Source organism: Gouania willdenowi, chromosome 6 (genome assembly GCF_900634775.1).
Source record: "Gouania willdenowi chromosome 6, fGouWil2.1, whole genome shotgun sequence".
Taxonomy (NCBI): Eukaryota; Metazoa; Chordata; class Actinopteri; order Blenniiformes; family Gobiesocidae; genus Gouania; species Gouania willdenowi.
Window position 1 is genome coordinate 66,261,017 of NC_041049.1, and position 72,089 is coordinate 66,333,105.

Sequence of the window (72,089 nt, forward strand, 5' to 3'; positions counted from 1 at the left end):
ATGTTCTACCATTCCAGTTTGAAGCAACGACAACAATTCACAGCCTAGATTTTATATATTTATCATCAATTTTATGATATACCCAGTGGACAACCGAATGGTTTTACTGAAAAATATCAACAAGACTTAAATGAAAAATCAATTAATAGAAAAATCAATATGTACGATCCTCCTAAATACCAAATGGTTTTAAAAAAAATCTTTACCTTTATAATCAGATTTCTACCTTGGGAAACAGAAACAGACTGACATCTGACAAAAGGCATGCACGGACAAACACACTCGGTCAAAACGTTCTATTAAATAGTGAGGGAGGAGATGAAGTACACCTGAGTGGAAACCAGACAAAGCCTAATCACTATCACAGCACACACTTACAATCACAGTAATTGCTCTGTATCTTGTTGGGGATTAAAAGATTGTTTTGAAGTTTAAAATGGTCAGTTATTGGGTGTGTTTGAAAATAGGGCCATTAACCTTCAACCAATCAATCAGCTTTATTTGTCCCCCATAGGGGCAATTCAGAGTGCAAAGATATATAAAGCCACAATAAAACACATATGAGTACAATACGTACATAAAAACATGTAGCAGTGCAATTTGACCCATTAAAAACACAAAGTAATGTAAAAACAACGAGATAAATATAAATATAAATCCAGCAAAGGAACAAATCTATTAACTCTTATCACACTCGTGATAAGAGTGTGTGTGAGGAATATTTTGTTTTTATCTGTTGGTTTTGATTGTTGAAATTGTGAGATGGGAACCTGATGGTAAATGCTGGAATTGGTGATGTAAAGAATATGAGCTATCTGACAAGACAGACTTAGCCTTGTCACACACCCGTTTATTATACAGATCCTGAAGAGGTTCCTGAGTCACACCCTTTATCGTATAGGCGCCTATAGGCTATAGGTGCACAACATGCTACAAGATCATTTTTTATCAAACGCAGCAGATGAAAATTCCACCCCATCTGTGGGTCCTCTCTGTGTGGTGAGCTTAAAACATGAAGCCCTCATCCAGAGTTTTCCCTTTAATATCCGAATATCACACAAAGAGAAGATTTAATTAAAAAAAAAAAACAAAAAAAACCGCTGTTTGTCTGGTTTTTGATTTTTCTGTATTTCTGTTAAGGTTTTAAGTCAGTAAAACAAAATAACCACACTGTTTATTTGTTATTTTGATTTGGTTTTAAAACAGAAAAACCAAAGAAAGAAGGGTACACTGAATATCAGTGGTGACATTCAGGAAATATGTTTGAAAAAGCTCATAGTGACATGAGCAAGAAAATTATTTCATGAATATCTGCCATTGGTTATAATACTGCACACTGTTAATGTTGGTAAATATCAAACTGCAGCAGAGTGTTTGCCTGTACAGAGCTTGTGGAAACCAGGGAATCAACATGGATTTGCACCGTGCAGCAGCACACAGAGTAATTAGTCCGCTCCATAAAAGACTGAGATGAACTTTGGTCACTCGCATACCAGCTCAGAAGGGCAACTCCATGGCATCTCTACATAAACATGCAAACAAGGCAGGGCTAGGGAAACTAAAGCATGCACACATAGACAGTACACATACACATTAGTGGTTTTACTGGGACCTTCTGAAAACAAGTCCTGGAAACAATAAAAAATAACCACAATTAGGGCATTTTACACCTTACACGTCTTTTCATTTGTCTTTGTCTGGTCCATAGGCACTGTATGTCCTTATTATAGATTGTACGGCTTTGATCTGCTTTACCCTTTAATCTACACACAGCTGTAAAAAATAAGACACATCACATGTATTTAGCAACTATACCCATGCTTTGTTCAATAAACTTTCAATCTTAGAGTTTGTGTTTTGTCGTGCTTCCTCAGAGTTTTGTGCTCATCTTCATGCAATCTATCTTTTCAGGCTTGGTAAGTGATGTAATAAGAGTAAAGCTGGCCATTTCAATGCAATTTCAGGGAGGTAACTCATAATTCACTTAACATGACTGATTACTGGTACTTTATTGAAGTTGATGCAATGCTGAATTTGAAATGATGTAATAATGCACATTTATTACCTTTTTTTGTAAAAATCCTGCAGCCCACCACCATTCAAAAATGTATATAAGGCACAGTGTAGTAACTATTGTTAGGAATTGAGGGCAGTTTTCCTTTGGGGTTCTGCATTTTGGTCCCCTAATGTTCAGAGGTGCCCTAATGATGAGTGGTTGAATGCTCCTTCACTGCTTTTAGGAAACTCTTGAGCTCCCACCAAAGTAAAGTATCAAGTACCTGCAATTACAATAACACAGAGCAGTGTCTTAAATGCTCTGTAGGGGTTGAAGCACGTTTGAAATCAAACGAGTCAAAGTCGTGACCTTAAATAGTCAGTCTGTGAAACAAGGGAAAGCATACACATCCAAGTAGATGTTTAAGCAAAGCTTGAATAGGCTTAGTGTTGTTCTTGGTACCAACTAGAAATACGCTCCTTCAAAGCGCCAAGAGGTCTGATTACTTAGAGAGTCGCTGTTGGTCGAGACTTCTCCAAGTTGTGAGATGCATCCTTTTAAGCCTTGGCATTGCACAGGTCTGTTCTCACTATATTGTCAAAAGTGCAGGGACATCTGGTTTTATTCATGCAGGAGCTTTATTCACCTCTCAATCCACAAGGTGTAATGAGTCGAGTCCTTAGTTGCAGCTCTAGAATTTTTAACTTTCCTGGAAAGACTCTCATGAGGTTTAGTGGTAGGCAGTGCTGGGTAGAGTAAACAACAAGTAAAAGTACTGTTACTTCACTATATAGCTACTCAAGTAGAAGTAAAAGTACTCATAAAAATAAGTACTTGAATAAGAGTAAAAAAAAAAAGTACCTCATAAAAAACTACTCAGGTAGTGAGTAACTCCAGATGCAATTTATTACTTCCAAAACAAACCATCACTCTCTGAATGAGAGGCTTGGATACGTTCATTTAAGAAACAAAGAAAGAAAACGGAGCCTGCGTAAAAGCAAAACAAAATCAACTTAGTGTGTATATCAGTGGTGATTTCTCCAGAGACTTTTTTCTCTCTAAAATTCGTTTTTCGATCATATTTGTTTTATTGTGTAACAAATGCAAAGTAGTATTAGTGCACACAGTGACAATATGTGCCAGCTCAGTTAGTTTTTATACTGCATTTTTTCAGTTGCATCTGAGCTCGTCTGCATTGATTTATAGACAAATGAATGTAAAGACATGCATGTGGCCCACAGTAGCAAAGTAAAGTACATATATTTTCTCACATATTTACTCAAGTAAAAGTATTTTGTAAAGTAACTACTCCTAAAAGTACACTTTCTCAACAAACAAAAAAAAAAAACTGAAGTACATGTAACCAGGGCTTTAAATTAACACCCGACAACCCGCCAAATGCGGGTAAAAAATGACTTTGGCGGGTAACATTGTAGCGTTACAAGCCATTTTGGTTGGTGGAGAATAAAACACCACTGCTGCGTCTGTTTGAATCGACAGGCTGTAGAAAGTTATTGTTGCCAAATTGGGCTGTTTTCCGTCAATAAATTTTAAGAGGTTTTGTTTGTGTTTAGACTTTAAAACATAATGTGCATCTGGCAACACTACTTGTTGTACTAATCCTACATTTCCCATGAACAGTATGTCATTCAACAATTGGCTACGTGCTACGTTAGCGTGATTGTGGTTTGGTATCGGAGAAGACAAACAAAACGGCGCAAAACAAACAGTAGGGTCTGAAATTAAGTTGTAAAATTATCTGGGAAAAACAAACAAACATGTGGAGATATTTATCGGGTGTTGAAAAACCTGAACTCCAAAAAAGGAAGGCTGTTGCCGACACGGGGATAAATGAAGATGATAGAGGATCTGAAAAGGGGTCGTGAGTGGCTGGTATTCCACTATTTGTTCACCTTTAAAATGTGCACTATACAGTGTGTGGGGAGTGGGATTTGTTTACATTAAGCATGCATGCTAGTAAAACATTTATTCCCTACAGTACATGTAATTGTTAGTACTGATTAGTACTTACTTTTTTCTAACTTCGATTGGTGTACCAGGGATCCAATTTTCATTTGAGTTGTTTATTAAGTTATGAGAATATACTTTATAAAATGTTCACTTCTCCGACACACCCAAAGTTCCATATTGCACCTTTTAGGCATTGTTACAACATTGTTTTTTAATTAAATGTTCATTTTTTTAATTTAATTTTTTTTTACCATTTTAATGTATTTCTGCAATCAACTAAAAGAAAAACTAATTAAGGAAACATGTGGCTCATAATGTAGTTTATTTTTGCTGGAAAAAGAATTGGCTGGTGGAAAATCTGGTAGGCTGGTAACTTTAAGAATCTACTAGCCATGCTAGCTGATAATCTAGGGATGGGCGATATTGACACACAAAAAAAAAAAAAAAAAAATTCCGATAATTTCTGGTATTTATCACGATAACGATAAAAATCACGATAAATAAAAACTATTTAAAAAAACAAACTAAATATCACAAGTTAATGTAAACAGGTTCTTTACAAACAAATAAATGTGAATACATCAACATTAGACACATTTAAAAAGGCAACAATATCTGCTGACTCAAAGAGTTCATGAGCTGATATTTTATGGAATATATTTGTGAATGTGGGTCCCTCTGTTAGTGTTATTGTATGTAATTCATTTATTTCCTCATTTGAAATAAAATTATTTTCTAAAAAAAAAAAAAGCACATGAAAAGCAAAAATAACTCCATTAGTGTTTTTACTGCTGCTGAATCTTGTTTCAATTTATCTGATAATGAGATACATAAAGTCATGATTGATAAATATTTCTCTGATTTCCTATAATTAAACCAGATCAAGCTGATGATTTAATCATTCAGTATATTTAGGTCTAATAATCTCAATAGTTACATTAGTCTAATGGGACCAGCTTTGTCTGTGAACACGTGAAATATAATTAAAAAATATTGCATTTCACAAATTATGACTGATTAATAGTGACATTGTTATTTATGCTAACATTTATTTCACACAACGTGTGATATGTTAGTTTTTATCCTTCCATAGTAAAGTGTTAATTCTGACCATAAACAAGTTGGTGGCTCTCTGTGGCTTTATGACAGTAAGACGTGTTATTTTTATTTGGTCTATTATTCCTTATATGGAGTGGTTAGCTTTAGCTCTTTGTCCTGTCTGTATGTCGGTGGGTTAGCTTAGCATAGTTAGCTTTAGTTGAGTTTCCAGTTCATAATCATTGCCGCAGGTTCATCTCTGTCCCTGTGTTTGTGGAACTTTGGGTGGATCTGACGGAGGAACTTTAATCGATTCCCTTTGTTGGATGGTTGTCTGGTTTTAACCAAGTAGCGGTCCATGATGTATCGCAGCACGGCAGCTTCTGGTAGCCGTGACGAGCACCGCACACAGACAGATTGCGGTGTATGAGGGGGGCGGTGGTGGTGCACGTTAGAGCTTCCATAAACAGCGTTCCGCTCCAGGGAATTATAAGTTGACAACAAACAGGGGCAGTTCTGGCCCGTGGAACACGTTTTTTTTGGGGCATTCTTAGCTAAATTGAAGGACAAATGGCCAGTGGCCCTCGCTATTTTCCGACATGGGAATTTATCGTTTATGTCGTGGGATGAGAAATTCTTACCGGTGAGAATATTTTTGATGATAAATCATAAACGATAAAATATCGCACATTCCTAGTATAGCCACCTGTTTTTCAGTGGTCTGAATTCAGCTCTCGTTCTCTATTAGTGGATGAACAATCAAATACTTAAGAGCCCACGTCGAAAGCTTAAAAAGCAACGTTACCATGAATGCTTGGCTGCCACAAAATCTCACTGTGGTAACTTTTCTATCTCTTGCTTTAAACCCAAATAGTCAGAAGCATCACGAGGCCCCACTTTTACTGCATGAGGTGCTTGAGGTGTATAGCATGAAGTGCAAGAGTTTTTTCTAAATAAAACATACATATTTACAAACTTTAGTCTTTATTTGTGGCCCAGGACCAAATGATCCATGGACTGGTGATTGGGTATTTTTATTTATTTGTTTAGAAAATCTTTAAAGTTACAACAACAGTTTTCAAATCCACAAACTTGCAAAACTTGATTGTGAAAGAAAAAATGGAATGGCAGACACTTGAAACCTTAAGAACGGGGATAAAATCTGTACATTATAGAAGCACATTTAAAAATCAGAACTGTTGTAGAAAGAAAAGAACTGTGTCAGAAAGTATTTTTTTACTGATCTGTGCTCATAAATAAAGGAATTTGAATTTTGTAAAGATAAATTGGGAAACATAAAACTTTGTTTGTTTCTATTTGAGCAAGTTTTCTTACTATTCTCCCATTTTCTTCCATCTGTTGTCTATAACAGTAATATTTTGCTTTCTGTTTCAATTCTAAGGATCTGGGATTTAAACTCCAGGTTAATATTTCAGCATTTACATGAAACAATAATCCAGTAAAATACAATGGAAACTAGAGTTTTTAAACAAACAAGAAGACAAATGGGAGAAATGGGCACAAGACATTAATTAATAAAGTCAAATTGTTACAGAAGGTTTTATATGATAACCTTGTTTTGAATGTCAAAACCTTTGGAAGGTCTTTGACATTCAGGGTCATTAGATTTGTTTACTTCCCTTATCCAGAAAAGGTCACGTCAGAGTTGGATCAGCCCTTCATCTTAATCAGTTCAACTTTTGTCTGAGGGATGACATAAAGGTAAATCAAAAAATGTCACTGAGGGTGCATTGACTGAGTTTTATCATATCACATTTGTTATTTCAAAGGCTCATTTCATTTACAGCATTCTGAGTAAATGCACAGTTACAGTTAGTATGCTGTCCTGTGACTTCAGCATGAGGCCGTTACTCCACCTTTAATTCAAAACATTAAAACACTAAATTAACTTGCACAGTCTTTAGCAGTGAGATTTAGTCATAAACATGCAAATAAATAATGCTTTGATTTCATGATGTACATCATAATTAATGTAAGAGAGCTGTAGTTGTATTTGTATTAGTGCATATCAACGTATTGTATACAATTTATTATATACAGTATGTTATTCAATTGTGATGTATTTTTAATATATCACTCTGTGATGTCACAATCTGGGGTGTGTGGGTGTGTTTTTGCTTTACTTTTCTGTTTATGTTGACTTAGAACTTTATTAGGGTTTAGTTATTGGAGTATGTTTGGTTTCAGAATTGTTATTTATTGTGGAAGAGTATGTGGACTTCACTCTACTGTCTCCACTAAGGTGTTTCTCAACTCCTGATGCTCTTTCCTCCTCTTCTTAAGGAGTATTGATCGCTTGTGGTAACAGTTGTAGTTTTATATGTAAGGCTGGCATTATCTGTCATTAGCACGAATAAGGTGTCATGAAGGCTGTCTTTAAGTGCTGTTTGCTAAATTATGACACCTTTTGAGCTATGTTGGCATTTTTTGGGTTAGGTGGAGGGATCTAGTGCAGTTAGGGTTAGGGGTTACATAAAGGAATGTTTTTTCTCGATGAGACTCCCAGGGAGTTCTGAGCCTCCCCAGTTTGATAGGGAATAAAAGGCAGGCATGGGCCATTAGGGTTAGAGTTAGAGTTAAGGTTAGGGTAATGGTAATGGTAGGTAGGGATAGGAGTTAGGGGTTAAAGTTAGGTTTAGGGTTAGAGTTAAGGTTAGGGTTAGGTGTTAGTGGTTAAGGATCTTGGTAGGTAGGGTTAGGGTTAAGGTTAGGTGTTTGGGTTAATGGTAGCTAGGGTTAGGGTTATGGGTTAAGATTGATGGTAGGTAGGGTTATGGTTTAGGTTAGGATTAGGTGTTAGTGGTTAAGGGTAATGGTAGGTAGGGTTAGGGTTATGGGTAGAGTTAGAGTAACGAACAACACTTAAAGGCGACATATCATGGTTTTAAATCCTTCCTTTTTACATATAAATCATACAGTTGTGGTCTATATAAAGTGGAACTGCAATGCTTGAGTCTGAATTCCTCATTATTATAGCTCCCCGGGCCCCTTTTCTACCCCTTTTCTGATGTGCTTCTGAGAGCAACTCTTTTGGTGCGGTCTCTTTAAATGCAAATGAGACACTCCATACCCCGCCCCCTCTTCAGGTGACACTCGGTTCAACTCCACCCTGCTCGGCCATTTTTGTAGTTTGATAGAAGAGATACGGCTATGTAGCGGCGCATAAACTTTTTATTCAGAGGTTATTTACAAAATGTCAACAACAGAAGACTTGTCCATCCAGCTTTACATGTTACAGCCAGAGTCTGACCCAGCGGAGCGAGATGAAAATGAAGATGATTAACCTGCAGAACCCTAACAAGTGAGCTAACACAAGCACCGAGCTAACACAAGCACCGAGCTAACGCTAGCGCCAAGCTAACGTCACGAAACGCATTTTAATAGTCTTTTCAAAGACAAAAACGGCAAAATGAAATGACTAATGAAAACTTTAGACTTAAATTAAATCACGTAGGCCATATCATCAAGGATCTAAAACGAGCACACAGCGCTAACATATGAAGTCTGAAGACGGTGCAACTGCTAATGCTAACACAACAATGACAGGGACGTCTTATCATCACACTTTTTAGTGTTATTTACAGCTTACCGAAGTGCTCTGTTCGTCGTCTCCAAAGATAGAAGGAATTGAACCCTCAATCAGACAAAGTCTTTCGGCAAATCCTTCTTTATACTGGCGAAGGTTGCAGAAGCTGTCATCCTTGAAGTGCTTCACGCACACAAAAATGACCTTACCCACAGATGTGGGTACAGTTCCGTGAAAAATAAAACTCAACCAGGCACTTTGAAAAGGTTCTGATGCTGGGAGACGGTGTAATGAAGCGTGTGGGTTACTACATCCATCAACCGAACATTTTGACTTATCCTCTCGTAACTTCGGCATCCTTGAGCTTGGACTACAAAATAAAAGCGAGAAATAAAAATGGCGGATTGCTCGCAGTGTTGGACCTGGAGTTGATGTACTAATTTGGCAGTTCCGCTGCAAATACTGTGATGTAATAGTTCAAAAAACATAATAGAGAATAGAAAAATCGAAACAGATTGAAAAATATGAGCAAAACAGAATATAAAGATATCTACGGAGCACCTGAAGAGACTAATTTGATTTTTTCTGTACTTCTAAACACTCTAAATATACAACAAAATGCATTTAAGGGCTAAAAAAGTGGATTTAGCATGATATGTCCCCTTTAATGAAAGCCTTCATGACAGCTTATTCATGCTAATGACAAATATTGACAGCATAATGTCAGCCTTATGTATAAAAATATAAGTAAAGTGTCACCGTGCCCGTTTTTGTCTTTTGGATGTCTTGATTTTTTTTTCCTGTGCGTATCTTAGCTTTGATATACTTTTTAAACATTTTTTACGTTGTCGTGTTTGATTTTGGATCTTCAGTTTTTCTATTAAATGCACTTTGAGTTTGAAGACTGCTTCTGTTCTCTGCCTCATTTTGTTCCTGTGCAATTTGGGTCATCCTGTCACTCTTTACATCCTCAACCCTAACATATAATATACTGTATTGCTGGGCCCATCTGTCCCTGTGTGTTTTATTATCTATATCATTCATTATTCCGTTGTGGCTCTCAGTCTCCTGTTGTTCCGTATCAACACAAAACACATCAGTTAGTTGTAAATGGAGCTGCCGAGGAGGACCTAGAATATGTTTATTAATCAGATAAATGCTGTGATTCTTCAGAGTACTCTTTTGAATCGGATCTTGTGACTTGAAGCTTGAAAAATATCTGTCAGTGAGCTCCTCCGCTGTTGTGTTCTGCTTCGGCTGGACCTGTCAGACTTTGTTCCCATCATCATCATCATGTCCATAATTTCAACATTTGCAGAACAAATCAGGACACCAGAAGAGGATTGAGGATACGCTGCAGAGAAGAAGAAGAAACCACGATACACAGTGAAGTCATAAGCTGTTCAAACAACAAAGCAATAAAGCAGATTCTGAAGAGTGGTGTTCCTAGATAAGCTCGTGCTAGTTTAAACATGGGAAGTGAACCGAGTGTGTGGACATTGGTTTGGAATGGCCCCTGGTATACGGAGAGTTTTGTTTCAGACTTAATTAAAACTGTATTGGAAAATAGATAAGAAAACAATAACAGCCATTGATTATCCAAACTGTTGAAATTGATGATGCTCAGATTGATTGGAAAATGATCGCGATCAGCAAATATCCATAAAAGCAGATCATGAGAGCTGATCACAAACAAGATGATTAGTTGACACAGTAAACATGATATAAATGTTTCATACACAGTCTGTGATTTTACACTGGATCTGTAATCCGGGTGTGATGTCATTTTTTACTCCTGCTATTCATAAATATCACGATTAATATCAATACAACTTCATCACAGTTACAAAAGATGGATTGTTTACAGCCTTTCAGAGACATGATGTCATGTTGTAAGAATGTCGTGGGGGTGGTTGAGGGATGGGGGACCCATTGGTTGAGATGCTGGAAGAGGTGGATATATAAAAACAAAATCAGAGTACAAATTAAAGTGATGACTAGAAAACAACCAAAATCATTTTTGTTTAATATATTTTTGTTGTATGATATATTGCCAATAATTAAAAAAAAAAAAAAAAATTGTAATAACCTGTGTGATAAGATGGGCTTACAGTATATAAGGCTATACAATGTAATATTCTGTCTATAATCTCAAGTGTATACTTCTATATAAAAAATAAGGCCCTATGACCAAAATAATTAGTTCTTTATACGTCTTGTGCATTTGCCATAAAAACCCAAAAGTGGTTCAGTTCTATCAAGATAATAAATCAGGTTAGAGGTCAGGACAAGGAAATGTCCAGAAATCCAGTGTATCAAAGTGTTGGCAAATTTAGATCCACAGTCTGCTATAATCTTGGTATTTGTGAACATGGAGAGGTGGAGAAAACCTGAACGGATTATCAAAGCAGAGCCATAATCATAACAACTCCATAATTGAATTTATTCAATATATCTTAAGTTTCTATTGTGTTTTAATTGACTATATTTGTAGATTTTTAACTTTAACCTGAAAATAGTATTACTTTTACCATTGATTATTTGTGTTTTCAGCTGCTTGGTTTACCCAGCTTTTAACTTTCAATGTCACTTTTATTCTTATTCCTGTTCTTACTGATGGAGGTTTCATTGTCTGATTGGGTTTTAAGCACCGTCGCCACCTTCTGTCATCTTGAGTTTGACATTTTTCTTCAGTGAAAGAAGACCCCCAAAGTGTTTGGCTTCATAATAAATTGATGGAAACAGCCAGGCTGCGTCTTCTCTCTTTAACAGCCTCTAAAGATGCTGTCAGTCCTGTGAAGCTGCTCTAGATAGATTAGTAGGCTATGTTTTCACTCAAATAGGTCTTTGTTAAGACATATTCACTGCAGATCTTCACGGTCTGCTGAAAGCCTCTTAACAGCCTGATGAAAACACCAGGCTGTTCAGGCCTCTCTCATCGACAGGAAAAACAGTAATAAATATCAAGTCTGGTCAACGGGGAGAAATTAGAGAACTTTTTATGTTTTTGTTGGAGAAGTTGTTTTGTATATAAATATGCACCTTAAGATTAAAAGTGGCAGTCAATGCAGTTTACCATCAACTATCTTTGGTTTGCAAACTGGACATTTCAAAAGTGCAGACAGTCAAAAATAAAGAATTAACAGAACACTTAAGAAGAGTCTCTAAAACAAAAAAAAAAAGTAATATTTATTGGATTAAGTCGATCAAAGTTTGATAATTACAGCTTTTTTAAAAAAAGGCAAAACTAGATGATAATGTACATTAAACTGTTATAACTGTTAACATTTACTATTTAGTCAGAATTACCTAATTTTGGGTGCACGGTAGTGTAGTGTTTAGCACCGTGCCTCACAGCAAGAAGGTCCGGGGTTCAAGGGCTAGACACTTGGGTCCTTTCTGTATGGAGTTTGCATGTTCTCCCCGTGCTTGCATGTGTTTCCTCCAGGTACAGCTTCATCCCACAATACAAAAACATGACTGTTTGATTGGCATCTCCCAATTGCCCATTAGGAGTGACAGAGTGTGAGTGGTTGTTTGTCTGTTGTTGAACTTCACATTCTGCAGCTACAAGTGCTCTCCTCTGATTGGTCGGATGTTTGACGACTGTCAGTCGTTGTAGAGATGCGTGTGGGTTCACATTACAGCTCCTTTTGTTCTCCTTCTGTGCCTCACAAAAGTGCATATTCACGCAGCACATTTGCTCACGTGTAGAGAGGGGCCGCACTGCTTGAGTCACCAACAAATTGTTTGGGGATTGTGCGTGCAGCACATATTTCCAGAGCTCACTCCTGGGAATTTGAATCGGCCTGTGTAAAACGCTCATCTTCAAGGACCAGAAAACCTCAAGAGACTGATTCTGCTCATTAAAAATTAGTCCATTACATTATCATGTTAAATCCAATCCATTTAAGATGTTGATGTTTGAAGCTTGTCTCCAGAAGCTAGCGCAGTTGGGAGAATGTAGCTTAATGTCAAAGCTTTCTTTGTATGTCTTAAAGCTGCAGTATGTAAGTTTTTTCTTTTTTTGGCTTTATTTAGTATATTCTAATTTAAAGTGTTCTGAGAGGAAAGTGTACATCTGAAGCTTTTCTTAGTTCTGTATTAGAGCTTTAGAAATCTAGTAGTGTGATGAGAATTTTATGCTAATCAGAGATCTTTTTACAGAGTGCTACATAAGCTGTTTTGAAGCATTACTTTGCAATCCCTCCAGGATTTTGTGGCCAATTTCTGTGATTGTTGCGGCCTAAAATGCCTGATTTCGCGGCAGCTTTTTCAAAAAACTGGGGCAAAAGTTGCGGCATTTTGAGACTTTATAATTTTCTATAACTTTGCCTGAATTGTTCAATTGACCAAAAAACCTGATTGCCTTTAAATTATTTCATAACAATACAGAAAAGAGCACAGATTTATACTAATTTAACAAGACATGGATTATTTTTATCACATTTTAAAGGTTTCCAGTGCAGAGAATATTACATAGAGAATCAGTTTGTTTAAGTTTTTTGAAACAAAAACAAAACAATCCTAAAATAAATAAATGGTTATTTTCCTGTGAGAATCTCATCAATGCACTCATGACTTTTGCTACAAACCCTTTTGGTGCAGAGGAGTCTCGTGTTCAGCAATTTGTACATTTGTGCATGGAGATTCCACCAGGGGGCGCAAACACCAATGATTTTTATGACATTTTCAGGATATTGGGCATTCGGCTGACCATTGTGCTCTGAGTGCTCTTGTTTCTTGTTTCATTTATTTTCTATTAGCTTGAAGATACAATTTGATCCAATAAATCAGTCTGATAACACAACTCAACTGGAAACTTAGAGCATTTTCATTGATTTTGTAAGACCCACAGAAGATTTTGTACTTTGGCAATCAGAAACCAGTAATCAGCAGTTCAATAGAGGCAAGTTTCACACAAATCGCCAGTTTCTGACAAAAAGCTGAGAAAACAGGCTTTTTCTGATAAAACCTTTCAGTGACTTTGAAAATGTATATATATATATATTTCTTTTGTGACACCTCAACATTGGTTTCCTTCTAAAACAACAAAAACAACACTGAGACCTTGCTTTTGATGGCAAAACTATTATTATTTTGTTATCTGGGTCCAGCCCAAAAACACAATTGACGCATATATGCGTCAATGGCAGTGAATGAGTTGAACAGCTGTATGTCAAATGTGTCAAACTTGATTATTTGGTTCGAACAGATTAACAGAAACATTGTAATCTCAGTAAACAAAGAACAGGTTAATAAAATAATGTTCTGAGGGATGCACTTGTTAATAATTTGTTTTTATTATTATCTTTTATGTGAAATTATATTGGCTTTGGTGTAATATATGTGAACCACTCATAGGCAGAGTAACAGGATAATTACACACAGAATATTTGCTCAAAAGAATTTTTAAGTAAATATTCTGTGTGTAATTAAACTTTAAACAAAGCTGCAAACAGTTAGACTCCGACACCATGTTTCTTCGTGGCTTGGACTCAGGCGAGTTAGCTCGCTGATGTAAATGGAGGATGAGTCCTGCAGCGCAGGAAACCGCGTTAACTCTGTCATCTGAACAGAGACCAGGAGATGAAGCCGGACAATGAACACATTAGAGAGGAGCCGCATTACAGCGTTAGTTTTTCATTCTAAATGTAATCAATCTGCCCGACAATTCCCATGGAAGTATTTACATGAGCTGTAAATCCAATGAGTGCATAATGTGTCCTGTTTACAGGCTACACACCACATAATCACAGAAAATCATGTGTGACCATGTGTCCAGCTCTGAACCTTCTCATCGGAAGAAAGGCTCACACACACAGTTTAAGCATTGCATTTCAAATTTGATATTGAAGAGGAAAAAAGGTAATAGACATAAATAAAATTTAAGAAAAACAAACAATAAAAGCCTTTGAAGTAGTTGACAAGTAAGTATTTTTTTTCTTTACCTCTTTTTGAGAGGCTAGTATAAACTTTGCCCTGATATTGGGTTATATTTGAAAAAACTAGGGTGGGAAGATAGACAGCGTTCATTATACGATACAATAAATGATAATGAGCTCACAATGACCACAACAAACTGCCATGTTGTGGACATGTTGTGGGTTTGAAAAAAAATGCTAAAACATAATTTTTACTAATACAAAGAACAGCATAAATGCCTATTAGTATTTACAATTTGTGTCACTCTGAAGACCAATAATAAGCCTTTATCTATTCTCCTAAAAGGGCAGGTTAAAAAAAAAAAGAAAGTTTAATGCCATGCTATTTAAAACCAAGTGTATTAATTTGATATTGAAAAGTCTTTTGAATACATAAAAACTCTAATTGATGGACTCAAGCGTTGTCTGTGTTGTGTTGTGATGAAGAGGCCTTAAATGTATAAACATATTTAGAGCGCTCTCCATTTATTTAAACATCTGACTGACAGCAAGAGGTAAAAACTAAATCATGACACAATTACACACATACTGTATCCCCTTCACAAATTAAGTTACAGAAATATGTCAGAATCTTATACAATTTCCATACCTTAGCACATTGGTGTTACCATTTAAAAATAAATAAATAAAGTTTATTATTTCAACCAAAATATTTAAATAATAAAATACATTTTATATGCCCCCACCAAAAAATAAATAAAAAAATTAAACTAAAAAAACACACACGCACGCACACACAAAACAAAAACAACGTACTAAATAAAGGAATACTGCAGAGGTTGACTTGTATGGGATGATTTGGGGACTTATTAACTACAGTTGCATTTTATTCCTTTATGCTAATCAATTTAAAGGGGAAAGTTGATTATTTTTGTAGCAAAGCTCAACCACTCCGGATTGCAATAATATGCAAATTTAATAATAATAATAATAATAATAATAATAATAATAATAATAATAATAATACATTTTATTTGTAATGCACTTTACATTTGATTCCAAATCTCAAAGTGCTAAATTTAGATTATTTTCACAATTTTTATACAAATATTACCCAAACTACTGAATATAACTGAAATACTTTGAGTGTTTTCACTTAAAAGATGTTAAATAATGTAGAAAATAACCAAATAGTGCTCGGCTTTTTAAATACTGCTAGGGAGGGCTTGGTTTCCACCAAGCCAATGATATTTCGTTTGACGATTGCGTCACCCACGTTTGTCCAATGAGCGAACAGACGTCCTGCTTTCGGGGCGGACCATAATTCAAACGCTCCAATCGATGAACGTTTTATAACAATCCAGGAAGTTCAGCAGTCAGCTGACGACTGGGATTAAAAATTAAAAAAAACTATGCACGGGTAAATGTTTTTATTTTGCACGTTTAATAATGTTCGTGACTTTTGGCTTGTCATTTTCCTCCCCCTTTAGAAAACAAGTGGAATTCATTAGGTGAAACTGTTTGCTAAAGCGATATATCAGGGTGTTGTCTGTCACCGCCCATCATGTAACTCTCCGCCCTCCAAGTCTTTTTTTTTGTGAAGCTAAAAATGTTATTCACAACCAGTTCCTTCCCACAAAAATATCCCCACCACAAACAAGTAGTAATAAAGAGATTAAAGTGCTTAATTAGTGCCATGATAGGGAAATGTGGTCGGCACAGCAGCAATATACAAATATACGGAAAAGAAAGATATGGAAATGTAGGTGGAGATGGAAAATAAGGAAAGTTAGAAAAGAAAAAAAAGAGTAGCAGAGCAATATACAAGTATATTAAATAAATTGATAAAGAAAAGTCGCACACATTATAAATATACACATACATACAGACATAATGAAATTATACTTAAATAACATGTGTGTGTGTGTGTGTGTGTGTGTGTGTGTGTGTGTGTGTGTGTGTGTGTGTGTGTGTGTGTGTGTGTGTGTGTGTTTTAATTGATCTTATGTACGTTTCTTCATTGTGTTGCTTTGCCCATATGCGTATATTGTGATTGCTTTTAAAGTTCTCTGTAAATACATTTCAGTTCAATTTCCAAACAAATTAGTGCGTTTGATGGTAAATTCTACAATCTGTCCCCTTTTTGTAATTAAAAAAAAAAAAAAAAACATTATTTATTTATTTATTTTTATTAAAAACACGGAAAAAAAAATCTGAATTCACAGAATCCGATAATACAACAACAACAACAACAACAACAAAAAAAAAAAAAACAATCAGTGATATATATATATATACCTCTAAAAAAAATAATTGGGAACCCCTTTTTGTATTCATTACACCGGAAGTGTTGATAGTGCTAAAAAGCGCGAGCTTCCTCTAAGACCAACCTGCACTGCATCTCTACTGAGCTCATTATCGCTGTCGTCTATCGGCTGCCAGAAGCTTATTGTCCTAGGTGACACACAGGCAGGTACGGTACTCGTCTGAAACGCTGCCTCTGTTTTTGTGGAGTTACCGCTGTTGTCCGTTGGAAGTGCATCGGCCTGCTGTGCATTTTCTCAGCCCGCTCTGAGCTGCGTGTGTCGGCCTTGTAGTGTTTGGCGCCGTGTGAGCGTTAGCCTCTTACCTGGTAGCTCCCAAACGGGTTCCAGTCAGTTTAAGACGGTCATTAACAAACTGCCACGATACAATGAGCTGTGCCTGGAAAAACTTTTAATGCAAACATTATCATATAAGTTAAACATGCCTTTTCGTAATGTTAAACCCACTCTGTTGTGCTCTATTGTCCATATTTTTGCTGTAACTTGAGAGGGAGAGGGCTAGCGTGCTAACTTAGCAACAGTCACTGTTGATGGTCGGTTAGCTGGTCAATGGTGGTTTTGTTATAAGCAAAGGTTTGTTAGGACGTCCAAGGCTCCTTAACGTGGATAAACGATGCTTACAGAAGGTGATCATTCCTTTGTGATGAGCTAAAGTCATGGTGTGTCCGCAGTGTCAAATGATCTGACAAAGACTGATGTGTCAATCACATTTGAATTTAAAAATGCGCTATGTGCGTGCTTTGGTTAGGTAAATACATCCATCCTTTATATATATATATATATATATATATATATATATATGTATATGTATATGTATATATGTGTATATGTATATGTATATATGTGTATATATATATGTATGTGTATATATATATATGTGTGTATATATATATATATGTGTATATATATGTATGTGTATATATGTGTATATATATGTATGTGTATATATATGTATATATATGTATGTGTATATATATGTATATATGTATGTGTATATATATGTATATATGTATGTGTATATATATGTATATGTATATATATGTGTGTGTGTATTTATGTTATGCTCATATAATCCGTACCATTGCACTGAAACCCAAACGAATAGTTATATACCTTCGTTCCCTCTTTTCTTAAAGTGTAAATGAGAATGTTATTTTCCATCTTACTCTCTTTGTAAAAGGCTAAGCTCTTTAAACATTCCTTGCGTTTGAATTGTTTCTTGACAATTCATCTGTCTTATTTTATTTTTGCTTCGTTTGCATACATACAGTACATGTACACAAACACCTAGATATGTATATATTCATACGTGCATGTACAGACAGTCTGCCCATACATTTATTAATACAGACTTCCTACCGGCACTGCACTCGTATCTTAAATGTCTGGAAACCGTTTTAACTTTAAATAACTTGTCATTAACATCTTTAGTTACGGTTTATAAATCCCACTGACGTCTACTTAGAACGACCTAATTTTGATATAAATTAGGTTTTAAAAATGTACAGCTCATATTGTTGTCGTTACAGCTTCAGTAAGACGATCCTAGCATCCATCATTGGTGCACTTAACTGTGTGTGATGTTTCTGCTTCCACTTCCTGCTCTGTGTGTTTACTGTGATATCTTTACTCTTTTTTTTCTCCTCCCCCCTCACTGCTGGTCATATTTTTATGGGTGGCATGAAGGGCTAGGCAAAAAAAAAAAAAAAAATCAATTTATTGTATTTGCAGATAAAAACGATTTTTATTCTGCAAATTCGAAATATATATATATAATTTTTTTTTTTCCCCTTTACAGTTTTTTCTGACTTTTTCTTGTTCCGTCCTTGTGCGTTACCGTAGCGTGATTTGAGTCAGCCCCCCTCATTGTTTACATTTGTTGACCCTTTGAGTAGGCTATATGTGTGCCACAGCACAGGCATGTTTAGTTTTTTATTTGCACTATGCTGAGATGCTAAGGGAATTTTTTTTTTTTTTTAATTGTGATGTTATATGTTGTAATAATATCTGATTTCTTAATCAGAAAATGTAAGCTACTGTGAAGTTGCTGTTGCACTTTTGCTTGAAGCTGGGTTAACGCTTGAAATTGTTGAATGATGGAGGCTCATTTACTTTGTATTTTGGGATTGTTCTATGCATTTTAATCCTTGAGGACCATCACAACAATAAATTTGCACTTTTGACAATATATCTGATGTCTGCTGTCATTTTTAAGTGCATTGGGGGAAAAAAATCAAAAATTGAATCGAAACTCAAATTTTTCTTTTAAAAATCTGAGATTTATTTTTTTAGACATCGCCCAGCCCTAGTGACATGATAAATGTGATCCTAAGGCTAATATATTATGCTACTTTTTCATAGTTATTTGCACATTGCACAGTCCCTTTATATCATTAAATTCCTAAGTGTATTCAAAGTAATTTTGCGTTAGTTTGTTTTCAGCTCGGATAAACTTTGTTGGATAGTGAATTGTTCATTTGTGTATTTCCCAGCATGTTCTGTCAGGTGATGTCTTGGAATGTAAACTTGAGTCGAGATTAATGCATCTATCAGCTCTGTCATTGAATTGAGTTGTTTTAACAAAGATCTGTTTTGTTTTTGTATTTCCTCTTCAGCGGACTACATTAGGGGAAGCCCAGCCCCCAAACGACCACGATGGGGGATGACAGTGAGTGGATGAAGCTTCCCGTCGACCAGAAATGTGAACACAAGGTGACTATTCCTTAACTCCAGTCCGTGCTGCTTCGGGAGATAGCAGTTGCATACACTGCTATACAAATATAAATTCATACATTAACATTTTTCTTATCTATAAAAGCAAGGAATCTCTGTGTGTCTGTGCCTCAAATATCTCTGGTGTTCAGGGACAGACAGAGCTCATACTTGCTACATAGCTGCAGCTTGGTTCAAAGCTGTGCGACGTGGGATTTATTTGGACTGAAATAGTCCATTTAATGAATTATTTCATAAAAAAAAATTGTCCATTGTCAGAGCCTTTAGTCACGTGATGCACTGCAGCCAATCATTGCACACCATAGTCACGTGTGTGCACTACAGCCGAGCGCGCACCCAAACCAGCAAACACTGCGCATGTTTGTGTGTGCAATGCATCCATCATTTTGGCTGTTTTTAAACTTTTTTAGCAGCTTGCACATAGTCCCAGTGTGTGCATCCAGCCACCGTCACCGTGCCCTAAAGAGAGAGCGCCCTAAAATAAAAAATATACTATATTAGTAAAATAAAACAAAAAACTGAACAATATTCATGCAAGAAGTGCACAAAACAACAACAGAAATGCACAAAAATGTACAAATTGACTCCAGAAACACACAAAATTACAACTAAAACACAAAATAACTGTAAATGTATACAACCAAAAAATGCTTGGATCTGGCCAAACAAGGTGTCAGTGAAAAGGTCTGGTCCTACCGAGCGGACCAGACCAGACCTTTTCATTACATAATAACCATTGAGTAGCAATGGCGGCCATCTTGAAAAACAGCCCCCATATTTTGAGTGGCCAGTGCCTTTTTTCAAAATAGTGGCCCTTAGAGAGTATCTGTGCCAAATTTCATGCTTTTATACCAAAGTGAAATACGCAATGAATCTGCTGCACAAGGGTTTGACTTCTTCAACTCAAGTGAATATAAGATAAGCAACAACATTAATAAGGCCATTTTTTTGTATTTAAAGTTCAAAAAGTGCCACTCTACAAATAAACACAAAAACAGAGACTAACAATTAATGCCAGTCTAAAATTCAAACTAAATCATGTTATGACATTCTTCAAAACAAGATTCCTATCGGTGCCTTAATTTTGCAAAACAAGTTTTTTAAAACATCAAACTAGAACAGTCTTCACAGCCCAGATTTAAGATAAGGACGTTATTTTTTTCTACAATATTAGCATGTCTACATTTTTTAGCAGCAATTTTAACCTTTGGACATTTCCGTGATAAATGGTCCCATCCTTACTGCTAAACGAACACTGCTCAGACACATTTTTCTCACACATTTTCCTTTCTGCAGGTGTGGAAGGCTCGTCTGAACGGTTATGAAGAAGCTTTGAAGTTGTTCCAAAGGATAAGTGATGAGAGGAGTCCCGAGTGGGGGAAGTACCTCGGACTGATTAAGAAGTTTGTCACTGAGTCCAATGCCGTGGCTCAGCTCAAAGGACTGGAGGCAGCACTGGTCTTCATTGAGAACGCTCATGTGGCTGGAAAGTGAGTTTAATCGCTGTCAAAAAACGTCTTGGTTTTTTCGCAATGATTCTGTTTATTGAATTAACTTAACATAGTAGTTACTTTGTCACTGCAGTCTTTATATCAGCCATTGAAATTAGAGATGCACCGAAATGAAAATTTGACTCCAAAGCTGAATAAAATACGCTTGGCCAAATATCGAATGCGGTTGTTTAGTTTTTCACTATTTCTTTTAAATAGTGCATAAATAGCCTAGATTACATTTTTAGACATGTTTTTTTTAAAGAAAGTAAATGTTAATTGAATATTTTGACATTTTTTAAATATTCCAGTAGCCTTTGCTTTTCATAAAAAGCAAAACAAAGTTTTTCATTTATATTAGCCCTTCAAATAAAACAAAACATGCATTCCAAAAAAGTAAGCTAAAGTGCATTAAAGGGGAGGTATGATGAAGAAAATCACTTGATAATGGTTTTTCTACAGTGATATACATCCTTTTAGCCTCATTCAGAGGTACAAAGCTGAAACAGTTCTGTTTCCTCCCTCCTTTGTTATTCCACATTTTGTAAAAAATAAAGTCAGCTTTAAACGGGACATTTGGATTTTGCCCATGTTGGTAGGTGACGTCACCTAACACGCCTCGTAGAATGTGAGCTCCTCCCTCTCCAACTATCTAACAGCTAAAACAACACTGCTGTTTAATATAGAATATGTATATTGTACTTTATTGCCATATATGTAAATACAAACTGCACTATTGGACGCCCAAACTGCACTACTTTTTCTGCTGCCGATCGTTTTGGGAGTCGCTGCTTGAGCTACGGACCCATTATTTACACACATCAGCTGTTAGCACTCCATGCTAATGCTACACCAGTCTATGCAGCGAGACCCGGTGTAGTGTAAGGAGGAAACGATGGGGATGTTTACGGATTTGTGGCTCACAGCGCTAACAACGGACTCCGTAGTGGAATTGGACAGTTTACGCGGTGACGGACAACGGAGAGCTAAGAAAAGAGTCTGGCTGTGTTTGTGTGTAAAAAGGAGGAACTGTGTTTCTCCTGCTGCTGTGCTCCTGCAGCAATGCGCACACACTTTTCCGACTCAAAATCACTGCACGTTGTTTGATTACATCATTGCGTCACACGCTACTATTCGGCCTTGCTTTTAACTCACAAAACCAAAGGCCAAATGTTGCTTTTTTTTGCAATATTCGGCCGAATATATTCGGTGCATCCCTAATTGAAATATGAGAGCTATGTTTGTACAATTAAATTACTGATGAGTGTTTGAACAACAAAAATGTCTGAGAAACCATGATTTTTTTTCAGAATTGAGTCTGTGATGAACTCTAAACTCTTCCAATAGCCAGCAAAGTGTTTTTTAGATAAATGTCACAGACCAAGAAGGTATTTCATCAGTCTTCTTAAAGAAACCAGGCTTATGGGTTAAAGCAGGGACGGGCAACTATCACAGGGGGCGCCACAAAAATGTGATTGTATCTGATCCAAGGGCCACATTATCAACGTAAAGTGTCATAATTTAGAATAATGATCAATCACAGCATTAATACGGGGGAAAAGGGTTTTGTCTGTGGTTTTAATGTTTTGTCAGTTTTTAGTCATTTTGTTTTTTGTTATTTTTGTGCTCTTGTTGTATTTTTCTGGCATTTTCTGCATTTTTGTTGTCAATTTGTGCGTTTTTGGGGTCACTTTATATATTTTTGTTGTTTTTCTGTATATTCCTATCATATTGTGTAATTTTGTTAACAGTTTATGTCTTTGGAGCTATTATGTAATGTGGTGTTTTTTGTTTTTGTTGTCGTTTTTGTTTAAGTTGTTGTTTTTGTCTGTCTTTACAGGACTATATTTATGACCTATTTAATGTGTTTAGAAGATAATGGCTGAATTTCCTTTACACAGTCTTTAAAGCTGTAGATGATAAGAAAAATGTATGAAATACTATTTGTATAAGTCTGTTTGTATCTTTCAAAAGGATGACGTGGTTTCATGAGTGCGTCTGCAGCCTAAGCAGCAGGTTAACCAAAACTTCCCTTAAACTGTGTCAGGAACAGGTTTTTTGCTGCTGCACAGACTGTTTCTATGACAATTAAGGTGTTTCCTCTTTGATGAAATGGCTGTTCCAATTACGTGCTTGCTTAACTGAGCTAGACTGTTGGGTTTAACTTTGAAAAAACCCTGAGCTACATTTGATGAAATATCCCCCCTACCTAGGTCATTGGGGTTACAAACTCCATAATCCAATTTGTTAAAGCACAAGCCTTTGTTATATTGTTTTTAACAAATGCAAGATGTAAACATAAACTCTTTAATAAAGGCTTAATGTTTGTTCAGGATAAAGGTTGGTGAATAAGACCTTAGTTACAACACAAAAAAATCTAAGTTATCCACATAAATATAAAACGGGGTTCCTGCTGATCCTTAAAAAGTCTTAAAAGGCATTAAATTTATGAATTTAAAAATAAGGCCTTAATTGTCATGAAAAGTCTTAAATCATTGTTTCAATAGTCTTTAATTTTAACACATAAGTATGATTTTATAATTGTAATTAGTCTCACATTTTAAAATAAATGGTAACATTTGTTTGTTTTTTTTAAATTATAGTTTACCGTAACGTTGTGCAATCACGACAGCGGAACCAACTACAAAACAGTGACGTGGTTACAATGGGACTTTCTACATTTATTTTTTGTATTTTTTTTTTTTTTTTTTTTTAGCTATTTTTGTAGTTATTTAGTGTGTTTTTAAGAGTGATTTTGATTATTTTAGTACGTTTACTCTGTGTTGGCCGCCGGTTGCACATCTGCATAAGACACTGGAAAAAATGTACCCTAACTCTTTCATTAATGTGGCGTTTTTTTTTCCATAATTGTGTTATCTATTAAGTTGTTCAGGAATTGAATTTCAAATGACAATAAAAAATCTTGAATTTAAATAAACTGAAGCCGTAGAAACCCTGTTAAAGTTCTTTAACTACAGTTTAATTTAATGCAGCTATGATCATTTCAAAGTGAATAACTAAGTTTGAGAATTAAGCACTCTATTTTGTTTGCCCTAATGTAGGACTACTGGTGAAGTGATGTCGGGTGTCGTGACCAAAGTATTCAACCAGCCAAAAGCCCGAGCCAAAGAGCTGGGAATGGACATATGCTTGATGTACATAGAGATCGAGAAGGCTGAGGTGGTTCAGGATGAGCTTCTCAAAGGACTGGACAATAAGAATCCCAAGATTGTCGTCGCTTGCATTGAGACACTGAGGAAGGCTCTCAGGTCCGTGACATGTGCCTGCAGCTCCTGGACTGTAGTGTACATGGCTGCATGAATACGTCAAAGTGTCATTACTTCTGTGTTCGTTAAAGTTCTCACCTCTACATCTAATTTTTTCTCTGCAGTGAGTTTGGATCCAAAATTGTGACGTTGAAGCCAGTGGTGAAGATTTTATCCAAACAGTTTGAGTCCCGAGAGAAGGCGGTGAGGGAAGAGGCCAAGCTGCTGGCTGTAGAAATCTACAAGTGGATTAGAGATGCCCTGAGGCCGCCTCTGCAGGGCATAAACTCTGTGCAGGTGTGACACACTTTTCTTATGTTAGTTTCATCAAACAATAAATGCAGATCTGGTAAATGTTGTTATAGACAGAGTGCTTCAGTAGATTTGAATCCTGATACTTTCAGCTCTGCTTATTGGTTTGAGTAAAATCATGATTTGACTGTTGTATTCACTGACTTAATGGCAACAGTAAAATGTAATACTAGTTCCAGTTTGCAACATGGGGATTTTTGCATTTGCTGTCCTGTCACTTGTTTTATTTTCCATGTCTTGAAAATGACTGTTAGCTTTTATTAAGCAACTATCTGGTAGGTTTTCTGCTGATCTGATTGGATGATCTTGTGCATTTCACGCGATTTGTTTGATCAGCTGTAACGTCTTATTGGCTGATCCGATCTATGATGTCATTGTCGTGTTGAAACTTTTTGCAGATGCTCCCTTTGTATTATCTTATCAATTACATTTGTCATATTGCATATTAGACCAATTGCTCCCTCATGCGATCAGAAATCGATATATTTAAACTCTCTAATCTGATTGGCCCCAAAAATCCTGACCGTGTAAAGCCTAGTGTCTGGTGTTTAAAACTCTCAGCCTACTGTACGGCTGGTAGTTTGAGCTATATCCACTATCCTGAGGCTACCACTGCATGATAATGGGTACAATTTTAGCAGTGACTCGGGGAATAAGTTGGTTAAAGATGTGAGGAAAAAAGTTATCAGTGCTTTATTATGTAGGCTCCAAAAAGTAGGTTATTTATATCATTTTTCTGCTGTAGTGTAAATAGTTACCAATTATTGGTCTGGGTTCGGGATTTTCTCTCCATCTAGGCTATGGTAATATCCTTATACTTTAAACAGTTTCTCTTTTATTCTCATTGGTGGTTGCTTTCTGCTCTATTTAGCTCAAAGAGCTTGAGGAGGAGTGGGTGAAGCTGCCATCATCACCTCCTAAGCAGACCCGGTTCTTGCGTTCTCAGCAAGACTTGAAGGCAAAGTTTGAGCAGCATCAAGCTCAAGGTGGAGACCAGTCCGATGGTAGGTTTCATCATCCCAGCACAATTGCTTCTTGTACAAACCATGTGGAGGTTAAAATTATTTATCTTCTTGTTACAGAAGATGATGAAGGAGAAACGGTTGCAACTGTGGATCCTTATGAGCTTCTGGAAGCGGTGGAAATTTTGTCCAAGTTGCCCAAAGACTTCTACGACAAAATTGTAAGTTTATGTCGGCATATTGAACTGAAACTAAGTTTATGTGCCAAAAGAACAGCATCTCTGCCAGTATATTTCCCATGGCTTTTTAACCAAGAATATTGGTGCGTTAAGCTCTATTTGTGGTGACAAAGTCTCTGCTGGGTTGACATTGTATGTCAGTGGAAGATCAAAATGAAAAGGTCTATCCTTGATGATGGAGAGCGAGTATAATTTATATTTTCATAATGTTATAACTTAATGTATTTAATTTAAAGGAAAAACAAGTGGCTTTTTTACAGTTGATTTGTTTCCTTATGTTTTATAAACTTAACAGTATTTGGGTGTTTTCACACCAATATAGACCTGGACTCGGGCCTAATATGATAGTTTGCCTGGCTTGGGCGGATTATCTGGGTGTGAACACAGTCTAAATGTAGCTGTGCTAATATTGACACACGCTTTAGCTTTTCTCTTTTATTGCAGAAGTTGTTTAATGATTAAGATACAGGATTGATGAAGCCGTATCCTAATGAGCCTACTGCTTTTCATGACTGCTTTTCATGCTGTGGAAGGTTTGAGGAAGAAAGTCAGGTTTCAGTCCAAATTTGACAGTTTACAATCATCATAAACCTCATCAAAATGTCTGAAGAATTATATAAAAATAGCCGTGCTCAGCTACTCATCTCGGCCATGAATGTTTACAGGAAGCTAAAAAGTGGCAGGAACGAAAAGAAGCCCTGGAAGCTGTCGAGGTTCTGACCAAGAACCTCAAACTGGAGAGCGGAGAATATGGAGACCTCGTCAGAGCCTTAAAGAAGGTGAGCAGCTTGTTGATTAGCATGGTGCCACTTGAGATTAAGGAATCTGAAATCTCTGCTCCACTGACTCATGTTGCAGGTTATAGGTAAAGATGCTAACGTGATGCTGGTGTCGTTGGCAGCTAAATGCTTGGCTGGATTGGCCACTGGTCTCAGGAAAAAGTTTGGAACCTATGCTGGACTGGTAAGTGTGACAGATGGCTGTGGGCTGAACTGAAAGTGTCCAAGTTTAATAAAAATTTATAGTTTTAAATTACACAAAGCTACATAACCTCAGACATGTTAAAAAAAACAATAGAGCTACACACACTTACATATTGAACCTTTTAACAATTGTACAACATAAATAAAAGCAATATGGTATCGACGAGGACCACAATGTAGTATTTGTGGTCACAATTTACAAATTAGTATTTTGTGGCCACAAGTGATTTTTTTTCTTTTACCATCTCATGTCTGGAGGTCAATTTCAGAAGTTACGCTTTTTATTTCTGGTTGGATGTTTTTAGGATCAGCTAACCTGATGGTCCACATTAAGCTTTTTTTATGTCTGATTTTCTGGCATTCTATACCAAACAACTCAGAAAAGAGCAAATTCGATAATGTTCTCCAATACACTGCGGTCTATGTATTCCTTATGTTGCGTCATATATATATAATATATAAAACATTTTTTTGGCTTTTTAAAAGACTTGTTTTGAATTGCTATTAGTTAAAATGGTTAAATGTGCACAAACTAGGGGTTTTAGGTATGCTGAAGTAAAATGGTCAATACCAGAAGGAATCATCACTATTCTATGGAGTGAGATGCGATTGTCATCATTGGAGCTAGATTTCTGCTGGTTTTAACATTCAGCTCGTTGGCCGTAAGCATAACTAATGGCTGTGTTTTTAATAGATCTGAGTTCAATGTCTTTCAGGTGGTCTCAACTATTCTGGAGAAGTTCAAGGAGAAGAAGCCTCAGGTGGTCCAGGCACTGCAGGAGGCCATTGATGCCATCTTCCTCACAGTAAGTACTAGTATTGTGTTCACCCTCTAACCAAATCTTAATCACAAGCATATTTTCTGCCTCCACCAAACGCAAGAACAGATTTTGAAATTTGTTTAAAGAATTATGATTTCAAGACAAAATTAAAATGGGGTTAAAAGCATTATTGTAGGTTTCTTGTGTTAATGTCCTGTTGATCAAAAGCATTGATATAAATAAGTAGGATCTAACTTAATCCACCTCTACAGTACATCTGATCTCATGCTTCATACTCTTCCCACTCAATATCTGCAGTTATAAATGGAGCTCTCTGCTGACTCGACAGCCTCTAATGCATCTCCAACCACTTCCTAATCTCCCCTAAGTGTTTATATGTATGTTTTTTTTTTTTTTTTTTTTTTTTTTTTTTTTTTCCCAGACGACCTTGCAGAACTTGTCAGAGGACATTTTGGCCGTGATGGACAACAAGAACCCATCTATCAAACAGCAGGCCTCTCTTTTTCTGGCCAGATCATTCAGACATTGCATTCAGGCCACACTGCCCAAGAGTGTCCTCAAGCCATTCTGCGCAGCTCTAATCAAGGTAACAGACATGATGTACTGTTTTTTTTTTTTTTTTTTTTTTTTTTTTGTTTTTTTTTTTTTTTTATCTGTAGTTTATTCAAATACTGTTCACAGGTGATTTATCAGCCAAGAAATCTTTGCACTTTCTGAAAAGTGCTTGTTTCTTTAATAATGTTTTAGCTTAGCTTTGATTTAACTGTAAGCAAAGAATAGTCCTGGTATGAATTTTAATACCAACAAAGAATATTTCCCTGGCCATGTCAGTTTACATTTGATGGATTTGTTGACGGATACCTATGGTAAAAGGGTATATATATATATATATAGCAATTTAAAATTGAATTAGCATCTTTTTTTTCAAATAGGTTTTGTGATTTCGGCATCAATATGGTCTCTACAGGGACAAACGGAGGTGCAACTCTTTTGCAGCTCAGTTAATTGCTGTTAAATGCCCTCCACCCAGAAGAATTGTAAAAAACAAACAATATTATAACCAGTGTGCACACCAACCCCGCTGTGGTGCCAGTGACTAGAGAAGCAAACATAATGGCGATCGCTACTCTGATACATCTTAACATGAAGGCGAACCTGTGTCTGTTTATCTTCATTACAGCAAGTGAATGACTCTGCTCCAGAGGTCCGTGACGCTGCATTCGAAGCTCTGGGGACGGCCATGAAGGTTGTGGGAGAGAAAGCTGTAAACCCTTTCCTGGCAGACTTGGACAAACTCAAACTGGACAGGGTAACAATCCGAAATGACTGAGTCGGCACAACAGCATTGATTCCTCTACATCAGTCTTAAACAAAGTTTAAATAAATCTACACGTTTCTGTGCTGAAGTGTCTACTCTGACAAAGCATATATGTTAAAATGTGAACAGATAAAGGAGAGTGCTGATAAAGTGGAGCTTCCTGGTGGTAAGAAGGGGGCAGGAGGAGGAGGAGCAGAGAAGAAACCTGCAGCAAAAGCCCCGCCTGCCGAGGCTCCACCCAAGTCCTCCGGTCCACCAAAGAAGAGCCAACATGCTGCAGCCAGCAAGGTAACAGTCCACTTAAAACATCAAAGGGTTTAAACTGTGGTCAATTGTCTGTCGATGAGTAGTTTCAACTTAACTCCACACTTTTGCTCTGCAGGCATCTGGTGGTCCTCCAAAAAAAGGCAAAGTGGGGTCTGCAGCTGCAGGGAAATCCAAGAAGACACCAGAGAGCAAAGACTTCACAGAGACAGAGCTCTCTGTAAGTATGACTGTGTTCTTCAAACAATGACATTGCAATTTTTACTCCAGATGGTGCACAGCTATTCAAAACTTTGCAACAACAAAATTAACCAATGATATATATATTTTTTTTTTTAATTGTAACAGCATCATGTAATATAGTATTCTTGTATTTTCATTGTGATGCTTGCCGTTCTTTTCTCAGCCACTTCTGTACTATCGTGATGCCACATGTTTGGTTGAATATGTTCTATCTTTTCAGGCTGAGGCATGTGAGGACCTGGCTGCTGGGGTCCTGCCTGCCTCATGTCTCCAGCAACTGGATTCTGCTAACTGGAAGGAGAGACTTGCAAGTATGGAGGAGTTCCAAAGGGTGAGTTTCCCGTTTATTCATAATGTACATAATTTTATCCTTGATAAGTAAATGTAATATTTGAATTTGTCATGGTGAGTCACTCCATCAAATACATTTTGCATGCAAGAAACTTGGGGGTAGTTTCACATGAGGAAGAAGATTTAAACATAAAGGCCTTGCTTGATAACGTGTGCAAAACTGTATGTGGGTGGTGTCAGATTGCGTGTATTCATTTATGTTGCTTGCTTGCAGGCTGTTGAAACCATGGATAAGACTGCTATGCCTTGCCAAGCCTTGGTCAGGATGCTGGCTAAAAAACCCGGCTTTAAGGAGACAAATTTCCAGGTAAGTGTTACCACTCATCTGTATCGTATTACTCCTCATCACACACTAACATAAAGGAATAATACATTATAGGAACTGAATTCGAGCTGTAATGGCTGTAACTTGCTGGAAAAAAAACAAGTGAAAAATAAAATTTAAACCAAAGATAATTTCATTTGCGTGCTTTGTTTAAAAAAAACAAAAAAAACAAAGTTTTTTACATAATGAGTGTCATTAAATGTTTTCATTTTTCACAAATCAAGTCACTGGTGTCAAGATGAGTTTACTGTTTTTTTTCCTGATTTTTTTGCAGACAAGATTTGCATCAATATATCTGCACATTGATCATAGTGTTACTCTATTCCATGTGTTATTAACGAAATAGTGCGTTACTATCTACTGTTCTCAGGTTTCAAAAATGTATTTTATTCACGGTAGCACATCTATGTCTAATTCCTGGTAGAAAGAGTAGCATGCAGGGTATTGTCTGTTATAATGACATGGCTTTTCCTCCCCATCATGAAGGTAATGCAGCTAAAACTTCACGTGGTGGCTCTGATCGCTCAGAGGGGACAGTTTTCCAAGACTTCAGCGTCTGTGGTGTTGGATGGTTTGGTGGATAAAGTCGGAGACGTCAAGTGTGGTGGTAACGCCAAAGAAGGAATGACTGCTATCGGGGAAGCGTGCTCACTGCCGTGGACTGCAGAGCAGGTCTTACTTTGTTTCTGTGGATTGTTTGATCTGCATAAGGAGTGTTCTGTTTTATCATCATACATATCTATTTTCCCAGGTGATGTCTATGGCATTTGCACAGAAGAATCCAAAAAACCAGGCGGAAACTCTGAACTGGCTCGCCAATGCTATGAAGGAATTCGGCTTTGCTGGGTAAACCTGCAGTCTTTATAATTCACGCTACAGTCACACCAAAGAAACCATGGCTATAAACAATCTAATATAGGCCTTATTACTGGTATATTCAGTTATTTTCATTCAAGTGCAACAATGTACATTTGCTATGCACCATTTGTTTTTGATACATGCCATCTGTTTGGCTACCTCTTAAGAGGCTTATCTGCCTAAAAGCAGCAGCAGTCTTGAACTTTTTTTGATAATTTGTCAAAGTGGAGTGCTGCATTTGTGCGACACAAACAAACCTTTGGGTTTAAGAGTGACTAATTTTGAACATAACGACTTCCATACAGCTTAAGTTGATGCAGGCAAGAAAATGATGCCTCAGATTTTTATTGCTAAGTCCCTCCTCAGTCTTGTGACCAGAGACTCTTGGTTGTTGTGGGCAATTTTAAGTTGGGGCAACAAATTTTGATGGCTTCAAGTACATATCTGCTGTAATTTTTCTATAAATGTAACCAATAAATGTGTTTTTAAAATCAGAAATTACACTGACTATCTTCAGCTGTCATCGGGCGCAAGGCGGAGGTACATCCTGGACAGGGCACCAGTCCATCGCAGGGCAACATACACACGGACAGACAACCACTCACATTCCCATGTACTCCTACGGGCAATTTAAAGACTCCAATCAACTTAAGTCATGTTTTTGTGCTGTTTTTGGGTTCTCATTGTGTTTTGAAGCCCATGCTTTGCAGCACTTATCCTCGCTCCCATAGAAATAAGCGTTTCTTGTTCGCATAGAATTGTCTTGATTGTGTGAATATTGTCACAAACAAGCCAGCATGTTTCTGCACAGCTGCCCTGACATATTAAGTAGTTAATTAACTTCAATTCATGTCTGAACTTTGATCTTCCTCCCGTTGCAGAATCAACGTGAAGGCGTTCATCAGTAACGTGAAGACTGCTCTCGGTGCGACCAACCCAGGCGTGCGGACAGCAGCCATTACCCTACTGGGAGTCATGTATCTCTACATGGGAGCTCCTCTGAGGATGTTTTTTGAGGATGAGAAGCCGGCTCTGCTTGCTCAGATCGACACAGAATTTGAGAAGGTAAAGATTCCTTTTTCTCTTATGTGCAAAAAATTGGTTATTGTTTTTGTCACAACCATGGAGTTGCTCATTTGTCAACACATGAATAGTGGAAACAATAATTAATTAAGAAATACAATGAAATGAATGTGTTAAAAAATCTGTATATATAATAATTTGATATAGATGTCCTCATGTTGACCCCTGACTAATAATTACTGATTTTGTGTTTTTGTTTTCCCACAGATGAAGGGGCAGTCGCCTCCAGCTCCATCGAAATCCACCAAGAAAGCTGCAGCCGAGGAAGAGGCAGATGATGGAGAGGAGCAGGACGAAGATGGAGGAGGAGGAGGACAAGATATCATGGACTTGCTGCCTCGAACAGACATCAGGTATTTCAGCAGCATCAACCAAGTCCTTTATAATGATAATATCTCTGATGTCTTACCTTTGTAAAGCACTTTCTAAATAAAATTTAAAATAAATATAGCATATTGAGAATTAAATGTAAATAAATTGAAACGAAGCTGCAACCTGATTCTTTATTCTTCCCTCTCAGTGACAAGATCACGGATGACCTGGTGTCCAAAATCAGTGATAAGAACTGGAAGATAAGGAAGGAGGGACTGGATGAGGCTGCAGCTATTATCTCTGAGGCCAAATTTATCACAGCCAACATTGGCGAGCTGCCGCTGGCCCTGAAGGGTCGACTCAGCGACTCCAACAAGATTTTGGTGCGAGAAATTTGAAACCTTTGAACACCTTTCCTCATAAACACGATGATGTTCTTGTCATAACATTTTGTTGCTTGCCTACATCTACTGTTGAATGCGCTGCTGTTTTGTGCAGCTTGGTGATAGTAAGTTGTGGTTTATTATTCAATTTAACTTAGCCAAAACAGCTGCATTCAGATGTATTGACCTTCATTTGAGGCTAAAAAATATGATTTTATGCTCTTCTGATGACAGGCGGTTTTCCTGCATAGCAGCTACAGGTCTCCCTGACAGTTTTTTGTATACAAGGGACTCTAAACCTAGCTTTTCTTCTTCTGAAAATAGCTGAAATCATTAAAGGCTGCAATCTCAGCTGACCGAGCAGCACCCACTTTGTCCCATAGGTGCAGCAAACTCTGACTATCCTGCAGCAGTTAGCCACAGCGATGGGACCAGGTCTGAAGCAGCATGTGAAATCCCTGGGGATGCCTATCATCACTGTCCTGGGAGACAGCAAGGTACCCCCAAAATTGTGCTGCCATCCTTTATTTAAGTTTGTGGAGGGAAATTTACAGCCTCTCTTCCTGTGTGCGTCTCCAGACTAATGTGAGAACGGCTGCCATGACGACTCTTCAGGCCTGGGTCGAACAGACTGGGATGAAGGACTGGCTTGAGGGAGATGACTTGTCTGAGGAGCTGAAAAGGGAGAACCCGTTTCAACGACAGGAGGTAATAGAAAAGAGACCCTGGAGCTCCTCCTTTTCCTCTGAGTTGATCAGATGGAGACTTTAGTTTCACCAACTGTGTTTTTGCAGTTGCTCGGCTGGCTGGCAGAGAAGCTGCCCACCTTAAGGACTGCTCCTGGCGACCTGATGCTGTGCATCCCACAGCTGTATGCCTGCTTAGAGGACAGGAACGGAGATGTGAGAAAGAAGGCACAGGATGCACTGCCAATGTTCATGATGCATCTGGGTTACGACAAGATGAACAAAGCCACTGGGAAGCTCAAGGTACAGATATGTCCTACAGGGAGTGTTTTAACCGTCCATATCTATGCATCCCACATTTCATTTAGTCAGGTTCTCTTTGCAGCCCACCTCCAAAGATCCAGTTGTGGCCATGCTGGAAAAGGCTCGAGCTGTAATGCCGGCCAAACCTGCAGCTCCAGCCAAAGCAGGGGGCGGTAAAGGATCATCAGAGACCAGCAGGGCACCCTCAGGTTGGTCATCATTTTAGAGTGGCTAGTTTACTACTAGATTCTTTTAAATATTGTATTTATTAGGAACCAAAAGAGGTGGAGGTGTTTAGATATCTTTATAATGCATCATAAAATTCTTGATATTCTCAGGTAAGATGTTTTTCCCAGACATGGATCCATAGGAACTTGACTGTGCAGCAGCTCTATTAGTTCCCCATGATGTTTGGAACAACCATTTGAATTCATTGGAAAAACTGTGTTACGATATGTTGGAGAACTGAAACCGTTTGAAAACCAATCGGTGCTTTTGCCCAAGAATTAGATTTCTTAAAGTGAAAATTGAAGAAATCAATACATTTTCATTTAGGTTTATGGAAACTTTTCAACACCTAAACTTTAAAAGTTTAAGATTGTGGCATTAAAGAATGCAGGCACTTCTCTACTAGCTGATCAATGATGAACTCAGACTAACTCCTGCTGTCTTCTGAAGCCTCCAGGTCCCAGTCGGCTTGTGATGATCTGGAAAGTAAACCGGAAGCAAAGAAAGTCAGAGGGGGGGTGGCTGCTAAAAAGGTAGGTCTTTAAAAATCAGCCACTGCTTTTACTGGCCACTAGTGTATGCTCATAGCAAGGGCACATTTTAGACACTATAAAACTATCTTCTATTTTACTTTAATTTCTAAGTCGTCTGCTCAAGTAGCAAAGTTAAAGGCATCTTTTGATCTGCATTTCTCTTTTTACAGATATTTATTTCTGTGCAGTTCTCACTGTTTAGAGGTTTGATGTAACAGAGATAAATTTAGAATTGATAAATTTAGAGCAACATTTTTATTAGTGAAATTTTTTGTGGTTTAAATTGGAGGTCTTTGTCAGAAAAAAATATTGAAAAAATATTAAACACAGAAATCAATGGAATGCATGCATTAAATCAGATGACGGCGTTAAAAATCTATTGTATGAGCTGAAGAAGTCGCCTTAAAAGTAGACACCACTCATTGTTTCACCATTCATCATTGTTACCCTGCCATTCCTTTATTTTTTCTGCACGCATTTCCGTTTTGTCGGTACCTGATCATGATCGTGTTGTGGATTTCTGACGACTTTGTTAATTTTCAACTCGCTTAGCCTCCTTCCTCTCCCGAGGACCCTGTCCCTCCCCCTCCCTCCAAGGACAAGGACTGTAATGGTTTAAAAAAACCATCCAGCAAAGCCAAGGCTGCTACTGGCAGCCAGCAGGTAGAGATGCAAACGGGCGTCCTAAGCCATGGGTTTAGTGTCTCTCACTAATCACTAATAACCGCCGGTGAAGCACAGCCCAAGTGTAACAGGCTGCTGGCCTGAAATAAATCTGCATGCTGCCACTTACTGTCCAGTCACTGCATGAACATGTCTTGTCTGTTAACCTGCACCGAGTTCTGCTTTTCGAGATAACATCATCCCTCTCCTGTCTTCACGTTTAAACACTGCTCCCCTGTATAAACTCACATGGAATCACTGTCATGGTATTTGTTTTCCAAGTTTTGTTTATTGCCTTTCTCAGTCAGGAAACTCCACATTTTGTTACATTTACAGACCAGCAATCATTCAATTTTATTTGAAATAGTTGTTCTCATACCCAGCTGAAGCTTTCAGGGAGCCACAGGCTTGTACCAGTTTATTTGAGGTATAAAACCGGTAGTAGACCAACACGTTGCTGTTTCATGGAAGGATACGTTCAGTCACACACAGTTGTAAACTCCAATTGTAGTATGCATGTGTTAGGACAGTACTCATACCCGAGTACAGTCAAGATTATCTAGTCTCAACTCAATATTGCAGATATTCCCTGCAGCACGGTCAGTTATAATTGTAATTTTAAAAATATGTTGCAGGTGTAATCGTAATTAAATTGTAATTGAATTTAGAAAATTGACTTTGTAATTGCCATGAAAATTCTATAAAAATGATCAATTATAAATTAACGCTAAACTAGTTAACAATATTACAGGTCTAAGTACAGTTCTACACATGTAGTCAACATTTATTGAAATATGTTTCATATCAGGCTTTCCCACATTTTACCATTAAAAAAAAAAAAAAAATTAATCTATGGGTATACTAACACTAAAAAGGCTCTAATGCCCACACCAAAAATGTTAAAATCTGTTTTTTTTTGATTAGGAAGCCTAACAAGGTAACCAATAGATAGGAAAGAAATTAGATAATAGATATTTGTTATTAGTGTATTTTACAGCTGATTTAGGACCCGTTATCATAAGAGATGCTAACACAAGCTTATTTATTTCAAGCTCAGTGATTGTGATTGATTGTAATTAAGAACATAATTGCAATTGACTTTATGAGGATAAAAAATAATTGTAATTTAATTGTAATTGTAAAAAATGCTGGTCACCGTAACTGTAATTGAACATGGGTAATTGAAAATGTAATTGTAACTGAAACATGTACTTGACCCCAACCCTGCCCTGCAGTGATCAGAGATTTCAATGCCCGGTAGCTTTTAACATGGTTGTTTGATCTAAAAGTGACCTCACTAATAAATATGTATCAATCAAGTTTGTTTCACAATGATGGAAACATGTCGAAGAGACTGGAAGAACCCCTAGACTGTTCTCTCACTCGCAATGTTTCCTCCTCGTGTAGGGCGCAGCTGCTAAGAAACCAGCAGGAAAAACCTTGAAGGATGATGAAGACAAGTCTGGGCCAATCTTCACCCTCATTCCCAATGCCAAGGAACAAAGGATTAAAGAGGAGAAGCAGCTGAAGGTAAGTGAAGTGCTTACTCAGACAAGATGATCATTATTACTGTGTTTTGGGATTTCAGGGCTTCTAATGTTGCATTGCAGATTTTGAAGTGGAACTTCATGACACCTCGGGATGAATACGTGGAGCAGCTGAAAACTCAAATGTCCACCTGTTTTGCCAAGTGGCTGCAAGATGAGCTGTTTCACTTTGACTTCCAGAGACAGGTCAAAGCCATCGGGGTCATGATTGACGTAGGTTTTTTTTATTGCCTCCCACTTAAAGCTCTCTTAAGATTATTGTACACATGTTTACACAATGTAAAGGATTGAGCACAGTTGCCAAGAGAAAAAAGCTGCAAATTAACGTCATAGACTGTTGACAATCAGTGACAGTACCCATGTAATTGCACTACAAACTGAGCAAGTTGTCATTGTATGCTACAGATTACACGTGAACAGCTTGTGGTAACACTTACAGGCAGGCATTTCTGTCTGTATTTGAAGAAAAATACAAAACGAGAAACTTCTGCTAATGTTTAAGTTGCTTGAATTGCACCTTGGGAAACTGCAGCACCCCTATAATAGTAAAACTCAAAATTTTGGAGAGAAAAAAAAAACACAAAACTGCCATTGACTGATATCTGAAGTGCCTGAGAGGGTCAGCACATGGAGTTTGGGTATTGAAGCCGCTGCTTTGTGTCTCACTGTTTTAACAGAGACTAGAAAGTGAAAGTGAGGCCACTATCGGCTGCTTGGACCTGATCTTGAAGTGGTTCACGCTGCGTTTTTTTGATACCAACACCACTGTACTGATGAAAGTGCTAGAGTACCTAAAGCTGCTGTTTGCCATGCTGAACCGGGAGAATTACCACTTTACAGAGTACGAGGCCAACTCCTTTGTGCCCTACTTGATCCTAAAGGTCAGTATAAAGAACCACATCGCCTCTTTGTAGTGTCATTTTTCTTTTTGCTTACTCTCTCTTGGTCTTATTCTCAGGTGGGAGAGTCCAAAGACGTGGTTCGTAAAGATGTGCGGGCCATTCTGACTATGCTGTGTAAGGTCTACCCAGCGTCCAAGGTTTTTACATTCTTAATGGAAGGAACTAAATCCAAAAACTCCAAGCAAAGAGCTGGTAGGTCTAACCTGCTCTGCATTCCCAATTCTCAATCATCAGCATCCCTCAAAAGTAAAAATCAAGCATGACTGTAGTGATGGTGTTCAGAGTACTTCAATTTGATCTATAGAAACCAAGTAAATACATCTGGATTTAGATTTCCAAAATAAAGTGTCATACAGTTGTAGAAGTTTTTAATAGTGATTGTTATTATAGGATATTTGATATGTGATAGAATCTTTTCTGGTCAGACTGCCCAAAGCAGGCCAGATACCATTGTACACTTACCAAGGTCTCTTCTGTCATTGTTATGACTACCGCTATCAGCATCATACAAAACCCTGAGAGCACAGAGCAACGGCAGATTCATTGGTACACACACACACACACGGAAACCTCTGAATCCCAGACCGGTCTGCCTCCAAAACCCATTGACCAAATAAACCTTGTGTCCGCATCTGACCAGCAACCCTAAAACTTGGCTCGGTCTCATTCATCCAAAAACCGCCACAACAGTATTGATGATCTAATGTTAGTTGTTCAGTGTTTTTGTGCCCCTCCTACACTTTCTGAAAGTTGTACTTTGCATCTCATTGTCTCACATTCTTCCACACTTTACTAACTCACTAACCGCACAAGGGTTTGAAAAGGTCTTAAAAAAAAAAAATGTGTGACTGACTTTTGCTTGGGATCAAAATCGTAAGTGTCTTCATGGAGATTCTCAGCGTATATTTAGTTTGACTTTCATGTATTTCACAATTGTGTGATGTATCTTTAAGGAAGTGATATAAATACATAAACTCTTGTTGCTTCATGGCTCACAAACTGTGGAGCTTTGTATTGTTTAATGGATAAAAAGTTGATCTTCCTCTGCTCTCCTCATATCTGTAGAGTGTCTTGAGGAGCTTGGCTGTTTGATTGAAGGCTACGGCATGAACGTCTGCCAGCCGACTCCAACAAAGTCTCTCAAGGAGATCGCTGTCCACATCGGGGACAGGGACACATCTGTCCGCAATGCCGCCCTCAACACAGTGGTATCTGTGTACAACACGTGTGGGGAACAGGTCTACAAATTGATTGGAAATGTAAGATGGAGACATGTCTGCTGTCTCAACAAAAGAAGAAGAAAAATCATCTGTGCTGTTTAATTTAATTCACCACCGTGTGTGTTTTCAGCTGTCGGAGAAGGACATGAGCATGCTGGAGGAGAGAATCAAGCGGTCAGCAAAGAAAGCTTCAGCACCTCCCCCCAAGCAGGTTGCCTCAGAGAGGACTCGGAGGGAACAGCCCACCAACCCCAACGCCACCTTCCTCCGCAAGCCTGCGCAGGACGACCTCAACAAGCTCAAGTAGGTCTGCCCTGAGTCCAGATAACAGCATGACGAGGCAGGAAGAAGCCAGATTAGCAGAGGATGGTTGAAGAAACAGTTTCAGTAGAAAAAATTCCACTGAATAAATAAAAATATCACAAATATCCTATGATGGTGAGACAACCTTTTTAATTAGAGTAATGCAGAGTAGGCTTTACACTGATCGGATCGGCCGATATTTAGCATTTTATGCAATTAATGTGTGCTGTAATGTCTTAATTCGCCGATCTAATCAATGACGTCATTGTTGTGATTAAACTTTCTGTAAAAAGTTCCAGTGCTGTTATTACTCTATATCAGCACAAATGGAATGTCTCTTGTCCAATCAAATGACTTGGTCAGAACTAACTGTTTAACATATAATAATTTATAGATGAGTTGTGAAATATGCAAATGACCTTTATCCCCAAACTGTGATTCTGTTTCATGAGCATGTTGACTGATTCCTTTCCCTTTTATTTTAATCATTTAAAAAAAGAAAAAAAAAAACCCTTCCACAACGTCTGGTGCTGTGGTTCTTAGTTGGAATGATGGGGTTTGACTTTTGCTCTTGACTAATTGTCCTCCTCTGGTTGTCCTGGTGTTTCCTGGTGTAACTGCATGTTGGGTTACTCTGCCTCTTTAACCCCTCATTTCTCCTCCTCTGTGACTTCCTCCTCCTCTCTCTGCATTCTGCCTTTTTTTCCGGAGCAGAATAATGTATCGCACGTATAGGATGTGAGTACAAACTTTCCCCTCCTCCTCCATCCTCCGTGAGGCTAACTCCTCATGAGACCAGCACAAAGAGTTGTTGTGACGCTTGAACTTAAGGTCTTCACACAGCTAGGACGGGACAAAGACCAAACACCTGATTTATGCAGTGACGCAAATCACTAACAAAGATTCTAATCCTGTACTTTTTTTTTCCTTAAAAAGTAGAAAAATCATCAGGTTTAGGGGAAAAAAATTATCAGTCTTGTCAAAATATATAAACAATTCTCCCAGAGTGTGCATGACCTTTTCCAAGGTCTTCCTAGAGCTAAATAAATGACAATAAATGTAGTCTTTGAACAGTTATTTTAAGTAAGTGTATAAACCTGATTGTGCTTGTTCTGTTTTTTGATAGCTCTATAATGATCTGTTACTGTCCAACACCTCTGAACCAGTTCAGTATAATTAGATTTGGAATATGGATGAATGAAAGGGTTAAGTGTAGAGAGAAGGACAGAAATATTGCAGATTTGCTGCTATAGGCAGGGCTGCACATAAGTGATGTGAATGCACTAGAACAACCAATGTGCACCCAATCAAGTAAAACGTGCATTTGCACACCTACAATTTGGGGATGGATGAATAGAAGTGGATAACGGGAGTCGGTTCCTGATTGAGAGCAGATTTGATTTAGTTTCAGCCACAAGTGTGGCTGCATCTTGGACAGAGGCGGGGCTACAGACACCGGCTGGTACATTGGCTCCACACAGAAAAGGAAGAAAAGGAAACAAGTTATTCAGCGAGTGTGTGTGGTCAAGGTGAGGGAAATGAGTGAAAGAAATGGAGGTCAAGATTAACTTGCACAGACGCACGAGTAGCCCGTCTATTAGTTACTTTATCTGGACCTTTAGTATTTTGAAATTTATTTTTGTAGCACTCACAGTTTATGTTGGTTTTACAAAGTAATTGAGTTTAGTAATATTATATATTTTAAGATGCGAATGACGAACACACAAAAAAATGTGGTGCAGAATATTCTTCTTGATAATCATGCTAATAGCAGAGCAGCCGAAAGTATAGCATCCAATGTAAACTGCTGAACAGTCTGACATGTTGTGCTGCCATTTTTCTGTTTAAATTAAAGTAAAATGTCCCATTAGCCACACATACCCCTGTTTTGTTCTCTGTGCAGTGGTTCTGAAAAACGTGTGTATATAAAGTGCATCAAGCAACAACCCTAGACCAAAAAAAAGTTATGTGCACCCCTGACTATAGGTTTGATTTATACTAAGTTTTTTTTAACTGTTATTCTACCACCAGTTGTGTTCAGTTTTCGTCAGATTTAGAACTCATCTTGACCAGTTTGTTCCTAAATCAGTGGTTAATACCGTTTTGGGGTTTATCTGGTATATAATAAAAAAAATGTTCATATTCTCTTCAATGCGTTGCTTTAAATTAGTCGGCAAATAAAAGCTCATTTAAAATATTTGCTGAGTCTTGAACAATGGAACAACGCCCTTGGTGTGTGAAGGTCTTTACCTGATTGTATGTGGTGTAACATCAGTGTCTGTTCTTGTTCCTACCTGATGGCAAAGCACCAGATTAACTAAGGAATCCTCAGCTGTCATACTGTCTTTTCCTCTCAAACATGCTTGTTGTGTATCCTACCATTGTCTGCTCAGTCCTATGAACTCACACCTACTCAAAAAACATGAAATCTCGAGCTCTGCTTTCTGTCAACCAATGGGCAGCAATGTAACCTGTTAGAATGTAGTTTAATATACTTTGTGTTAGAATGTAGTTTAATATACATTGTGTTACAATGTAGTTTAACAAGCAATGTGTTGTGGGTGAAGCTTAATGTCAGAAGTAAAGGAGGTATAGCAGCTGTTTTTATTTTTCCCCTTTTGATTTTAGACAAATATTCCATATTTTCTTATGGGGCTGCACATTATGGATATTTCTAAAGTGGATGTTGCTCCACATTGAACATGCAAATTAACTCTAATAGTTAAAAAAAAAAAAAAAAAATCTATAAATTAAAATGCTTTATATATTTGATAAATTAAATATGTGATAACCCTGTGCTTTTAGAGCAGTGACACTGAGCAATCTACATCGTTTATATAAACTCCATTGATTGAATTGTTTATCGTTGTAGATTCGGTATCACTTTTGAGACCCAGGAATTGAACGAAAGCCAGATCACAGTATGATGATGATAAAGCTGCTGTTAGAAACTAAAGGAGTATCCATGACAACAGTTTCAGCAAAACAAACAAAAGTTGAAGAAGGATTTGTGTAAGGCAAGGCAAATTTGTTTGTATAGTGCATTTCATACACAAGATAACTCAATGTGCTTTACATGATCAAAAAGTGTAACAGAAAACATTCAACAGCTTAAAATCTATAAGAACATTAAAGTCAGCAACTCAATCATACGCAGTAGAGGAAAAAAAGTGCCTTTAACTTTGATTTAAAAATGTTCACATGTGATGCTGACTTCAGCTCTGCTGCAGTTTGTTCCACTTCTTTGCAGCATAACAACTAAACACAACATCACCATGTGTACTGTCCTTAAAACTGTACATGGCAAATAAAACATTTCTGATTCTGATTTTGATTTACTGTGAGCTCTGGGCTCCACTATCTGACCTGTGTTCATAGATCTGAGAGACCTGCTGGGTTCATACCTGACTAACAATAACTCGACACATCTGACATCATCCATCCATTTATATTGCAACTTTAATTTAGTGTAAAACCTAAATACACAGAGAGGGTAACAGTTTATTTCAGAAAAACTTCCTGGAAAAATGAAAAAAAAATCAAAGTAATTTAGGTTCTCATACATTTCCTTGTGCTGCTGCCTTAAAAAGCACAAACTACAAAAGCACAAATAGTAATTAAATTCTAGATTTGAGTGTTTGTGCAGCCCTATTGTTAGTCTGGGAGGTGTAGTTAAATCCTATTTCATTTTCTGAGCAAATTGTGGTGATGTACATTTTGTTTTTCCAGTAATGGGAAACTAATTGCTCTTTAAGGAAGTTGTCCTGCAGATATGTATGTGTTAAAATCCTGTAAGTGCACTGTGTACATTTTTAAATGTGTAATTATTCCAAATGCGTTTTTATTCCTTTGCCACATGCTGTGAATGTTTATAACAGATCAGTGCAGATCAGCTCCAGTTTAGGCTGAAATTGAAATAAAACCATCACATTATTAAAGCTTTGATCAAATGATTGTTTTTCTTCTTCTAGAAATCAACTTTCTAATTTGTAAAGGGTAAAAACCAGTTAAGACGGGAGCTGAGTGGCACTGATCGATAAGGCACACGTCTAAGTTTGTTTTTTCTCCCTCCAGCCAAGCTCGTCAGAACGCACATCACAGCGAGCCTTCCCACCCATTCATCCCAAAAGAGTTCCAGTTGGATTTGGACATGATCGAAACGGACCAGAGTGGCGTGTGCGAGTTGCCTGATCTTGTCCAACACGAGCTTGATGAGCTTGATGAACCCATAAATCTCCCCGAGCCAAAGTAAACGCAGAGCCACACAAACTGAGCAGAAAGGAGAAAGCCAGTGTCTAACTGCTGTAACCGTTGTGTTTGCAGGTTGCGCGCCGTCTCCCCGCACTTTGACGAACTCCACAACAGCACGGCCTCGACCATCAACTTCGTCATTTCACAGGTGGCAAGTGGGGACATAAACACCAGCATCCAGGCACTGGCACAGGTAGGATACTCATCACACACACATACTCACACTCTTACATTCTGGCAGGAAATAAACATATCCTGGTTTTAAGGCTGGAGCGATATGCATTTTTCCTCAAAATGATGATACGTGAGGTAATCAGGAGTTACTGGGAAGAGTTGCATCATGTGGATGTTTGTCTTGGGTGGTAAAAGGACAATGAGTCTTTCTTTAAACTTTTGGTGTAGTCCAAAGTCCTGTTTGGTCTCAGGATTGGTTTAGTTTGATATGTGTGAGTGAGACTAGCTTTGTTGTTGGTTTTTGATGACTAATTAAATCCAATTGTGTTTTTTCAGATTGATGAGGTCCTGCGACAGGAGGACAAAGCTGAGGTCATGTCGGGACACATCGACCAGTTCCTCATCGCCACCTTAATGCAGCTCCGTCTCATCTACAGTACACACATGGCAGACGACCGGTTAGATAAGAGGGAAATCATCAAACTGTACTGCTGCATCATCGGGAACTTGCTTTCTGTGAGTAGCTTTCAACCTGCTAGATCACGCGTGTCAAACTTAAAGCCTGGGGGCCAAATCTGGCCCTGTAGAGCATCTAATTCGGCCAGCTGGAGAATTCAGAAAAAACATAAATCATTGTGGAATTCAGTTGTCGATATCTCAGTCCCTCCAAGATACACAATTCCACTGAAACTCCAATGCTTGTCACATGATGGCAGTCATTTTTATTCAAAAATTGTTAAAAAGCACCTAAGTTTTCCAATACCATGCAATTTTTCTCAAATTATTCCACAACATTTTCCCAAACTCAACATAACTTGGTCACAAATTTAAGAGAAATTAAAAGTAAGATCTTGCAGGATACTGGATATTGTCATGCCTTATATATTTTATATATTATTTATATGTGGATGTGCAAAATGAGGCACATTAATGATGAAATTACTCTTTTACTCACCTGCAATCTGTGGCCCACTTGGAATCGAACTGCTCCTGCCCCTGAACTAAAATGAGTTGGACACCCCGGTGCTTGACAAATACTGAGATGATTCTCAAGCATCTTTCTGAACTTTGTGCCTCCCACAGCTCTTCGCCATGGAGGTCCTGGCCAGAGAGGCTTCAGTGGGTGTGTTAAAAGACTTGCTGCATGGCCTGTTCACGCTCATGTTGGATGGGAGGATGGAGGACATTGAGGATGGACAGCAGGTCGTCAGGTCTGTCAACATGCTGGTGATCCGAATCCTGGAGAAGTCGGACCAGACCAACATAATTAGGTCAGTAGTTGTTAAGATTACGACTCACCAGCTGTCAGAGAGCTGAAGAATGTAGCTGCTATCATAGAAAAACATCCTCAATTATGTAATAAAAGATAAATGTCTTGACAAATCAGACATTTTCAGTATATTTTACTTGTTCTCTGTAAATGCTAATTACAACTATCTGTTTATATTTTTGTTCATGGAGTGAAGTATTTAATTTTGGTCTGTTGACCTGCCAAAGGGAGTTTGATGCTCCAAACACTGTTGAAATGTTGAGGTTTCAACATGAAACACTTTTCTCCTAATGTATGCAATTCTTTCATTTTCATTAGATTTTATTAAAAATCCCCCTTGCGTTTTTATAAATATATTTTATCTATTACATACCACTGACCATACACCAGACCTACAACATTTAAAACCATTTGTCATAATGTTTTAGTGAAACTAAACATTTAAAGATGGTTAATTTAATACTAAAACATTATTAGCAGTATTTAACTTTACTAAGCACTAACTGCATCTCTTAAATGTATTTATCATTGGTGAATAGAGCTCCTGAGGGCCCCTCACGTTGTCCATGAGGGCTACCGGGTGGCCCACGGGCGCCGTGTTGGTGACCCCTGATTTGCAGTGTTTAAGTTTCCTCTTTCGGTCTGTTCCTTTGCAGCGCTTTGCTTGTGCTCCTCCAGGACAGCCTGATTACCACGGCCGGCTCGCCCCTGTTCTCTGGGGCAGTGATAAAGGTGAGGCTTCTCTGGGAACAATGTAGCAGCGTTGAGTATTGATAAGGGTCTGGCTGAGCGTCTCCTCTCTGTGTTCTGTGCAGTGTTTGTGGAGATTGATCCGCTTCCTTCCAGAAAACATCAACAGCCTCAACCTGGACCGCATCTTATTGGACGTCCACAACTTCATGAAGGTTTTCCCCAAAGAGAAGCTCAAGCAGCTCAACAGCGACATGCCTCACCGGACCCTGAAGACCCTCTTACACACGCTCTGCAGGTTGACCGGGGTCAAGGTAACACTCACACGTGCACATGCCACTGAAAATTTAAGTGCACAGCAATATAGTAACACACATTTAGTAAAAATAGTGTCTTTTATAGAAAATGTAAACTTTATTGAAGCTAATAAATACTTTATATTAATGCTGATTTTGGCACTAAAAATTTGACTAAGCTAGTGAACAACAGACTAAAAGGAATGGCACCAAATTTAAATCCATGATCATTTTCAATGCTCATTGTGTGTGTTACAGATTATGGACCATCTGTCAATGATTGAGAATCGCAACGAGTCTGAGTTGGAGGCTCACCTGAGGAGGACATTCAAACACTCGGCACACCTGTCAGGAGGGAAGAATGACCGAGGCAACGAGAAAGGCGGCCTGCGCACGGTGAGCAGCACGGGAGAGGACGGCCACACATTTACACCACTGTAGGCAGCTGATTGGTTAGTTTAACAGGGTTCCCGCGGATCCTTAAAAAGTCTTAAAAGGCATTAAATTCATGAATCTAAAAATAAGGCCTTAATTGTCATTAAAAATGATTTATTTTAGGTTAACAAAATTGTTATATCTTGATTTTATTTGTGATTAATAGCCTCTGTAAAAAAGAACTATTTATTTCGCACAGATGCAACCAGATAAAATTTTCACTCGCACACACAAAATATACTTGCATATGCGACCATTTTGGTCGCAGTCTCGAGCCCTGCAACATACAAATTTTTTTTTTTTTTTTTTTTTCCCAAACTCTTTAGGTCAAAAATGTTTTGTTTGGATCGCAGTAACAAAGAAAAATAAACTTTTTATGTATTGGGTAAATGTGAGACTGGGGGTCATAGCAGGTTATTAAGGGGTGATGGTGTCCTGAAGCCTGTAATGACTGTCACTTCCTGTCTTTGACTGTGTGTGCTTCCATTTACAGGACGATCGCCTGTCCAAGGCAAAGGTCAGTGACATCTTGACTGAAATCTTTAAGAAAATCGGCTCCAAAGAGAACACAAAAGAGGTCAGAGGTCATCCATCCCAACTGCAGTTCAAAGCATCACTTTTTTTAAGTCCCTGTCTTAACATCTGCTGACTTGTTCCTCCTCAGGGTCTGACGGAGCTTTACGAGTACAAACAGAAGTACTCGGACGCCGACCTGGAGCCTTTCCTCAAAAACACCTCCCAGTTCTTCCAGAGCTACGTGGAGCGAGGCCTTCGCATCATCGAGTCAGAGCGGGAGGGCAAAGCTCGCATTCAGAGCTCAGCAGGTGAGCAGTTTATTTATTAATATCCTTCATTAATCAAATGGATGTCATCAGGTATAAAATAGATTTGTCAAGAGAGACCTGGGGGAGGAGTAACCTAGCAGTTGGACATACTAGAAAGTAACAGAAATTAGCATCACGGTCCCCACAGTCATGAAATTTCTGGAAAAGTTATGGAATCTGGAAAAAAGCAATTTTCCAGTCTTGAAAAGTCATGGAATTTTTTTGTAAATATGGCCTATTTTATTTTAATGTTTAAAATATGTTAGCCCAAAGATGTTAAGCGTTATCTCAAAGTGAAAGTGCTGCACACTGGCAGCATCACTGAGCGGGAATCACGAGATTTCACAAATTCACGCAAATTCACTGTCCGCCTCATTTATAAAACTATGCGTAGGTAAGATCACTTCAGCTGGCGTACGCTAAAATCCAAGAAATGCATATGCAGAGAAAGATCTTAGCGCTTCAGAACCAAGTCATGGAAATATGGTAAAATCATTGTGAAAAAGGTTAAGGCAAACAGTCTGGTCTAGTGTGTGTTGCTCTGTTGTCATTATTTCTGGTGTGTGCGCGTGTGTGTGTGTGTGTGTAGTGATCCAGCAGCATAGCATTGACTCTGGGCTGAGCAGCAACTACGAGGAGGTGAAACCAGCCGTTTACTACGAGAGACTGAAGATCCTCAGACAAAGACAAGGACTGGAGAACACAGCCAGGGTTGGTTTACTCACAATTTTGCTTTATAGCCGGTGTAAATAATGACTGACAGGGAGAAAGTGTCCTGATTGAAACTAGAAACGCGTCTGACCCCATGGTTGGAAAAACCTTGCTTTAGGTCATTTCATTACATTTGTCTGAAATATACACTTCCATAGTTTCATCTTTTTAGCCTAATGTAACCTTTTGTATATTTTAATACAATTCCTTGTTTTGCACATATAAATATTAAGATTAGTCTTCACTCTATGGCAGGGGTCACCAACACAGTGCCCGCGGGCCTCAGGTAGCCCACATGGACCATGTGAGGGGCCTTCAGGAGCTCCTGTCACCAATGAGCTCCATCTTTAATCTGATTTACTTTCCAGGATTCAGACTCATAAAGTGAAATACAGATATAGTTAATATTTAGTAAAGGTAAATACTGCTGCACATGATGAAGTTTTAGTATTAAATTAACCATCTTTACATTTTCACTGATACATTCTGACAAATGTTTTTAAATGTTGCAGATTCAATGTACAGGTTGTGATATGTTATATATAATTATATAAATACAATCATTTTTTTAAAATGCAAGGTGGATTTTACAATTAGTTAAAAATTGTTGGTAGCTAGCAAAATAGTAACATGGGTCTATTTTATTTAATGTAGAAAAAGAAACGATTGAATAGAGAAATAAAGTGTTGCATGTTGAAACTTAAACATTTCTGACCTTTCAAAGAGCCTGCTAGCCTTCATTATTATTTTACCCTCGAATTAAAGTGAAATGTAAAAAATGCTAGAAAATGTAGCATTCAGACTGGTAGCCCTTCAGACTAGGGCCGGGACAACGCGTCGACGTAATTGATGGCAAAATATGCGCGCCAATGCATCTTCACACACACACACACCTTATGGTATTTTATTTTTTACTGAATGCTACCTCTGACCCTGCATTATTTTGTGCTTTTATATTCTTTCTTTAACTCGATTTTGGAATTTTGAGTTGAAGACTAATAAATATATTGCAGTGTTAAGGACTTTGTTTTTTTAATTTTAGATATGTAAATCAACATGTATAAATGACTTTAAGTCAATTAATGGGGAGATTATCGAATCAAATCAAACTGGAAAAATTGTTAGATTAATCAATGCATCGAAAAAATAATCGCTTGATTAATCGTTTTAAAAATAATCGTTTATCCCAGCCCTACTTCGGACTATACATTACCTATGAAGTAGCTCACAGTTTCAGGAAGTTTGGTGACCCCTGATCTATGGCTTTGCTAAGAAATATAAGCAGCAGTGGTGTGTGTGTGTGTGTAATGATTTTTTTTTTTCTGCTCTGCAGCAGCAGGGCGTGGGCAGCAGTGAAGACGAGCCTCAGCAGCGTCCTGCCATCTCGTCTCTGCTGACGTCCAAACCGTCCGTGGCCTCGTCCACAGACATGCTGCACAGCAAACTGTCGCAGCTCAAAGAGTCCAGAGAGCACTACCAACAGGAGCACAACACACACTCGCACTCCCCCACACAGACGCACACGCGCTCCGCTTTGCCAGCGACCAACCTGGACGACCTGAAGAAGCGACTGGAGAGGATAAAGAACAACCGGCAGTGAAGTATCTGAGTAGTAGGACGCTGCCACAGCAGCCATCTTTGAATCACCCTGTATGTTACTCATGATCTGAAATGCAACACACACACACAGAGATTTCACCTGACTCCATCCACTGTGCCTGTACATGAGCCGATTGGATCCAAACACACCTGTAAAAATCATTTACATCCAAATGAGTGTTTTCGCTCTGATTGTTGGATGTTTTCTTTGTGACGTTTGTCTTATCCTGTCCTCCTTCGCTTCCACTTCCTCTTTAACCTCCATCTTATTTTATCCTCCTCCAGCACGTGTACATATCTCACCATGACACCATGTTCTCTGCCTCACTCCCGTGGATGTAAAACTGAAATCAGTAAAATAGTTTTCTCAAAACTCAAGGGAAGTAAATGTAAGGTGATATTTTGATTTAAAAGTAAACCATCTACAGTCAAGATCCATTTTTTTGTCTTGGATCAAAGCCACACCGTAACATTGGTCAGGTTAGGTACTGATTACAATATTCACGACATATTTCAAAGGATTTCAGTGACATTGGGAGTAAATATGTTGTTCGTTGATGATTCATGGCCTTTTCGTGTGCACTGGTGCAACGGTATCTGATATTCTTCACACCACACAGTGGAGAGTTTCTAACTAAAACAATAATTTAACGTTTGTTTCTTCATAGTGATGTGTGCAAACAACTGCTCAGATGTAAGGAAACACAGGAAATATGTAAAGTCTGCCTCATGACAGGATCTCTGTTTAAAGGACCTTGGTAGGAATGTAATGGATGAGAAGCTGTGGTTGGACAAACTTTCACAGAAGGAAACCAATACAAACTATACACACAAGTTCATACATCCATATCTCTCAGAATTGCAAAATGTGAACATTTGGGATCTTTGTCCTTAAAGTGATCAATAGGATTATTAGTTCAACAAAATCTCTGCAATGTTTTTAAACATATGAATACCACTTACTGCATTTATTTTAAGGTCTTTACTTGGTTAGTGTAAGAAAAGTAGCAGCCTATCACATTTTACTGTTAAACTCTGGGTGTTTCTCACACCACCTGCTCTTCCTTTTCTGCTACAAACCAAGTAGACAACATTTCAGGGTGCTCCTCCTGTCCTGTGTGGGTTTTACCGGTTTATTTTGTTGTTATTTTTTTACTCGCAGCGTTGAGCTTGTGCAGGCATTTATCAGGTTGTAAATATTGTATGCATAGTTGTGCATTAAGGTTTCACTAACCGAGGAGCAGGACAAGTAGATCCGTGGTCCTGTTCAGAGGCTGGAGCTGCATGAAGTCACTGAAGGTTTTTATTTTTCCTCTATAAATAAAGTTTGAATTAATGAAACCACTGTTTAATATCCTTGTTTTTCTGATGACGATGGCCTTGTAACTCTTCTGGTGTGTAGCTGAATGTTAAGTGAACATTTTTTTGTATTTAAACATCAGTACTAGTCCTGCATTGTTACTCTCGGCTTTCCCTACATAGACCATTGTGAAAAATGGTAATAAAGTCTGTTTAAAAAAAACAACAACCCAACTATTTCTTTATTCTAAGAAAATGATGCAAACTCACCAGCAGCTACAGAAAACTAGATTAGGAGAGGCAAATAAATAATGCTTAAAGGTCCAGTATCATGCTATTTTTTTTTTTATTTTTTTTTTTAACCCATCTCCATTTGTTTTAAGAACCCCAAAAACATTATTTGAGGGGTTTTTTTCCCCAAACTGTCCTGTTTTCCAGAGTTTTAGCTCTCTGAAAAATCAGTTTAATGACTCTTCTAAAAACGGGCTGTTTTGACGCCTTCATGTGTGAGTAGGCGTGTCTATAGACGCAGACGCCACAACAGCTTTATCGTAGCGATTTTCTTTCACTGTCCACACTTATTATTTTCAGCCAAAGAACTGCACATTACAGTAAAACACATGGCTATTAAACAGTTATTGTGTGTGATTGTGAGTTTGACAAAAGCTGCTCCACGGTGTATCACAACGGCAGGAGCAGCTGAGTAAGTCAGCTGTTTTAGCAGTTTCACACTCACCGTAGCTGCTACTTGCTTTCTTCTTCTCTCCACTACTGATTACAGGAGTAGTCCATTCAAGATGATAGTCCACTGTTTAGTCCAACCGCTGCGTTGCATTGGGTCACAAACATGTCAGATCATGTCAAAGGCGATACCAGGCTATATAACGGTACTAAAAATGGAACTGATTGTAACTTTAGTGTATGTAGCTTTACATATATGACAAAGTACAATGTATATTCTATATTAAATTGCAGTGTTTGTTTTTTCAGTGAGGTAGTTTGAGAGGGAGGAGCTCACGTTCTTATATGTAGGAGGAGCCAGGATTGTCAGGAGGAGGAGTTTTTCTTACGTGACGACACCAGGCGTGAAAAATCCAACTCGCCCGTTTGGAGCTGATTTTTTACAAAATGTGGAATAACAAGGGAGGGAGGGAACAGAATTTCTTCAACTTTTGCCATCTGAATGAGGCTAAAGGGATGTATAATGTATAATACCACCCCTTTAACAGTTTTCCAATGGAGGCCAATACATATAGGACATGATGTAAATATAAGAAAAAACAATACGTGCAATATTTGGTCAAACTGTTTTATTGGTGTTCGCAGTGCTTTATTTTACCAAAAGTAAAAGAAATGAGACAAAACCAATACTCATAATTTAACACCAGGTGGCAGCAGAACGCCACTAATTAGCTGATGTCTACCTGACTTGATGTAGTAAATGTATTTCTTTTACTAATATATGTCTTGTATTTACTCAATAGAGTGTTAACTTTGTTCCATAACAGCTCTCACTTTTAAGGTGTGATGACTGTAAACCCGCACGTTCAAAATAATTAAATAGATTAAGTAGTTTATTCTCAAAGTTATAGAAAAAGTTCTACTAACTTAATTTTGTCAAGTTGAGTAAATGGGACTATATATATTTTTTTACAAGTAAGCATAACTTAAAAACACAACTTAATAGAATTAAGTCATTTATTATTATTTATTTTCATTAACTGTTATCAAAAAGTGCAAGTAGTCATCTAACCTTTTAAGTTCTGGAAAATTTTGACTTTTAAGTTAATTAACTTAAAAAAAAAATTGAGGCAATTGATTGCCTTAATTTCTTTGAATTCTGGTAACTTATTCAGGTTTACAATGAGTTAGTTCATGATTTCCACACTGATGTTCATGGTCATCAAAGTAAAGTATCAAAGTTTTCAGTCTTTGTAGATTGAGTCAAATTGTCTTTATTTAAAGCGTATCATACAATAGTTGATGCTGGAGTTACAGTTGTGCTTGAAGATGTTCCACCTTTCCTCCACGAGACTTTATTTATAGCCTGAATAGTTGTTAGTCTGGACCATAAAACTTTATCTGAAGTTTTATACATAAGGCTGACATTATTATGTCATGATGCCTGTCATTAGCATGAATAAAGTGTCATAAAGGCTGTCCTTAAGTGTTGTATAAATTATGACACCTTTTGAGCTATGTTGGCATACCTTGGTCAGGTGGAAGGATCTAGTGGGGTTAGGGAAAGGGCCGGTCTACCCGCCAGGCAAGCCAGGCGGCCGCCTATAGGGCACCATCTGCTGGAGGGGCACCAAATTGTTAAAAATAATTTAAAAAGGTGTAATAAATGTGAAACACACCCTTTACAATCACTGTACATGTTTTCTCTTAAGTGAATATTTATATAAAAAATATGTAACTATACCTACTAGTTTTCTGCCCATATTTACTTATTTTATTCTAATTTTTGTTCTATTCTATATATTTCCATTGTGTTGTTTGCACATTATGTTCTTTGGTTTTAAGAGTTGTGTTACTGACTAGTAAAACCAAACAGGAAAGTAGAAATTTCCTTGTGCAGAAACTTTTATATTTTATTTTAACTTTTGATTGCACTGTCTAGGTTACAGTAACGAACAACACTTAATTACGTTATGACATGTCATAATAATGACAATGTATTATCAGCCTTTTTCATACCCCTCAAATAAAGTGTTGAGATGAGATGATAGATGTATTGGTCAGACATAGATCGTGTCTCTGTCTCTGGTTAGTCTTTATGGTTTTACAAAGATGGCTTCTTTCACCCATTGCTCAAACTATCTCCCTTCATTCACCAACAGAGATAAGTTTTAACAGCCATGCTGTAGGTGAGCCTCAAACATTAGGTACAGTTTTTCAGAAGCAGAGAAATAGTTCAATGAATTCAACAAAGTCATTATCTGGGCATAAACTAAATGATACATAGATTTGTTTGTATTTGAACCATATTAACCTGTAGTGGGAAAAAAATCAGATACCCCTCCAGATACCCCTCCCCATGGTAGAACAAAACTGTGGTCGCTGGAATTGGTGGCATAGGTGTTTTTGAGCACAACTAAATGATTTACCGTGGTGACAATTTTCAAAAACAACAAATCAAATAAATGTTTCAACACCTTTTTTTTTTATTTCATATTTGATATCAAAATGTCAACAATGATGAGACACATCTTCAATAAAACAATTTGAGTCACTTTGAAAGATGACAAATTAACAGTTCTACATTCCAAATTTCAATTTTGTCGGAAAATCAGGGGGTAATGTTAGTTAGGGGACTATATTTACGCAATAATTGTTTCTTCTTGCCAAAAAGTATTATTTTAATACTTTTTCGTATATATTGACGATGTTATGGACAATCTTGCGCAAAATCAATTGCGAAGTCAAAATTTTTTTGACGGTTATTTTGTCACTTTTTATTTGACAATAATGTGTTGTTGATAAATTGCAAAAATTTTCCACAGGTTACAACACTAAAATGAGCGCAACACCCCTGCCACCACAAGAATCATTTTATGACTTCCTATATATCATACTATACATTTGTTCTACCATGGGGAGGGGTCTCTCCCCATATAAGGCCCTTTTGACATAAGGCCGTTAACCTATAAAAGCAGGTCATGAAGGCCACAGTGTCCGTCCAATGGTTTCTAAAGACCATCACACTCTGTTTCAGTCCAAGTTCTTCTAAGATGACATAATGCACTTTTCATCTTACAAAGGTTTCAATCTGAGCATTAAGTGCAGGAGCTGAAGTAGCACTTGAAGACCTCGACCACACAGCCGGCCCTCTGTCAGATTAACGCAAAGATGCCTTTCTTCTTGTATTTGGCACCAATTTTCACGTTTTCTAATCTGCTGATCAAATGTTCCAAAGGCATCACAAAGAAGCCCCCGTACCCTGTGTCACTGAGAGGCTTTGACTGCATTGTGGAGCTGCTGAGCCACTCCTGAGTGTTTGCAAAGATAAACACAATCTCTGGATGCAAAGGCCGACGAGAAAGCTAGAGTGTTATGATATAAGATTAATGCCAGGGATTAGAAACGGATCATCAGAGCCATCATGGGAACTCCAAGAGCCTCAGATTCATGATGAAGGAAGCTACGATCATCCTGTTCTGTGACATAATCACACGTTTGGGAATCGTGTGAGTTCTCATGGAATAATAATGGCTTTAAACAAAAACAAACTCACGTGTGAAGAAATGGACACAATTGACGGAAAACCAGAAATAATACAAATTTTGATCTGTTTGTCTTTTTCCAGGTTCAACAATCAAGAGTGCCTCATGCAAAGCTGAAATATATCTATTGATTTCTTTATTATTCAATTGTGTGTGAACTATGATGTTTAGCTCTTTAGGCCCTAAAGCGTGTGTCAAACTCATTCAATTCGGCCTGCAGGAGAAAGTAAAATCGACAGAAAAAAACAAGCATTATTGTGTAAATTACCAAGTAATCCAGTTGTAGTTATCTCACATTAACCAATTTAATAACATTCCACAATATTTTATGGGTTTGCCATTTTCCTTTGTTTATCACATGAATGCAGTCATTTTTAATTGCAAATTGTTGAAAGAACTCTAATTTAAAAAAAATGTGCATGCTAAAATAAACAGCAATTTTTTGCAACATTTAGCAAGAAACCACATTTAAAAAATGTTTGAATTTTTTTTATGTTTTGACCAGATTTACAGCAATATTTGTGAAATTTGTGATTTTTTTCTCGTAAAAATGTAATGCCAATGTTAAATCTAAATTTTTAAATCTAAATGTTAAATATTAAATCAAAATCAAAATGTTGAATCTAAATTTTACGTTGAAATATAAATTTTAACTCAAAATCTAAATGTTTCATCTAAACATCACGGGTGGAGCTAAATATTTAGCTATTATGCAAATTCACAGTTTAGATTTAGCATTTAACATTTAATATTTAATATTTAGAATTAACATTGACATATTTTTATGAGAAAAAAAATTCACAAATTTCACAATTATTACTGTAAATCTGGTCATAAGTAACGTAAAAACTTTACAATCGCCGCCTTATACCTAAAGCCACCGGGCAGGGCAGGGCTGGACTACCTTGTGATCAATTCAGCCAATCACGTCTTCACTGTGTATGGGGCAAATCCCAGCCCAGAAGATATTTGTACTTCCCTTTCAGATTTTACTCACTTCCTTATGCTAAAGCTACAAATGTGGACCTAGTTTCAGTAACAAGCAGGTGCTAAAACTTTACTACAACTCAGAATAAATTTCCCTGAGAAATATAACAAGTCATGTCATCTGTCCTTGAGCTGTTCAACAAAAAAACTGGAAAGAAGGTAGAGAAAAAAACCTTACAAATCCTTGGTGGATTTCTTCTAAAGATTTAACTTTAATAAGAAAATTGAGCTAAAATGTTCTCCTTTTGTGGTTTTCAATCCATTATTTACATTTTCTGCAACAATTTAGGTTTTTTTGCATAACATTTCTATTCTTTACAGTTGTGCAGGCACATTGTTGCCTTACGAGGAAGCAGCTCTAAAATCACCCCCTCCTTTCCTTTCCTTTCCTTTCATTTCCTTTCCTTTCCTTTCCTTTCCTCTCCTTTCCTTTCCCTCTGTTTCTGTTTCTGTGTGGCTGAATAACCTCCAAAGGTAAATTAGCTCATAATGACCCTCAGCACTGATACAAAACCTGATTAGACGTGGTAGCCTCTGCCTAATGAGCTGAAAAACCTCAGTGTGTGTGTGTGTGTGTGTGTGTGTGTGTGTGTGTGTGTGTGTGTGCGCGCACATCAGTGTGTCTGTGAAATGTCTGTATTTTTCTCCTTTCGTCACAGCTCTGTGTGGCATCGCATAACTCACACTGATACCAGCAGCCCTACACACACACACACACACACACACACACACGCACACACATACGCACATACAAACACGTGTTGCTGTATACCTGCATATTGTTGCGTCAAGTGTAAAGAATTGTTAATATAATGTACTTAATTTTCTCCTTTTTCCGAGGCCTTTGTTTGTGCTGAACTGTTTGGTATACTGATTAAGGTGTACCTCAGGGCTCTGTATCAGGACCTGAGCTTATTTGAAGTTCAGCTTTTTTTTGTCCAATATTGTATCTATGAACTTAGCATTGTAGGTAGATGGGAGACAAACTCATTCTGGCCAACCTTTACAGGCGTACTATAAATGATAAACTATCTAACGCTCACAGTGATTTATTTCATTGTAAATATATTTTTGAAAATATCTAAAAAATATAAATATTTATTCTTATTCTTTTTTTCTATTGTCCAACTTGTTAAAATTTCCTGCAATGACACCAAACTATTGCTTTTCTCCTGGAGCAAATATTTGATCAGGAATTAGATTTAATATTGTTCAAATCTTTGACGCACTTATAATATTTTGCTAAATCATTTCACAAATGACATTGATTAGAATTTGTTTTATACATTATGATACCTGATGAAATCATAGGTGTCAATGATTTTATTTTTGCCTTCGACATTTGTTCCTGAGTAAACCTTAGGTTTTTTTTTCTTTATCTAGGAGGCCTACACTTTGTCTTTATCTGTGTTACACTATATAAAAATAATTGCAGCTTTAAGTTGATCTGTCAATGTTAAAGTCCAATGTGAAATCAAATATAAGTTCATGAAAGTTGCGCATGCTAAAATAAACAGCAACAAACCACGTTTACAAAACGTATGTGAATTTTTTGTGTTACTTTTGACCAGATTTACAGCAATATTTGTAAAATTTGTGATTTTTTTTCTTGTAAAAATATAATGTCATTGTCAAATGTAAATGTTAAATCTAAATCTAAATGTTAAATATTGAATCTAAATCTAAATGTTAAATATAAATGTTGAATCTAAATCTAAATATTAAATGTAAACCTAAATATTAAATGTAAATGTTGAATTTAAATGTAAATGTAAATGTTAAATGTAAATGTTAAATGTTAAATGTAAATTGTAAATGTAAATGTTAAATGTTAAATGTTAAATGTTAAATGTTAAATGTAAATGTTAAGTGTAAATGTTAAATTTTGAATCTAAATCTAAATCTCAAATCTAAACTAAACTAAATATTTAATATAATTAGTTTAGTTTAACTAAATATTGGTGAAACTAAATATTTAGCTAATACGCAAATTCACCGGAATTAGCTTTGATTTTTGTACTTCTGGTGAATTTGCACATTAGCTAAATATTTAGTTTCACCAGTGACATTTAGAATTAACATTTAGATTTAACAACGTTATATTTTTACGAGAAAATAAATATCACAAATATTGCTGTAAACCTGATCAAAAGTAACATAAAATAATTCACACATGTTTTTTAAACATGGTTTGTTGCTAAATGTTGCAAAAAGTTGCTGTTTATTTTAGCATACGCAACAATCAACGGCCTCTAGTTTCAGTGAGATAAAGTGTGTAACTGGAGATGAAACAACCGAAACACGTTGTCATTCTGACTGTTGTCAGTAGAAAGTCTCTGCTCTGGCTGTGGTTCCTCCTCCTGGCCTGCACATAATGAACTGGCTGTCTTGGGCCTGTGAGCGTGTGCAGAGAGGCGGTGAATGATGGACTAACCTCCCTGAATGATGGACTCCTCGGGGTCGCCCTGTAGCCGCGGGGTCCCTTTGTTGGCGGCCCTCTTTGGCCCCTCTCAGCTGCACTTGACAGCCTTTGGTGTGATGTTGCTGTGTGCGTTTCCTCTCAGGTAGAAGATCTCTCGCTGCCTCACTGGCTCTTTTCTGTCCCACTAAAAAGAAGAAGGCCGGACGCATAAATCCAAAGTGCAAACTCCCACCAACTTCTCTTCTCTGCACATTTTCCGAGGAAGTGAGCAGCAGAAAAAAAAACATCTGGTTTCATCACCAAAAATAACTCAAACAAAACAAACCGACAGAGGCGAGCACGTGTAATACGTTTCAGTACACCAACATAAGGCCAAACTCTGCAAATTTAATCTTTTATTATGTAACTGTAATTCAGGAAAACAAAGAGAGTGTATCAATACACCACAGTCACACAACTATAACATGTCCTACAATCCCAATAGTGGGTCTGAGGGCCACGTGCGGCCTTCGGTCTGCCTTTGTGTGGGCCTTCAAAGTTAACGTACAGTACAACGGAAAGAAATGCACAAAAGGACTCTAAAAATAGACAAAAGGACAACAAAATTACAAAAAAATTCACAAAAGAACAATAAAAATTTTCAAAATGACTACAAAAAACATAAATAATTGCATAAAAAAACAATAATACAACAAATACACACAAAAGAACAGAAATAAACAAAAGGATAACAATACAGAAAGTTATTTAAAAAAGAATACACAAAATGACAACAAAAATACAAAAGAGAAAAACAGATACATAAAACTGCAAAAATATCCAAAATGTCTTCAAAAAATATACAAAATTACAGAAAAAGACACTTTCTGCCAGTCTTCCTCAGAGGTGATTTTCCTTGGCAGACGGCAGTCGAAACAGGACATAAACATTTCCTGAAAAACCTTGACTGAATAAACAAAGCCTTAGCATACAGTATAAGTCTGCACATAGGCAGAAACGGCTCTAAGCTTTCCTCTTTGAGGACCACAGTTGGTGCTATTATGCTGCTACGCTCACCACCTTCTACGGAGGCACTACAGACAACCTACTGACCAACTGTATCTCTGTCTGGTCCGGTGCCTGCAGTGCCTCCGACAGGAAGTCCCTGTGGAGAGTGGTGAGGACGGTCTAAAAAATCATCAGGACTTCACTTCCTCCCATCCAGGAGATCACACACACACACACACGCACGCACGCACACACACACACACACACACACACACACACACACACACACAAAGAAAACTGCTGGACTCTGGAAAGAGGTTCCACAGCCTCCGAAGCAGAACATCCAGGTTCTGTAACAGCTTCTTCCCTCAGGCCACAATAATCCCTTAATTCCCCCTCAAACCCCCACAACCGGATTACCTCACTGGACTATAAAATATACAATATAACATGCATAGAATAAAAAAAAGTGCAGTATCGGCATAAGAATCTTACAGCTTTTCCTCTTGACATCTATTTATATCTGCACCTTATTTTAAAAAAGTACAACTTACCTTATGTAAATACTTGCAGCTTATTTTCTTATATCCTGTTTTTTATCCTGCAGTATGAGCCAAAGCAACAAAATTTCATAATTATCTGTACTGTAAAGTTTAGGTTAGAATGACAATAAAGAAAGTTTAAGTCTATAGGTTTATTTATTTATACCTCTCTGTAATTTCCCTATTTACCCTTTGTGGTGAAGTCCTGATGAAATGTATTCACTTCTAATCTCATTGTGTTTGCTGTGATAAAGCCCTGGGATTGTTGTTCTATTCAACACTGTACAAATAAAACTGATTGGAAGTTGAATTTCCATCTCGTGCAATAAGGAGCAATAGGGAGCAAAAGGGAGCAATAGGGAGCAATAAGGAGCTAAGGAGCAATAGGGAGCAATAGGGAGCAATAAGGAGCAATAAGGAGCAATAGGGAGCAATAGGGAGCAATAAGGAGCAATAAGGAGCAATAGGGAGCAATAGGGAGCAATAAGGAGCAATAAGGAGCAATAGGGAGCAAAAGGGAGCAATAGGGAGCAATAAGGAGCTAAGGAGCAATAGGGAGCAATAGGGAGCAATAAGGAGCAATAAGGAGCAATAGGGAGCAATAGGGAGCAATAAGGAGCAATAAGGAGCAATAGGGAGCAATAGGGAGCAATAAGGAGCTAAGGAGCAATAGAGAGCAATAGGGAGCAATAGGGAGCAGTAGGGAGCAATAAGGAGCTAAGGAGCTAAGGAGCAATAGGGAGCAATAAGGAGCAATAAGGAGCAATAGGGAGCAATAGGGATCAATAGGGAGCAATAAGGAGCAATAGGGAGCAAAAAGGAGCAATAGGGAGCAATAAGGAGCAATAGGGAGCAAAAAGGAGCAATAGGGAGCAAAAAGGAGCAATAGGGAGCAGTAGGGAGCAATACGGAGCAATAGGGAGCAATAAGGAGCAGGGAGCAGTAGTGAGCAATAGGGAGCAATAGGGAACAGTAGGGAGCAACAGGGAGCCATAGGGAGCAATAAGGAGCAATAAGGAGCAATAGGGAGCAATAAGGAGCAATAAGGAGCACTGTATCAGGGATGGTGAAGCCTCTTGAGTCGCAGTAAATGAAATTCCTGTATTGAAGTGTATTCAGTCAGTGTTCCAGGCTCAGAGTTTGTTCCACTGCAGAAAGAATGAAAGCAGAGGGTTTTATCTGGGACATCATGTACTAGTGCATGAGTTGGCAGAGTTGGAGTCGGGAGTATTGGCTCTGTTCCACCTCTGAGCTGTGATGAAGATTTTTTGAAGCCTTTCTTAACCACCGACGATTATCCTCCTCAAGTGCGGCCGCTGTTCAACTTTGAAGTCCTACATTTATCCACCTCTTTCTGCTCTCTGGCTCACTGCTAATACAATAATGATGTAAAGGGGCAGCGGAGGAGGGGATTTAAATTAAAGCACCGTCTTTCTCTGGCTTTGTGGGTAATGGTTGTCATTGTGAGAGCAGTCAGGACTCAGAGGAGCTCTGAAGAACGACGGAGGAGATGAAGAGAGAAGTGGCTGCCACGAGAAGAGGGAGTCCAAAGCGCGGGGATGTGAGAAGTTTTAATTAAAATCAATCCCAAACGAGTCTTTTGGCTCTTCCTGAGTTGAATTTGAGAGCAAACAAGAGGCTGTTTACGGATAAACCCATCAGCATGTCTCGTTTAGAAATTAAAGGATGAAAAGACTCATTAACTCCTGGTTACAAGGCCATGGGAGCCTTAGGATGGTGGCAGACCTGAGAGCTACAGGAACAAATGGAGTTTATTTGCAACTTTATTGCCTCTTGTAATTTGTAAAATATAAGATACAAGAATAAAGAAACGTTATTTGTCCTTGAGAGGCATCTTGAGTAGTAGCACTATCACAGTGATGTAAGAATACAAGATGGATGGAGGGGTTAAAGAACAGATGCCTGGTGCAAGATGTAAACAATATTAAGAAAACAGAATAGCAATATTAAAATGATGGACAATATAAAATAATGTATACCTGCACATATAGAGACAGGAAAGCAACCAAAACTAATGGATCTTAGTACTGAGTAGCTGTTGACATTGTGGTAATGTGCTAAATATAATGTACCAGCGTCAAAGTCATAAATAATATAAGATAACATCATGTTTATTGTTTTTACACATCACAACTGTACCAAACTGCTAAAACTCCTTTCTTATCATTGCAATACTTTTAATGTTAAAATCTACTTTTAACTATCATTATCATCTATATTATTATTTAATGTACTTTTTTCCTGTCTGTATTTTTTATTTAAGTTTACTATAAAATAAAGACAATTATTATTAATAATTTTATTTTTTTATTGGTGGTAGTAATAGTAGTAGTAGTAGTAGCTGTTATTAAGTCAGTGATTCTCAACATGTGGCCCTTTATGTCTTCATTTTAATCATTGTTCCCGCAGAAAACCTTTAAAGGGGAAACTTTTTAACCCATTTTTATCTATTTTCTTTGTCCAATTTTTGCCACTTTTCAAAAAGTTCTGACACTTTTTTCATTCAGATTTTAGCTTCTTTTGCCAATAAATATCCCTTATTTCCTATTTTTTTGTTCATTTTTGCCCTTTTTCACTATTGTTTGCCACATTTTGCCCATTTAAGCTACCTTTACCCATTACATACCACCGGGTTCCTCTTTATTTGTCCATTTCTTGGCCACTCTTTACTGCCTTTGGCCCATTTTAGTCACTTTTCACTCTTTTCTTGGTACGTTTTTGCCACTTTTTGGCCACCTGTTGTTACCATGTCTGCCTCCACTCACTCTAAAAAAAAAAAAAAAAAAAAAACCCCAAAAAGTAGCGAAACTGGTCTCATGCACAGTAAAAAATGAAATAAATTCAAAAAATGATACATTTAATGACAAAAAAAAACATTTGACCAAAGATTCACTTGGATTCACCTTCTAATGACGGCTGGATTTACTGAACTGGTAGAAAATCAGGAGGCTCCTCTCAACGTGAACATTTAGAAAACTAAACTCCACCACCACTTCACATTTAATTCCTGTCACAGTCACATCTTAAACGTGAGCGCACGTTCAACAAATCTCACTTTCTTGGGGAATAAAAAGACAGGGATGTCAAAACGCGAATGGTCACGTAGGATTGACCACCTTCCCACCCCATGTTTTTCATGAGAAAAGCAACAATTATGGCGACACATAAAGAGATGAATGGATGGAGGCTGTTGGTGCTTTACTAAGTGATGTGAGTGATGAAGTGAGCAGAAAGCAGCTCTAATGGACATACGGAGAAGTGGAGGGCTTTGCATGATCTTCACTCGATTACAGGGATTAGCAGGACACACAGAGACAAACCCTGTCGTCATAACAACACAACGTACGCTGACATGATACACAAATAAGTCCAAAAGCAGAATTAAGTTGGGAACAAATCATTTTCTTTAGTCTCCGTCAATGACCAAATTTCTTTTGCACTCAAGTAAATTATCTAACTGAAGAGGAATGTGTTTGGTGACAAAAGAGACGGATTCTCAATTCATTTCTTTTACTTTGTCACATTCACAACCCAACCACACCAGGGCTGGACTGGGACACAGCCTTGGCATTTTGTGTCCAGACCAGTCCACTACATTATCAGAGACACCATGTAGAAGCTGTAGATTCTCAACATGTGGCTCTTTATGTCTTCATTTTAATTATTATTCCCTCAGAAAACCTGAAAAGGGGGAAACTTTTTAACCCCTTTTTTAATCTATTTCCTTTGGCCATTTTGCAACTTTCTTTGTCCCATTTTTGCATTTTTTACTTTTCAAAAACGTCTGACCCTTTATTCAGACTTTAGCTTCTCTTGGCATAAATATCCCTTTTTTCTTATTTTTTGTCCATTCTTTAATTTTTTTGGCAACTTTTCATCAACATAACTCTTTTTGTTCCACATTTTTTTCCCTTTTTCACTATTGTTTGCCACTTTTTGCTCATTTAGCCATTTCATACCACCTGGTCCCTCTTTATATGTTTATTTTTTGGGCACTCTTGACTGCTTTTGGCCCATTTTAGTCACTTTACATTATTTTCTTGCCACCCACATTTTTGCCACTTTTGGACCATTTTTGGCCACCTGTTACTATACCACCTGTTCGCCTCCACTAACCCGTCAAAAATAAAAAACCTGGACCGGCTCACTTCGGGTTGATGGCCCACTGGGATGGTATGTCAGATGGCCAGTCCACCCCTGGTCCACGGCAGGACTAGTTTTCGAGCAACTGCTTCCACGATTCCAGCTTTAAAACTCTTTCCTTTGCCTCTAAAAACAAGTGAAACTATGATTTATTGTCATTGAAACAGGTGTATAATTAAAAATGTATGTTTACAGTGTACTTAGTACTTAGTTTGCATGCAGTTTGTTCACTTGTTACAGGTGGTTTATGAAGATTGATACCAGGTTCAAAAATGGTTGTGACCACCTGATTGTAATGGGGAAACCTGATTAATAAAATAAATAAAATGTTAGAGGATTTGGTGAATAACAGATCTATCATTGTAATATTATTTGCATCATAATATTCAAACCTTGCCTGATGGTGCCCATTTTATGAAATATCATGTGGTGAAATCCTTATACACCATTGTCCCAGAAAAAAAACACATAAATACACACATATACAGCATATTTACTTATTTAAATGATGAAAACTAAACTAAAAATAAATCTAAACAAACTAAACTGCTCAAGAATGACTTTAGCGAAGCTGTTTTTCAACACTTAGTGTTTGTAATGTTACAATTTTGTAGTAGGATAACAAGACTATTTGCACACACACCCGCACGCACACACACGCACACACAGCTGTTCTGGTAGGAAGTCCACCTTTAGTGTGGCCTTTAGTTCTGCCTTTTCACAACCAGACAGTTGTGGTATCAATTTACCATGGCCATTACCAGCTTTAACACACACACACACTCATTCAGACAGACACACATGCTCGCGCACACACACACACACAGAGTTTAATGGTGATTTCATGGCGCTCTGTCTGACAGAAGAGGAGAGTTCATGTGTAAATCCCGGCCTCTCTTTAGGTCCAGGTGCTTCTTCACTTCACTGAGCTCCTGCTTTCACCTTGCTCCCTGTTTTTCACTTCGAACAGCCAGAATAAATTAAACTGAGGGTTAACGTATTCCTTTTAGAGTCCTAGAACTGTCCATCCGTCCATCTTCTCCCACTTGTCCTATTTGAGTCGCGATGGCAGCATCCTGAGCAGAGAAGCACAGACCTCCCCTTTCCCTGTCCACTTCCTCCACTTCCACCTCCGAGGTGTTCCCAGGCCAGCCGAGAGACATTGTTTCTCCAGCGTGTCCTGGGTGAACACCTCAGCGGGGAGGCGTCCTAATCATCAGGTGCCCAAACCATCTCATCTGGCTCTTCTGAACATGGAGGAGCAGCTCTACTCTGAGCCCCTCCCGGATGACTGAAGCTAGGTTTCCATTACAGATTTTCGCAAAATAAAAGCGATATTTCTAAATGTCGACAAAGTAGAATTCCACTTTGAACATGTTTCCATTGAACGTTGTCTTGGGCAGGAGCCTCGTAACTCCAATGTAATCTCATCGCACGAGATTTTGCCTCAGGAAGACAAACGCTCCAAACCTCCTTAAAACACATTAAACACTGTTTAATGTGGCAATAATAACTATTACGCATAATGCTAACGCTCCCCTCTTCTGTTTACATGTACCATGCCATGTTTTCTCAGAGAGAAGTGGTCATGTGACCAGGTACGTCACGATCTGTGACGTGTATTTGCGAAAAAAGTGTTTCCATAGCGCTTTTGCGACACATTTCATTATCAAAATTCCTCCTCATTAAAGTGTAAAAGCTTTTTAGTGATATTTGAGTGTTTTTTCAAAATTCAGATGTTTCTCTTATCAGTTTTTATTGCGCTATTTAGATTTTGCGCATTTCCAAGGGTAATGGAGCTGGAGATTCTCACCCGGTCTCTAAGGCTACTTTCATACTGCAAGCAAATGCGACCCAAATCCAATCTTTTTGCCCATATATGCGATCTGTATCCAATCTGTTAAAGACAGTACGAACAGCACAATTCAGATTTGTTCAAAATTCGACCCAGGTCACTTTCATATGTGGTCCTAAATCCGATAATTATCTGATTTTTTGCAATGAGACTTCAGCCTGGACGGCAGAGGTGCTTTCTATCTGACTCCTATGTCATCATTGTGCAAAAACGTCATAATACTGAGTCTCAGGAGAAGCCGTGTGGAAAAACAACAGCCAATGGCGAAGGACAGCATCCATGTGAAGATGTAGCAGCATCACAGCAAACGGCTGAAGCGATAAACCTGGCTCTCTTCTTTTTCCATCTCCTTAAAGTTATGGAGCGCTGACTTCTGTTGGAAAGAACATTTCTCAGCGCGACACACAGTCCAACACTGGACGCCTCCGTATTATTTTCCATAAACACTGTACGTGCCTGTGGGGGTCACCTTAGGACCTCTTCTGCACATGCGGGTCACTTCAGGGTCATACTCCAAACTGATTGAAGACACATTTAATATGTAATATGAACAATTACACAAAAAAAAAACCCAGATATTTTGAAGTACAGGGAACAGCTGATTAGCTGTCATGTTCAGCTAGAAAGATTTATGTCAGCTTGTGATGATACTGTGGACAAATTAAGTGAAGTTTAATCTATCCATCAGTCTATCCTTTTTTGCACCAATTTTTTATTTATTGTTTTATTGTGTTTATGGCCATCGTCAGCCCTCCCTGGAGTCGTTTGCAGGAGAATAAAAGTTATAAAGAAGTAAGGGAGGACTATAAAAATGGAAGGATGATCTATAATTAAATGAAATTTATCTTTTCTGGTAGAACTCTGTCCTTCCTGCCACCCACTCCTCCTCCTCCGTTTCTCAGACTCACCCATGTATGACAGATATGGTTGATTATGTGCAGATCAGAGCACATCATTGAAGGGAATGACTGCAGGGAATCCTCTCATTCACCAATACACAGTGTGTGTGTGTGTGTGTGTGTGTGTGACTGAAATCATCAGTCAATGCTAAAGTAGGAAGCGCCCTCAATGGCCCTCACGCTGGGTGTCGTTTCCCCTTGTGCGACCCTTTTTTTTAAAAAAAAATAAAAAGCAGGAAATGAAATAATGTGTGTTTGTGCACGTGTGTGTGTGTGTGTGTGTGTTGTAATCCTCTTGAATTTTCTCTGAATGATAATGAACACAGCTCTTCTTGTACGATCAATGATGACTTCCTGTCGGCTGGTCAGTAAACTTGTAATGGGATGGAAAGTTGTTTGGTTTAGTCAAAGATGCAAAGTAGTGAAGCGTCAAAGCTCTTTACCTTTAATTCTGCAGTTTTGGTTTGGTGAACGTAACGGAAGTACTCGCGTTACTGTAATTGTGTTGCTTTTATATGGGTACTTACACTTTTTTGAGTATATTTCTAAATGAGTGATTTTACTTGTACTTAAGTACATTTTAAAATAAGTGACGTAATTAGTTACATTTCTACACCCAATAGTTAATGAGTAAATTAATATTTTTTGTCACGGACATTGTGAAACTATAAAAAAAAAAATATGAAATGACCAGAAAACAATCAAATGCATCACATCATAGCCAACCAATCAGATTAAAACGTAAAACATACATTTTAGAGTTCATAAATGTATCTATACTCTGAGAATGGTTTTTTTTTTTTTTTTTTTTAATTTTGAGTTAAATTAATTGGTGTTATTTTATTTTAAAAATAAATGTACATTTTGACAAGACCTTATATTTTATACAGGTGTCTTTGTGGAAAATAAATCAAGATCCAATTGTGTAAGATTTGTTTTTTTCCTTTTTAAGTTTCTACATTAGATGTTTACTGTATGTAAGGAAACTATGGTAAGATTTATTACCAACAATAAACGTAGGGGGTGAAAGTAACTTTTACTTTTACTTTGAGTACTATTTAATTGAGCTACTTTTTACTTGTACTTGAGTATTTTATGTATGACTTACTGGTTCTATCATGACTTTATGTTAAGGGATGAGGGATCTGAGCTGATTCTGGTCAAAGTATAAGTTAACTAATACTTTGATAATATTGTTTTTAATTTGTTGGTATTGTCCTACATAGAAGTATTTGCTGCTTCTTCTTAGTTACTCCATCATATACGGTGTGTCCAAACCTTGGTTGTGTACATGCTTGTGTAAAAATGTGTACAACATGGGTAAGTTGGTATATAGACGTGGTTACATACATTTTTTGTAACCACGAATAAAATAAATTTTAAAAAATGAGTGGAATTTACAGTGGATTTTATTTTAATTATTTTTTTAAATATAATGCAGCTTTTATGTGATTATTTCAATAATAACTTATTAATAATTAAATACAGTCTCATTTGTCAAATGTAGCTAATTAGTGTCTTCTATTGTCAGAAGTGTGATAAAATAATCCTGTTTCAATGAATTACAAGAAAATGTAGTATTTTATTAAGCAATAGTACTGTTAGTTTGTGGTGAATTTGTCCAAAAATAGCCTAAAAAGGAACCAGGAAAATTTCCTAATTATTTTTAAATGAATAGTCAAATCTTTCTGAGTACCCCCGCAATGTGCTCCTGTAACGCCTACCGCTGTTTGGGAACCACTGATATAGAGAATAAACACCAAATACATACCATTGGTATAATGTCCCCCCAATCACAACACTAAGTACACAAAAACAAACAAAAAATTCCAAAAAATACACAAAATAACTCACAAAACAACAACCACCTAAACAAACAAAATGACTACAAAAACATACAAAACAACAACACATTACAGAATAGCTCCAAATACACACAAACTGTCAACAAAATTACACACAATGACAGAAAAATACACAAAAGGACAACATTTATACACACAATTACTTTTAAAAATGCATAAATCGACAACAAAAATGCAGAAAATGACAGAAAAACACACACAAATATACCAAGAAAGAACACAGAAATAACAAAGACACATAATGACTCCAAAAATACAAATAATGACTCCAAAAACACACATAATGACTGTAAAAACACACACAATGACAGAAAAATACACAAAAGGACAACAGAAATCCACAAAATGACTCAAAAACGCACAAATCAACAACAAAAATGCAGGAAATGACAGAAAAATACACACAATTACACCGAGAAAACAAAAAGTTACAAAAACACACATAATTTCCCCGTGTTCATGCTCTGATTGGTCATTATTCTAAATGCTGACATGAATATTGATCATGTTTGTGGCCCCCACTGTGTAGAGCATGGATGGACATTGCAGGGATCATTGTCCCTCTTTCATCTTACAGGTTTGGAGGAGAGGATGAGATGTTTGATAGAAGTAGTGCATGATGTTCCCAGGCTTTTACCTGCTTAGAAACAGATTGATTCAGTCGACATTTCTTTGTGCAGATCTCACGCAGGTCTGATTGTGCGAGCACCAGATCCCTGGATGCAATGGGCCTGACTGGATTAGCAGTTTCCTGCCCAGACACAATGAACTACACCAGGAAACCAGATCAAACCACACACATGCACACTCGTCATACGCGAGAGTGTGTGTGTTTGTGCGCACACCAAGAGCAAAGATGCAGGCCATAGGGCCGAAAGCCAACAAAGAACAAGGGGAGAGGAGCAGCAGGAAGCTGACTAGTCACTTTATCCCCGTCTCATGAGCTCGCTGCTCGGGCAGCCGGCGGGATCAGCAGCCAGAGATGAAGTTAAAATCAAAGGTTGGACCCCAGGATTAGTCCTGAGGGAGGGGGGTGTTGGGTCTGAGCACAACGGGTCAGGTTTAAAGAGAAGCAGAGGCCGTTTCAATGCACAGCTTAGTGTCTGTGCACCGGAGGCACAAGTGGCAAGTCACACCGCAATTCAGATTTCAAAGTCAGATTTCCTTATGTTATAAATGTTATCCCTTGTCATAAAAAAACAGTTTTTACATGTCTCATTTAGAAAGTGCAGATCCTTCCTTTGTCAAAAACTGATGTAGAAAAAAATGGAAGGTTTTGTACGAGAAGGCTTTGTCTGAGGGATTGATAATTATCAAACAATCATTGATTTTTAAAATGTATAATGCTTGAATATGCCAACATCAACAGCTCCGGGTATGTTTGGTGCAAATGAGGTCATATTTTCACTTGTTCGTTTGTCTCTAAACAGGATTAGGTACGGATTTTGACAAAAGTTTGAACAAAACAGATTAATCTTGTACACCATTGAAGATTCCATTAGATTTTGGAGGTGATCGGTTCATATGTTGATTCAAAATCAAAAATGTGTATCTCAGTTCATGAATTAGTGATTTTTATGAAATTTGACTCAGTTATGTTCAGATGGTTCCTCAATTACGCCAACAAGTTTAATTTTATTTTATTTATTTATTTATTTTATTTATTCAGTTTATTTCCGACATGGTTACATTCACTTTTTTTACATTTTTTTTTTTTTTTTTTTTTTTTTTTTTCGCAAAAAGGAGACGAGAGAAGCAGTTTGCTTATCTGGGTCCCGTCCCCTGTTTTACCATCGCAAATTTACATGGGTTTACATGTCTCTCTGGTCAAACATTCTTGAGTTGTTCTGAACAGTCCTTTTTTGTGTATTCTCATCTGTAGTCAGTGTTGTCTTGTTTTTATTCCTCCTCCGCTCTATCGTTGTTCGTGTTGGCCTTGTTCCCTGCCAGACGTTGTTAGCATTCCTCCAGTTCAAGAATAGTTCCTCTTTCGAAGGTGTTTGGAAGGTTTTTCCCTTTTCATCCATAATGTCACCACTCGGGAATGTCTCTTTTGGACACACAAGTTTGCAGCTTGTTTTGTCTCTACATCAAGGTTAATCCAGCTGTTGTTAGTTCTATTGGCAGTGTTGTATTTTCCACTGTTAAATTTAACTTGTATAAACACATTATTATATCTTAGTTCATAAGCAAGGTAGTAATTTCATTGTACAGGAAAACGTGTTTCTAACTGCACATATGACAATAAACACTTTGAATTTAAATTTAATGTAATCCTTAATCACCCCACCACCTAGCAATTGAAATTAATAAATGACAGACCTTTTTTACTCTTGGTTTCCACATTTAATTCAGTCTCCGTAAAATAATCACAGTCTGAGTTTTGTTTCCAGTGTTTATATAGATTTGGGTCCATATCCATGATTACCATCAGTAATGTTGTTGTTTAGGTGGATCCTTCGTATTTTCCCAAGTCTTCCATCGTTTTGATGAGGATTGGTTTTCCGTTCTCTTCTCCCAGTGGTGTGATATAAATCCTGCAGTTTCTTGTCCACGTCCTCACAATTTTTCCTCCTTTTTTATTTGGCGTGCCTTCCATGCAATGCTTGCATTTTGTTTCGTCAGGTTTTCATTGATGTACACCTTCGTTCCCTTCAGTTTATTTCCTTGCTTCAGTAGTTCTCCTTTGAATTTCATATTCGTGAAGGTTATTTTTACAGCTCTGTTATCATTTTTCTTTGGCAGGAGATGGCAGGAGTTGATGTTGTCAGGGTTCAGGACAATGTCCTTCGACTCCAGGTAGTCAATGACCTGTTGTTCAATCGATTTTGTTTCTTCGTCACTCGCGTAACTCCTGGGTTTTATCTTTAGGCCTGTGATGATGACATCTTTCTCTCTTTCCTTTTGTTCCAGCTGTTCAACCCTGGCGTTCAACAATTTTATCTCTTCAGAATTTCTTTCATTCTTTTCTTTCAGTACCTTTGCTTCGCTTTGTAGGTTTTCCAGTGAGTTTTCCAGCATCTTTTCCAACAACTTTATCTCGGTAGATAGGTTTCGTAGACCCTCGCGTATCATCTCCTTGACCTCTTCCAAACCCGAATTGGGTTCTGAAGGGCCTCCCTGCGGTTTTTTCACCATTTTCCTTCAGTCTTGGGCCCAATTTTTCAGGCTGTTCAGCTGTAGCCAGCTGTAGCCAAGGTCGTGTTATCGGAGCGAATGAAAACACGTCTGCTCTCTCCAAAGACCAGAGACAATGATGAGACCAGAGACAATCAGATCAGGATTGTGCATTTCATCGCAGTTTTTTGAGAAAAAAAAAATAGGAGTCTCCATACATTTGGACCTATTGTAACATTATTAATGGAGAAATACATTTCTTCCAAGCCATTAAAGCAGGGGTCACCAACCTTTCTGAAACTGTGAGCTAGTAGTTAGAAAAGCACTTCTTAAATACTACATGTTCATGGTTTCACTTTAATTAAAGGCTAAGATAATAAGGAAGGCTAGCAGTAACTTAAAAAAAGTAGGACATTTTTAAGTTTC

The 72,089-nt window shown here is 37.6% G+C and overlaps 1 protein-coding gene across 5 annotated transcripts; it reads left to right on the forward strand.

The window, feature by feature from the left end:
- The first annotated feature begins 16,786 nt into the window (after positions 1 to 16,786).
- Positions 16,787 to 50,641, forward strand: ckap5 (cytoskeleton associated protein 5). Of its 5 annotated transcripts, none has more exons than XM_028449100.1 (45): positions 16,787 to 16,910; positions 19,377 to 19,473; positions 20,791 to 20,984; positions 24,047 to 24,253; positions 24,376 to 24,547; positions 25,434 to 25,566; positions 25,645 to 25,745; positions 26,429 to 26,542; positions 26,622 to 26,726; positions 27,463 to 27,552; positions 27,950 to 28,114; positions 28,709 to 28,837; positions 28,976 to 29,134; positions 29,229 to 29,330; positions 29,574 to 29,684; positions 29,919 to 30,011; positions 30,516 to 30,701; positions 30,781 to 30,875; positions 31,769 to 31,952; positions 32,178 to 32,323; positions 32,491 to 32,665; positions 33,049 to 33,162; positions 33,245 to 33,373; positions 33,460 to 33,654; positions 33,737 to 33,863; positions 34,333 to 34,415; positions 34,968 to 35,078; positions 36,486 to 36,608; positions 36,689 to 36,838; positions 37,303 to 37,506; positions 37,584 to 37,719; positions 38,593 to 38,786; positions 38,878 to 39,050; positions 39,765 to 39,788; positions 43,125 to 43,298; positions 43,374 to 43,494; positions 43,812 to 43,991; positions 44,559 to 44,746; positions 45,402 to 45,477; positions 45,561 to 45,749; positions 45,990 to 46,127; positions 46,660 to 46,743; positions 46,831 to 46,990; positions 47,580 to 47,701; positions 49,035 to 50,641. In XM_028449100.1, the coding sequence occupies exons 2-45, from the start codon at positions 19,417 to 19,419 to the stop codon at positions 49,299 to 49,301; spliced, it is 6,180 nt and encodes a 2,059-aa protein (XP_028304901.1). In that variant the 5' UTR covers positions 16,787 to 16,910; positions 19,377 to 19,416; the 3' UTR covers positions 49,302 to 50,641. The 5 variants fall into 5 exon arrangements, with proteins under 5 accessions (XP_028304901.1, XP_028304903.1, XP_028304902.1 ...); XM_028449102.1 differs by having other exon boundaries at positions 49,038 to 50,641; XM_028449101.1 differs by having other exon boundaries at positions 25,648 to 25,745.
- The last annotated feature ends 21,448 nt before the right edge of the window (positions 50,642 to 72,089 follow it).

What these genes read in the sequence shown, in the direction of transcription:
- ckap5 (XM_028449100.1), top strand. Translation starts at nt 19,417, where the DNA reads ATGGGGGATGACAGTGAGTGGATGAAGCTTCCCGTCGACCAGAAATGT. An exon ending in AAGACTTCTACGACAAAATT is followed by an intron (nt 25,746 to 26,428) that starts GTAAGTTTATGT and finishes GAATGTTTACAG; the next exon opens with GAAGCTAAAAAGTGGCAGGA. An exon ending in TCACAGAGACAGAGCTCTCT is followed by an intron (nt 29,331 to 29,573) that starts GTAAGTATGACT and finishes CTATCTTTTCAG; the next exon opens with GCTGAGGCATGTGAGGACCT.